Raw genomic sequence first — 72089 nt, 5'->3', positions numbered from 1 at the left:
GTTAAGGAGAGAAAAGATTTAGAGAGAGAAAGAAAAAAAAAATAATTAGAGAGAGAAAGACGATATAAATATTAAAAAGAATTAGAGAGAGACAGAAGAGATATACATAAAAATAAGAGATGAAAGAGATAAATATAAATAGAAGGATAAAGGGTTTAGGACATTTTAAGTGCCGTATAACATGGGTTAGTTGTTACGGTATTTAAAATACCATATAATGGGTTTAGTTTTTATGGTACTTAAAGTACCGTAATTGGCTTCACGATCATGACCAGAGTTTTACAATACTTAAAGTACCATAATATTACTTGAAGTTACTACGTATTTTAAATACCGTATAAAATGCTTGAAGTTACTATAGTATTTTAAATACTATATAAAATTATATGTATTACGATAGTAAGACTACCGTGAAGGTCATTTTGGTCCAAAAATAGTCGAAAATAAAAAAAAAGGGTGTAGACGAGGTAAACAAAAGTTTCGGTTTTTTTTTTTTCCAATTAAAATATATTTGCAATAATTTCCCTAATCAAAACTCAAAATTTGTATATTGGGACATAGATTAAATTCATTTTAATACGTTACTCTCATTTGTGCGAAGCGTGTGCCACCTCAAAACGACAGGCACGCGTTTCAGTCGGGGCAAATACTAGAAAAGATGGGCAGGTGCTTCCTCGAGCAACGGGCAGCCATCGCTAAAAAAAACCTTTGTCCTCGGGCAATAGTGAAGGGCCTTCCATTAAAGAAATGGAGGTTCCAGCCTGCTTCAAAGCTTCGATATTAATGGCGTTTTTCTTAGGTACATATCGGAAAACCTGTTGCACAGTAAGAAGAGTGGGCAAGGGCTCGAGAGGAAAGACAATATCAGGTTCACGAATCGAGTAAAGAGGACTGAGAAGGGATTCTGAGATCTTGGAGAGAGAAGCAATAGGGAGGCCATCAAGAAACGCTACAAGAATCGAGTAAAGAGGACAGAGAAGGGATTCTGAGATCTTGGAGAGAGAAGCAATGGGGAGGGCGTCAAGAAACGCCGCAATGAGAGACGATTAGGGTTTGATGAGGGACAGAGGGTTTCAATTAGAGAGAGAGGTTGAGCTCTCGGAGTTCCTTGGGAGCCTGCAATTGGAGCACGAACGCTTAACTAGCGAGTTAGAGGTCCTCACGAAGAGGAACAAGGAGCTTCACCATTAATTGGAGGATGCCATTGGAGCACGAACGCTTAACCGGCGAGTTGGAGGTCCTCACGAAGAGGAACAATGAGCTTCAACGTTAATTGGAAGATGCAACAAGGGCTGTGCAAAATAACCAATCAGACATGGAAGGTGCCAATCCTAACCTCAAGAACCCTAGCTACTCTCTCTCTACAATACATTCAAACCCTAGGTTTTTGTTACTTTCTAAAACTGCTCTTATACGATGTTAAGACTTCATAGGAGCATGAATTGAGAATCTCTCTCTCCACAATATATTCGAACCCCAGGTTTTTGTTACTTTCTAAAACCGCTATGATAGCATGTTCAGAATTCGTAGGAGCATGAATGGAGCATGGAGAATGGAGAATGGAGATAGAAGAAGAAAGATCACAACACTTACATGGTTCAAGTTGAAGCCTTACTTCCACAGATCCAAAGCGCACACTGGCTACATCTTTTTGGATAAGAATTACATCAATAAGTGTCTATATATAAAGGACAATCATAATGAATATTAGATACAGAGATAAATAACAAGAAGCATCATCTCCTATATAACAAGAAGCATCATCTCCAATAACTAACTTGATGACCAAGTAATTTAACTTGGCTTCTTCTTATACTAATCCACGAGTACTACAAATGACAACCCACAAATAGAAAAAATAGAAAATATAACTTGCAATAATCCACCAGTACCACAATTTGTTATGTGATCTTAAATGGAAAATATAACTTGCATTGATCCACCAGTACCACAATTTGTTATGTGATCTTAGTACTTGCTTGAATGTACTCCATATGACTAACAATTCAAGGTGATAAATTTTTAAGGGGAAAAGAAACGAACCTTCCTCTCTAAAATTATAATTTCAAATAGCCGCTCACCTAATTAATATCTAGTAGAACCCCATATTAAATAAAAAAAAGACATTTAGCCATTTTTTAACTTTTTTCATTGTCCAAATTATAGAATTTATCTTTTTTTTCCTTTTTTTCATAAAAAATCTAGTATGTGATGCATATTTTAACTTACATATGAGGTTTACGGGATGAGAGAGAGAGATAAGTATTGAGGGAAGGCCTCTATAGGGAGAGGGGGAAAGAGGTCCCTATGTAAGAGAGAGAATAAAACTTTTCTAGGATTTGGATAACATGGTGATTAAAAAAGAAGAGTAAATTACATAATTTGGACAATAGAAAAGGTAAATGAGTAATTAAAAATCACTTTTTGTTTAACTTGAGTGGTTCTTATAGGATATTTATAGGACCAAGAGGTTATTTGAAATTATAATTTAAGAGAGACAGAGGGGGGTTTATATCCTTTTACCGAAATAAATTTAATTTTGATTTTGTTGCTCAACATTGTCCCTCGCAAAATTGTCCATGTAACACAAATTGCTCTCTGATTGATGATCTTAGGACTTACGTGAATGCACTCCATGTCACTAGCAATTCACTGTTTCAATTAATTTAATCCTGATTTTGTTGCTCAGCAGTGTCCCTCGTAGAATTGTCTAAGATCTGTTTCAAGGTAGCTTTATATACAAGTTTTCTTATTGAAAAAATATTTTTATTTTTATTCATAGTAATTTGCTGAAAAATCATATATTTTTAAGGAAAATTATCATAATTATACCTATATTTTAGTAAAATCGAAAAAAAAATCTCCAATTTTCAAAACCTCATCTACACTTTCTTTTACCATTCTCGGCTTTTTTTTTTTACCAAAATAACATTCACGGTAGTCTTTTTACCGTAAATAGCATTACGGTAATTTAAATACTGTAATTTGTAGAAACGTCCATACAATAATTAATATACCATAATGCTTAGGCATTTTATATGATAATTTAATTACCGTAATGTATTAACATAAAATTATGGTACTCGAAGCACCGTAATGTCTTCCACATATTACGGTACTCCCTCTCTCTTTGTGTCTTTGTCTCGGATATCAAAAAAACCCACTTCTCCCGAGCCTCTTTCTTTCGAATATTTTCTGTCTCTAGACTCCCATAATCAAACCTCCAGCATCTTCTCCCTTCCCCATGCATTTTCTACAGTTCTCTGCAAAAACCCACATCTTTCCTTTTTCTTTCCACACTTTTTATTGCGTTTTTCTCATATGTAAAGGAACCAATTAACGCTTTGAAACCCAATTCTCTCTCTCTAACACTTCATAAAAAATCTCAATTCTTGGTACCTGATCAACATTAACAGACCCTGGTTCACGGCAAGATCTGCAATTTTTTCCAACCACCCAATTGACTGAACATAAAAAATCTTTCCTCCTCTTTTTCAACAAAATTTGGTAAATTTTCTTGAAAATTTGCAAGCATGCACAACTCTTTCATGAAAAACATTGAACCGAGAAAAACCCCACTTTTATTATAGAAAATAAATGCGTTAAAAACTTGTATAAATCATAAAAAGAGAGAAAAAAGAAATCAATTCAATAGCCACAACTAAAGACATCTACTGAAAGTTCCCAACGTTACCAATCCCTTTGCTCAAGTTCTCGCTCGAACTCAGCTTTTCCTCTGGTTCACAGAACGCGGGAGGCGAGGGGTAGCCCTGATAAGGTTTTCCTTTGGTTCACTGAGTACGGGAGGAGAGGGGTAGCCCTGATATTTGCTTCGGTTTGAAGCTTTCCAAGCAATAAGCATTTGGAATTGATCGGGAAAGTATTACAGTAATAAGAATACGGTAAAGACTTCCCCACACATTACGGTAATTAAATTGCCGTAATAATAATTCAAACTATTACCGTATTTAAATTACCGTAATACTCTTTGAATTTTTTACAGTATTTTAATTATTGTAAAACTTAAAATGTATTATGGTAAAAAAACTACCGTGAAGGTCATTTTGGTAAAAAAAAAAGAAGCCCAAATTTGTGAGAAACGGTGTAAGTGAAGTTTTGAAACGTTAGGGTTTTTTTTTTTTCCGATTTTACTAAAATAAAGGTATATTAAAAATAATTTCCCTATTTTTAATCATAAATAACCAAAAAATAACTGAAAATACCAAAAAATTAAATAGTTAAATTATATTATATAAAATATGAAAGTATACAAAACATTGTTACGTAGAGTATATTAATTTCATATAGGTTAATCTACCCCATTAACTATCATCCAAAGATACTCTTAAGCTTGATACTATTGCAATATAAACAAAATTCATATCATGGGAGATCCTGCTTGAATGGAAGGATATTCACCACTAAAACTTTAAAGGGAATATTATGAGAAAAAGGCAAAATACTCCACACTAAAAATGAGGAGATTATGACATCACCTAAGAAATGGTACCATGTTGAACTAGGATAGACTCTTCAGTTTCATGTGGGAAAAGATAAAACATTTTTATTGGTTTTCCAGACCTTTCATCTTAAGTACATTGAGAACGAATACGTGCTTTCTAACTAGGGCTGAGAATGGGTTGGATCGAATCTCGATCTCGATACAGATCCGAAAAGTATACATGGGAATAGGATTTGGACCAGGATCCAATTGGATCCGGATTCAAAACCGGTCCTGATAGGATCCAAAATATTATTTTATACATTATTTTAGGATGCAGCCAGCCCACATATTGCAAAAATACAAGCTTGGTAATAAATATATTTTTAAATATAGTTTGATTTTAATTTTTAGTGAATATATAATCCTTAACATGGAGATCATGAATATGAAAAAATAAATAAAATTTGAAACTAAAAACAATAATTATATTAAAAAAGAAATTGGACCGTTAGTTATAATTATTTTTAAATGGACCACTTTATACCTCTGGACCGTATATTGTAGAAATGCGGTTCAATCTGCATGAAACAATTGTTCATTATTTTCTATCTATAAAATAATATATAATAAAAAAATACTATATAACATATCTATTGAATCCGGATCCAACCCGTCGGATCCAAATCTTGGATCCATACCTAGATCCGGATAGGGTCCAAAATTCGGGTTTCCAAATTGGGTAAATTCTCAACCAAATCTCTAACCATGACCCATTTTTTTACATTTTTTCTTGGGCAATGCCATGCCCCTAAAAGTATCTGTATTACAGTAAAGATATCAGATATGTGCTTGATTTGGCTGGCCAAAAATTCACTGCCCAAGGACCAATTTAGCTGTATCAACCAGTTTCTTCCCATTGCAAATGTAATGGACTACAACAGTACAATTGTCTCCCATGTGAAACATTTATAAACAGCATGCACTTGACAACTTGCAGAAATAATCGAGTCAATAGATTTAACCATAGATGTACAAACAATTCGTATCAGCATTACAGTGAATATATCAGCAAGCCACGTTTTATAAAGCACACAAACCATGAGGTTTATTTTTTACAAAAAGGAAAATGTTTATTTTGATAAAAAATATAGAACTTGCCCTTAAATGCCCTGAAGAATCGAATATTATGCAGTCACTAGTTTACGAGGAAGTGTTCGGTGATATGAACCTTTAAAGGGGCTTGAACTGCAGACTTAATGGTGAGTGGGATGATCTGTCCCTTGACAAACTGAAAATATATAAATTACAAGATTCAAGAAAATTTAGGCTGAAATCAAGGTCCAAGATTATGCCAAGGGTGCACAAGGCTATTGCCAACAAAATTCAAAGAACAGGGTTTCGATCATGAATTTTGTTAGCAATATCCAGGTAGTATGTGTCACTAAAAATCAGCTAGAATTTTAGTTTTATAAGATGAAAAGTGCCTGACCAATGCAACCTGAATGTGCAAAGTTCTGAAAGGAGGATCCATAACCTTGAGAGATTTTGACAGTCTAGAGTACTACCCATGAGAAAGCCAAGGTTCCATAAGGGAACAAGACATAAGCCTTTTAGAAATGAGGCAATGCAATGAAGTCAGCCAATAAAAGAGTATACATATGTTGAACCTAGTAAATCAGCAACAAAACTATATATATATATATAGGAAAAATCTTATCAACGCCTATAGGCAAAAATGAATAGTGATTTCGCTTACCATCATCACCGTCCAAACTTCATCACACAGTCACGATGTCTGGTAGTGTTTTGTTTTTTTTTTTTTCTACAAATTGGAATGACCTGAAATTTGGAGCATATGTACATCTTAGTGAGGCACACCTAATAAAAATAAAAATAAAATAATTCACAAAAAAAATTGACAAAAATACCTCGAAACTTTTTAAGGGTATTTTGGTCATTTTTTCATGTAAAATATTTTTTGTAAATTTGCCAATTTTTTTATGAACACCCCCTCCAAATATCAAGTCATTCTGATTTGTAAAAAAAAATAAAAATTGAAACTCTACGGGACAATCGTAACCATACGATGAACTTTGGACAATGATGATGGTAGACGAAATCACTGTTTATTTTTGCCTATAGGTGTTTTGTAGTATCTTCCATGAACAGTGATTTCGACTACCCCATCATTGTCCAAAGTTCATCGCGCGGTCACGATTGTCCGGCAGTGTTTCATTTTGCATTTTTTTATTCTACAAATCGGAATGACTTGAAATTTAGAGTGTGTATTCATCAAAATAGGATAATCTTCGAAAAATATAAAAAAAATATTTTACATGAAAACAATTGACCAAAATATCCCAGAAAAGTTTTTGGGGTATTTTGGTAAAAAAACAGTTCACGGATAATTTTTTTTATATTTTTGTTAGATGTGCTTCAGTAAGATGTACATACCCTCCAAATTTCAGGTTATTCAGAGTTGTAGAAAAAAAATGAAAAATAGAACACTACTGGACAATCATAACCGCATGATGAAATTTAGACGATGATGATGATAGGCGAAATCACTATTTATTTTCGCCTATAGGCGTTGGGAAGACTTTTCCTATATATATATATATATATATATATATATGAAAAAGATAGGGTGCGCAGCCTAACTTAGATAAGTTAAATGTGCCAATAGCCTAGATTGAATCTAGGTTGATCTGACGATTACAAATGTCTGGTAATGTTTAAATTTTATTTTTTATTTTTACAAATCCAAATCACTTGAAATTTTAGGCATGTGTTCATCAAAATTAAGTGAATATTTTAAAAATATTAAAAAAATATTTTACATGAAAAACATTGACAAAATAACTCCTGTAGAGTTTCAAGGGTATTTTGAACAATTTCGTTTTTGCGGATAATTTTTTATATATATTTATTAGGTGCATTTTGATGAAAAGAACCTAAAATTTCAAGTGATTTGGATTTGTAGAAAAAAAATTAAAATTCAAACACTACCAGACATTCATGATCGTCAAAGCGGCCCAGATTCAATCTGGGCCGCTCGTGCATTTAGCTTATCTAAGGTAGGCTGCACACTTTAGCTTTTTCCATATATATATATATATATATATATATATGGATTTGGTACAAGGTGGTCACATTGGATGTGACATTAGATGACTGCATTTATTTCATTGACCAAGCTCAAAGTTCAAATGAAAATTTTCGAACTTTGTAGCACACCCAAGCTATCAGATTTTACATCATATAGTTGTAAGTAATAAGAAGAGATACCTAACCCTCAACCCTGGGTCCCATAACTCTTACTATATTACCTATATAGAGAGGAAAATTGAAGTATTTTACGAGGAGTGAACAATTAAACAGTACTATGGAGTTACAGTTCCTAACAACCGAGTTCTTCCTTCATCCAAGTACCACCAATGATATCTAATTATAACCTTCATGTTACCTACAGGAATTGCAGAAGTACAATAATGAACTGAAAAAAAAAGTGTCATCTATAAACAGCAAGTGAGAGATTCAGATGTCATTCCGCCATATTCCTTGTTAAGGCCTTCCATTAGCCCATTACCGATTGCGCTCCACATAAATTTCTAACAAAGAAAACACCAAAGACAAAATGACATGATAACGATAACTTAGATGCATCATATGCTGGAATCATTTGGTGCCAAGAACTATCCAGTATAATCTTTACATTTTCCTACTTTATTGGTACTAGAGTGAGAAGGAAAAGCCAAGCTTATCACAGATGACAAACTCCAAAAATAAAATTTAACAGGGTGAAAGGGATTCACAATGGAACAAGAGATCTACCTTGTATTACAAGTGACAAATCGGTGGTGTCATGCATCTTATGGAAATCCCTAGTGGTGCCTAATACTTGGCGTATCATTAGTATAAGGTAAATTTATCAAAATATCCATAGGAGATGAACTATTCAACATTCACCCATTTGCAACTATTCCAAGTCATAATCATGTATCATTTCATGTGTATTTTGAAATTAAAGCAAAGGATATGGGTAGAATGTTAAATATTTCATCTTTCATGGGTATTTGGATCAATTAAAACTTCCAGTCTTCAAAACCTGGACCAGTGAGGTGGATCACACACCCACCGGTCACAATATGGCGGAAAGGCAAAATCCAAAAATAAAGAAAGAAACAATGAACAAAAGGCTTTAGGGTTAAAAGACTTCAAGAAATAATGAATGACAATAGAAAAAAAAAAAGGGAAAAAAATGGAAAAGGGACTTTGAAGGGCGAATCAGAGAGGTTCTGATACTTCCCATGAACCTTCCCAGGAACAAGGCCAGTCACAAACGATTACTTATCCGGATTGGTTATTCCCAATTTGGATTGCCTGGTTAAAAATCGCTGTACATTTCTGATCTTACCAACAAAAAAAAGAGTTCTCTCTCTTAGGGTTCTTGAATTGAGTTGAGAGTATCAATCTCAACGATAAGGAGTCCTGTTTTCAAAAGACAAAACACTAACTTCCATAAACTGTTTCCCTAATACTAATGCAAAACAAAAACATCCATAAATAAACAAATTTCAAAATCTTGTCCAAGATTATCAACCATCCAAACCAAAAAAAAGAAGAAAAAAAAAAAAAAAAACAGCTTACCCAACAAAAGACCCAATTAAGTCATTCACATGGGGGCCAAAATTGAAGTACTACCAACATCTCAAAATAATCAATGTTACTTAAATCTCAGAGGCAATCTTCAGCATACAATATCAGCTATCCCAGAGAGAAAAAGAGAGCAATTCACTACAAATCCAAGATCCTCAAATCCATCAAGGGGTCCAAATCAAAGAAATGCCAACTTATACTATGGAAGGCATAAAAGAAATCTTCAGAACAAGTCTCGATTAAGAACTCCATGGCATACTTCCTAATACCCATAACATACTTCAAAGCATCAGCAACCTTAGACCTAAACACAGTAATAGCACTCTCATACTTCTCAAAACTATTCCCAAATAACACAATCCTATTCAAATTCACAGGTTTCCAGTTTGCTGCTAATAAATTATCATACATAAAAGCATCACAATGTGGCATAAAAAACAATGTTGGTTTCATAACTTCTCTCCTTCCCATTTCATTTATAGAAATAAATGAGCATCCAAAACGCTCCATAACCTTCACCTCAATGGAAGAAATAATGGGATCAAATATCTCCATCCCATCTATACAATCCAAGTTTTCTCTCAGTAAAATTGCGAGAGAAAGTTGCAGACGCGACATCTCAGAGGCCTCAATGCTACCAATTCCATAAACTACCATGCCCAGCTTTGAAGTGGACCCCAAAACCCTAGGAAAATTTGCAGAAAGATGGGGGCTTTCCAACTGACCAAGAAATCTATTGTAAAACTCTGATCCCCTTACCTTCTTCATGGAATTTTGCATCTTTTCCATCAATTTCGATTCTCTTTGACTGTCTATCTCTGTATCGACTGGAGTCCATGGTTGATTTAGGGTCTCCATCTTTTGACCGGCCTGTTCAATAGTTCTGCTGGTTCTACCTCCATTTCTCCTTCGGTTAGTAACCAGAGTCCACACTTCCTCACAACCCGAAGCCATGAAAGCAAAACCCTAGCTTTTCAGCCAAAAAAAAATGTATTTTGCAGAGAACTTCATCAGAAATAACACAAACCCCAAAATTAGTAGAGTCGTACAAATTCTCGCAGAAAAACCTAGGGTTCATCAAACCAACGCTCGCAAACCCTAAATTTGGAGCAAGGGTAAGCTTAATGCATTGAACACTAGGGTTTGGAAGAAACGGTAGATCTCGTCTGCACCTTTGCAGACAGCAGAACAGAAATACGAAAGGGTTACATGAGTAGATTCCTAAATTTGGAGCAAGGGTAAGCTTAATGCATTGAACACTAGGGTTTGGAAGAAACGGTAGATCTCGTCTGCACCTTTGCGGAGAGCAGAACAGAAATGCGAAAGGGTCACATGAGTAGATTGAATACCATTCAACAGTGATCTAAAAGCGGTTTCGCCCAAAAGTGAACCGGCCAGTTCGAGACCGGTTCTCCGACGACCGCTTGTAGTTTGGCCCTATCGAAAAGATAGTAACGATCCAAAGAGACCCTACCGCATTCACGCATGTAGGATTCAAAAAATCATCATTAGACTTTATAGAGATCTGTGTCAAATTTAATGATGATTCTTTAAAAATTTATAGATGTGAAAAGATCTCGTAGGATCATTATTTATGAAAACAATCTATTTTATTATCAAAGTTAAAAAATACTCTCGGTGTTTGAGAAATTTACTTGTATTTCCCTTATATATATTAGGGTGCAGTTTGTATAGAGCTTAGACTCTAAACAATCAAATTAGAGTTGACCTTCAAATAGTATCGAGAAATGTGGTTTCAATATTAGAAATTTTTGCGATAGCTTTAAAATACATTTTCATCTTTATTTATTAGGTTTAAAGCTTCAAAATTATTGTAGAACGGAAGATCTATTAAAACTTCAAAATCTTGAAAATTAACAGTAAAAAAATGCATTATAAAATACACTATTTTCAAAACTTGCAATCCATTTTTTTCTCATGTCCATACATCTTGATGTTGAGATGATGAATTTGATGATATTTGGACATCAAAACAATCTCTTCTGGTAAAAATTTTGAGATAGACTCAAATTTGATTATTTAGAGCTTCGGCTCTATATAAACTTTTCTCTATATATTATAAGGGAGAGGTTTTTTTACTTCCCCTGCAACATAGAAGATCTATATTTCCCCTACCATCCATCCGTCTTCTATGCTTCCCCTACCATTTAGCCATCCAAATTTGATCATAAGAGCCACACACCATTTGTTCTTAGATCTGACGTATCAAAGTAATTTTTTTTTTTTTTTTATTATACAGATTGTATGAATATGAAATTTGGTACGTGTCATCTTCTCATTAGGGCGCACCTATAAAAAATATTAAAAATAATTTTTCGATAAAATATAATAACCAAAATATCCCTTGAATCTTTCAAAGGTATTTTAGCCAATTTATTTTACTGAAAATATTTTTTAAAAATTTTTTCGCTAGTGTGAGTTTAATAGAGGATTAGACATCCAAATTTTGGTGTCAAACTAGTTTATAGAAAAAATTAAAAATAAAATAGTGTAGAGATGTGACATTGTGATTGGAGCAATCTCAGCCCTCCATTTAGAATAGATGGTTGGATAAGGGGAAGTATATAAGTTTATGCTGTAGAGGAAGCATAAAAAGCTTGCCCATATTATAATTATGAAACTTCCCAAAATTTTGTATTATTATGCATGTATTCCTTTAGTCCAAGGGTGATTTATTATTACGCGTATATCACTCGCCATTGGATTTCAAGCCACCTCATTTGTCATTTAATAGCTAAAGATAACTACGGTTTATTATTGGATATGTTCTTTAATACATCCAAATGATTAAGACTTAAAAGTAAAGTACTTTTATCTCCAATGGTTTACGGGTACTGAATGAGTCTAGCTCGACCAGACCTGTGCCTGTACAGTGTTTAGGTCCAAGTTTGGACCCAGACCCAACCCACTGGGTCCAAATGCTAGATCCATACTTAGACATGCATCGGGTATACCCGATAGGTCCTGAGTCGGGTCCAGGTCTATTACCACCCCTACTTTAGTCGTCATTTTTTATTCTAATTTTATCCTCACTTTAGAGATTGAAACTTTGAAGTCAACATGCTAGTTGATGACTTCCAAATTTTCAATATACTTAGTCATCTTGTTCTTTTTTTGAGTCATTTTTTTAGAAAAAACTTGAAGTCATTTGGATATTGAAAATCCCAAGTCACTCTTCACTTCGGATTTTGAATATCCAAAATATCATAGAAACCTCTATTTCTACGCAATTTCAAATATTCAAAATTTGAAGTTGACTATGGATTTTTAATATCCAAAGTGATTCTTTTTCGAATAATATGACTACGGTTATTAAAGATCCGAAGTCATTTGTGATTTCCGATTTTTAATAACTAGATTGAGGGTAAAATTAGAATATAAAAATGATAGACAAAAGGAATGCGAGATAAATATACAAAAATTAGGCGGGATTTCATAATTACAATATTTATATGAGATATATGGGTAGATATCTATAAATAATATAGAGGCAAGCTTTCTATGCTTCCCCTACAGCATAGAAGTTCTATCCTCCCCCTTATCCAAACATCCATTTTGAATGGAGGGCTAAGATTGCCCCAATCACAATGTCATGTCTCTACACTATTTTATTTTTAATGTTTTTTTTATAAATTATTTTCATACCAAATTTTAGACATCCATTCTTCTATTAAACTCGTACTAGTAAAAAATATAAAAAAATTCAATAAAATAAAATGACCAAAATACCCCTGAAAGATTCAAGGGGTATTTTGGTCATTATATTTTATCAAAAAAATATTTTTAATATTTTTTTATAGGTGCACCCCAATGAGAAGATGACACGTACTAAATTTCATATTCATACAATTTGTATAAAAAAAATAAAAATAAAATACTTTGAGACGTCGGATCTAAGATCAAACGGTGAGTGACTCTCTTGATCAAAATTGGACGGCTTGATTGTAGAAGGAGGATAGAACTTCTATGCTGTAGGGGAAGCATAGAAACCTTTCTCATAATATATATGTCTCACTTTTCAAGAGTATACATTATTTTTATTTATTTTTCTTTTCTACACATCAAATTGAGCTCAAGTTGATATTTCTTGTAATATTACATTTACAAATAATTATCAAAAATACTTTGAAATACAAAAATGACCAAAATACCCTAAAGTTCACAAAAATATTTTAAAAATACAAATATTTGGTCAATTTTGTTTAACTTAATTATACCTTTTTTTTTTTTTAGGTGTGTAATGGTGAGAACTATGGATGCTCTAAAATAAAATATGTTAGGCATATGAGTTGACACTCGACGCAAATAGACTAGCCAATCCAGGGTTTAAAACACAAGTTTGCCTATAAAGAGATTATTTATCTTTTGTACATGGAGATCACAATTATTCTCACTTATTAGATGTCAAATTGGATGAATTGGGGCCAGTCACGAAGTCCAAGAATTTTAGTTTTGGAATTTTGTGTCTGTCAATGGTACTCTTACAACCACCAATTTTGAAATTTAAGGGACAAAAATAATTGTGGTGTCTTTATAGACAATCCCTTAAAATACGATGTAATTAAGTGTTCAACTTAGATAGTTCGGTTAATCCAAAATTTTAAACACCGAATGAAAATACAATAAAGTTGTTTGATTTCTCTAACTACAAAAATGTATTTGTCAAATACAATTCATATATCCATAAAAAATGGCTAACGCTTGCTATACCACAAATCCAAGATAGATCTAGCATATATGGTATATAACAAGTGGTCGGATTACTAAGTCAGCTGATTTGACTCGAAAACAAATCCCAGATAGGTCTAGCATATATGGTATATAACAAGTGGTCGGATTACTAAATCAGCTGATTTGACTCGAAAATAGTGGATGACTGATTCAACTCACCTATTCGACTTTAAAAAATTGGTAATACCCACGTACTTTACCAATGGCAGACATATACTTGGGCCGAAGAACAACTTAGAAAGATTTTCTAAACCCAAATTTGGTTTTGCTTTAGAATTATTAGATGAGTATTTGAAAAAAAATTATAAAAAAAAATTGGATGGTCTCCGTTCAATCTTGAAATATTAAATTTTCAGCCACATGTAGAGTTAATATGATTCTCTTTTTTATTCTCTGTGCTTCAAAAAAAAAAAACGCCTTGAAATTGAATAAGGAAAATCCACTTTTCAGAGGGCAAGATCTAAATATTGAAAAACTTAAAATCTATTTTTATTTGAAAATAATCATCTAATTATTATTAATTGGACCCTAATAATTTAAATAAAAAATTCCCAAAATATATCGCTTGCCCTAGGGAGTCACTTTATGGTCTACTCCCATCGGAGCATGCTTTACCTGCGCTTAACTAAATTAGGGCAAATGCAAAGCTATCATACAAAGCACTAGTAATTTGAGCTAGCTCAATAAAATCAGTAATGCTCCATTACTTGTTCTTGCATTTCCAATAGGCAAATGATGAAATTGCCCTGAAGTGATTTGCAACAGTTGAGGGATATGTCACATTGAAAAGTTTTGAGGACCAGCAAGGTTGTACTATCCTCACAGGATGTTGGAAAATCACAATGCATATATCATTTTAACCATACATGGCAATGTTTGTGAATCTTGACGTCACCATCATATGTGATTCGCCTTTTTCGAATTACGTTTTATATATATGGAGTTCACGATCACCTCTAGTTGTCAGATGAGAAATCAGATGGTTAAGAGTGTCATAAATTTTGCATAAATATTCAAGAAATTCGTTTTCAAACTTTACAAGTCATTCTTAGCCACTAGATTTCAAATCTACTTGGTAAATGGTTTCATACCATACAATCCCCTTTTTCATACCAGTCAATATCATACTATAATCTCAATTTTTTTTATAAGATCATGCAATACTATCATTCCTAGCTTAGAGAAATGCTTACCTTGTTTGCCCCAGCTAATGTGTTGATATTGCCTTATTTTTCTACATGGCACCTCAGAGGGGTGACCAATAGAACACAAGCAAACAGCCACAAACTTATGTCTTTTTTTCATATATAACTCAGTCCGACTCTGAATTGCCCGAGTCAAAACAAACAAATGAAATCAAACCCCTAGCAAGTTGTAACCTGAATCCGACTTCTGAAACACTAGCAAATACCAGGTGGGTGGCAATGATGGCTATCTGCGCGTGTTCTGAGGTTCACTCCTCTGAAGATCAACCTTGTGGATGTTTGATGGCCTTACGAATCAAACTTTGAGAATGGCTTTGATGGGAAGATGGGGTTCAAGTAACCTAGCAAAATGGGAATAGTCATAGAAGAAGAATTCCATTATTATATGTCAAAGAATAATGGTCCAAGGAAGAATTAGGGAAAATAATGACGCCATAATGTTGAATACCAATTTGTGGTGGCCGTTACGTGGAGAAGGGCTGAGCCCTACTTTTCAATATGTTGGAGCATGAAGGCCAATTATGTAAACATTCTTCGATCACTATGGCTTCATCATGGCAGCTTTTGGCGATGTCATGGACACCGAAATTTCGGATCTTCATCTTTACGGTTCATAAAATTATATGAACAAAAATGCCTATTCGGATCAGAATTGGCTTGATCTAGATAAAAATTGATTGGACCGGTTGGCTTCCTAGTTAGACCCCAGAATGGTCTGGTTCCACCTAAGGATTGGCCGATTCTCTAGTTGGCTTGTATGGATTCGCCGGTTGATTTGATTCTAATATTTTTTTTGTTTTTTTTTTATTATTTTATTATTGTTTTTAAATTTTTATTGACCAAGGTCCTTAAAAAGAGATGATTCTTTTTAGTTTTTTATTTTTTATTTTTTTATTACTATTTTTTTATTTTTAAATTTTTATTGACCAATGTTCTTAAAAAGAGATGATTCTAACCTCAGTTTGTGTGATGGGGGCAAATGTAGGAGTGAATCACTTTTATATTACTTTAAATCTCTCACACCACCTGGATATGGAGCTAAATTTTTTAAGCTGGGCACACGAAATGGTGAGTGAACCACTTTTACATTAGGAAATAGTTTATATAGAGCCGATGCTCTAAACAATCAAATTAGAGCCCACATCAAAAATTTCACTAAAAGAGGTTGTTTCGATGCCCAAATATCCTCAAATTGATCATCTCGATATCAAGATGCATGGACATGAGAAAAAAAAATGGATTTCAAGTTTTGGAAATAATGCATCTTCTAACGCATTTTTGGACCGTTAATTTTCAAGATTTCAAGTTTTCATAGATCTGCTCGATCTACACTATTTTTAAAGTTTTAAATTTTGTAATTAAAGATGAAAATATATTTAAAACTATCAAAAAGATTTCCAGTATTGAAACCACATTTATCGACACTATTTGAAGATGCGCTTTACTTTGATTGTTTAGAGCCACGGCTCTATGCAAACCGCACCCTCTACATTATGCTTCCTAATAATCTCTCACACTTGACATGGTACTTAATTTTTTGGTTATGAGAAAGAACTTTTCATGATGTCTAATTCTATTTCTCTTATTGCTAATTTTGACTATTGTTTTTATTTGCACCTGCTTTTTTTAGTTAGCATAATGTGATGCAAACAACAATCTCACAAACATATAGTTTAAATTTACGTGTATAGGGCATATGAACTTGCCATACTTTTTGTGTGCTTAAGACTCTTGATTTGGAATCACATACTTTTAATATGACAAGCTTTGGAATAACATATTTATATTATGAACTTGCCATATATTTTTATTTTTTCCATTTTTTTTGTTATAAACCTTTCAAACATTTCTCTACATAACTACAAGTCTAACCTTCCAAAACTAAAAGTTGTAGATGCGTTTGTTTAGCTTTCTAATGTGTTTGTTTAGCTAATTAGAAAGCTTGGTGATGTTAAGCTTTCTAATGTGTTTGTTTAGCTAATTAGAAAGCTTGGTGATTATATTGGATGATAAAATATGTTAAGACACGGAGGAGATTAAAAACGTATATTAATGTTAAACAATTCTTTACTTTATGTCACACTAGTTGGTAATAAGGCATCACGGTCTAAAATGATACAAAACTAATTTGTGATTTCGAGACAACAAAGCAATCTATAGTCTTTTTTGTGGTCTTTTGATTACTGTGAAATCCATATTATGGTCAATACGTCATTGGTCCTTAATATAAAAATTAATCAAAATTCCTAACTAATTGATAAAATCCTAAGTTGTTTTTAAGCACATTATCTAAAAAATTATCATGACCGTTAATTTTTAGGAACTTGATTAATTGTAATTATTGATTAAGAATGGCTTTTTTGTCCGTTGCTTCATGTTTTTATTTAATGCTTTTTTCGTTGCTTCATGTTTTTATCAATAAATAAGGTTCAATGAAATGCAATTAAGACAATTTTATTTTTAAGATAATAAGTGAGATTTACTTTTTGATTTCATTTAAGGTCCTAGAGAGTCAATCTTCAGAGCCATATAACCTAGATATTGAGTTCACTTTAACTACCATGTTATATCTATTCTCTCAATATTGTAGTTTCAAGCATGTAAAGAGAAATCATATCAGCGTTTTCCACATTTTTCGAACTGGTGCAAGTGTAAGCAATTTTTTTGTCAAGTTTTATGAATCAAACTTGTGCAAGTTCTCTTCATGAGCTACGATTTTTTTTTTTTCTCTTGAAAGACAAAAGTATTCAGGGTCAAAAGAAATACAAACCATTACTCGAGATTCGGAAACTAAGACTTACAGGCTTGAATTGTATATTTCAGGAAATGAAAACTAAGACTTAGAGGCTTTGATTGTATATTTTTAGGAAATGAAATACAAACTACTACTCGAGATTCGGAAACTAAGACTTACAGGCTTATTGTATATTTTCAAGAAATGACATGGAATTCATGTAGTTGAATTGGAGTGGGATATTTCATTGAATATTGGAGTTATTAAGAAAAAAAATTTCGTACAATGCTGAGGAATATAAATTTCTATTTTTTCTAATTTTTTTAACTTTTATATTTAAAGTAAAAGTGAGGGATGACCCTTTTTTAACTTATGAATTCTTACAAGCTTAATTTTTATTGTTACATTTTTAAGTTAATTGTATAGTATGATTTTTCCTCTTTTTTTTTTCTTTTTTTTTTTTCAAATTTTACATCCCAATATTTGGGGCCAATGCTCCTATATAGGGTTGTGCTATTAGGAGTGAATATTTTTGTGCTCCTACAAGAGCACGTAATCTTTCATGGTCACATTTTTCTAAAATTTTGAAGGGAAAGTATCTCCATATCTTTTATTTTTAGGTTTCATTTCTTGATAACCCAATGTTTCAAAAGATATTTTCTAATCCCGTGATCACTCTAAACCTATTTTTGAACTTAAACAAATGTGATCTAAACCCAATCATTTTTCTCTCTTTACTTATATACCTCAAACTTCTCTCTTTCTCTCTTTTCTTGTGTCTCTCACTCTCTCTTGTCCCGTATTTCTCCTAATACCTCTCTCTCTCTCCTCTGGGTAACCTCTCACTTCTAGGATGCCTTTCTCTCTCTCTAGAAGTTTGGGAGGATGGCTTTTAGAAAATATATGCCTTTTTAGATTTGTTTGACCTAAAAAAAAAAGTTTAAATTATCTCAACGAGTTAGAAGAAATAAAATCTATAATTTTTATGTCTCAAGATATCTTTTAAAACCTTGAGTTTATTATGAAATGAAACCTAAAAATTGAGTGTATAGAGATATTTTCTTTCTTTTATTATTTTTTTATTTTCAGCTTTGAGTGCTTGGTTGCATGTGAAATTCAACAATTTATGATATGTCACAAAGTTTCAAACATAGACTTTGAGCACGGCTAATAACATAAATAATTAGTAATGGTGCCCTAAAACCTAACATCTTGGGATTCAAAAAATATTGGATTGAGATTTGAGGAAAAAAAAATTATAAGGTTGAATCCTTAAATTGTAGAATTAAGGTGTACCTTAAACATCCATCGTAAAAAGTTATTTGTTTGTTAGAAAACTCTCTAATAGATCATCTCGTCATCGAAACATATGACATTGAAAAAGAAAAAATATTTCAAGTCCCAAAAATAGTGCGTCTTGCAGCACATTATCTTGCTCGTACAAGTTCAAGATTTCCATGTGTGTGTAGATTACTTGATTTGAACTATTTTCTAAGTTTAAACTTTTATATTTAGAGATGAAAATAGGTACTCAACCCACCCTAATAAATTTTCGCACCAAAATTTATTTCATCTTAGGATAATATTTAGAGGTGCTCCTATTGCAATGTCAAAAGATTTCATATTCCGCAGGATTATACTATTCATATACTCCCTTGGGCAAAACTTACTCTAGAGATATCTTTGTGGCATTAAATTTTAGGGATGTGATCTCTAGAACCCAACAAACAACAAATGACATAAAAAATAATAAAAATAAAATAAAAAGAAGAAAAAAAACTCTATAATAATCATCTAATTAAATTAGATCGATCCCAAAATCTCAAATAAAAAATAAAATCCCAAATTAGTATTTTGCCGGAGGGAATAAATATATTTTATACTCCCAAAAGAGCATATGCACGCTTCACTAATTATTGATGGTGTTATGAAACCTTAGGTTTTCAGATTTCTAATTACTAATGGAGCTGTGGACTAAGCATTGGGACTTCTAATTAGTAATGGTGCTATGAACTAAGTTTTTGGATTTCTATGAACCAAGTTTTCGGATTTTTTCAAATAGGATGGTGCTATGTAAGTTTTCGGATTCCTAATTTATGGTGCTATGAACTAAGTTTAATGTTGTATCGGATTTCTAATTACTAATGGTGGTTCATAGCTGATCCCATATTGCTTCTCTATCCATAAGGTCTCATGCCGAAATGGTGGCTAGAAAGTGGGACGATTTACCTGACGATCATGCCGAAATGATGGCTAGAAAGTATGAGGGTTTACTCATGATCCTCAATGTCGCACATAATCGACGGTTTATGGGAGGATGCCAAAACGGAATTCAACTATTCAGTCATACTCGGAGGTACCAACCTCCGAAGTCTGAAAGAGAAAGTCATTGCTTAAATTTAAAATTTAGTTATGATAAACAACAATGATTTACTCGAATAAGTTCCCCTTGTACCAGAAAATTATTGCATAGCTAAATCACAAATATGCCATTGTTGCAGTGGTTTAAAAAGCAGATCGGTGCCTCGGATCAAGGCACCCCAAAAACCCATCCGGATTGGAAATCGACAGAATCGGTAGGATTTAGTCTTAAAAAAAATCCGAAAAAAATATTAAAATTCATTATAAATATTTTGTTTTAGGAATCCAATAAAAAATGTGGGTACTCCACTAAGAACTTTCATTTTTTCGGATTTTTAATTACTAATGATGCTATGAACTAAGTTGTCGGATTTCTAATTATTAAAGGTGCTATGAACTTAAGTTTTCAGATTTCTATGAACTAACTTTTCTGATTTCTTCAAATAGGAGGGTGCTATGAACTAAGTTCAATATTGTATCGGATTTTTAATTACTAATGGTGGTTCATAGCTGGTCCTCTATCCACAATGTCTCATGCAGAAATAGTCGCTAGAAAGTGCGAGAATTTACCTTACGATCGTAATGTATCATGCCGCAATGGTAGCTAGAAAGTGAGCGGGTTTACCCATCACCTTAATGTCACATGGGTATGAAGGAGAAAGTCTTTGGTTATTTAAAATTTAGTTATGAAAAGCGAGAATGGTTTACTCGAACAAGTTTTCCTTTATTGTGCCTTCTACTCATAACATTATTGCATAGATAAATTACAAATATGAGAGTGTTGTCGTCGTTTAAAAAGCGGATCGGTGCCCCGAATTAGGTATCCCAAAAACCCATCCAGATCGGTGAATCGACGATTAGGATCGAAAATCGACTGAATCGGTCGGATTTAGCTTTAAAAAAAATCCAAAAATATCTTATAATATAATCTAATTTAAATTATATTATTGACAATTGTAAAAAACAAATAGTACAATACATAATTTATAGTGTAAATAAATTAATAAATAAAATACAAGATTTGGTTATCAATGTAGAAATTATTAGAATGCGTACTAATTTTTGAAATAACACTTTAATTTTTCAAAAAGATAATTTTTTAGGTTTCTAAAATAAATTTAGTGGAATAGATTGTTAGTAGAAAGAGAGATTTCAAATGACCTCATTGTATGAACCCTATCTTTCAATTAATTTTCCTAAATTTATGTTATAGACCATCATGTTATAAAAATAAAAAATATAATTAGAATATTTATTCCTAAGTAAAAAAAAAAAATCTCACAATAAGGATTCATATATGAGAGAGAAAAAAAAGCTAACATGCTTCAAACCTATATTGTGTTACCTTTACGTATCTAATTTAAGCTTATGATTGAAGCTTATATTGTATTACCTTTATATATCTAAATCTAATATAAACTTGCAATAATTTACATATCTAACTTAAACTTACGATAATTCACATATCTAATTTAAGCTAAGCTTACAATAATTTACATATCTGATGGTGCTTTTTATTGATGTTGTTGTATTACCTACCTTTTATTGATGGTGCCATTGATGTAATGATGGTATTTACATGTCTGATGGTGCTTTTTATTGATGTTGTTGTTTTACCTACCTTTCTTGATGGTGCTATTGATGCTTGCTCTATTGATGCTTGTTGTATTACCTTTATCCATGTATTGATGGTGGGCTTGTTGATGCTTGCTGTATTACTTTTATTGATGTATTGATGGTGGGCTTGTTATGGTTCTGCCCAAGGTTCAAACTGGAGACCTTTAGGTCTAAAGTTGTATTACCTTTATTGATGGTGGACTTGTTGATGGTACTGCGCAAAGTTCGAACTGATAACCGACTAACCAAAGCATCATTTTTTGTATTATCTTTTATAATAAAAGCTTATATTGTATTATCTTTTTAAGCCTATACTATACAACATATTCAAATCCCACATTGAAAAAATAAAGAAGTTTAATGTGCATAAAACCTTCCTCAGTACCAGCTTTGTCGCGTGGTTGAAAAGCGTGAGTGTGCATATGGCCAATCTTGTATAATGTTATTATTGTTCCAATTTTTAAAAAAATTGCAAAAATTCCCCCCCCTCGGTGATCCAATTTTTTAAAAAATTACAAAAATACCTCCCAAAATGCTGAAAATTACAAAAATACCTCCCCTCAGCGATCCAATTTTTTAAAAATTACAAAAATACCTCCCCTTGGCGATCCAATTTTTAAAACATTACAAAATGCCTCCCCTCGGCGATTCACTACCAGAACCGAACATGCTATTATTGCTCCAATTTTAAAAAAAAATTACAAAAATGCCTCCCCTCGGCCTTCACTGGCGATTCACTACCAGAACCGACTTGCCGGTTCTTCTCTAGATAATTTATCGGTTCTTCTCTAAATAATTTTATAGACAAGAGGTGACCGATTCTCGTATCGCCGGTTCTTCTCTAGATAAATTTATCGGTTCTTCTCTAGATACCGGGTTCTTCTCTAGATAATTTATCAGTTCTTCTCTAGATAATTTATCGACACGGGATGACGGATTCCCGTGACACGGTTCTTCTCTAGATAATTTATCGATACGGGGTGACGGATTCCCGTGACACGGTTCTTCTCTAGATAATTTATCGACACGGGGTGACTGATTCCCGTGTCCCATGTCACTGCTATGAAGATTTCACAATTTCTAATTTAGCATCAATTTCTCGGATTTCTATGAACTAAGTTTTTTCGGACCTTCATCTTTACATTTCATAAAATTATATGAAAAAAAAATAGCCAATTTGGGTAAGAATGGGTCCATCCGGATAAACAATTGATGGATTGGCTGATTGGGTGGTTCTATTAGGGAAACAACGACCCCGCTTGTATGGATTGGCCGATTCATCTTATTCCTATATTTTTTTAATTATTTTTTATGTTCATTTTTTTTATTTTTATTGACCAATGTCCGGAAAAAGAGATGATTCTAACCTCGCTATAATGGGGCAAATGTAGGAGTGAATCACTTTTAGATTACCTTACCTTACCTTCTAAAAATCTCTCACACCACCTCGATATGTGGGACTAAAATTTCTAAGCTAGGCACATGAAAAGGGTAGAGTGAACGACTTTTACATTAGAAAATAGTTTATATAGAGCTGAGGCTCCAAACAATCAAATTAATGCCCACCTTAAAATTTTTACTAAAAGAGGTTGTTTTGATGCTCAAATATCGTCAAATTGATTATCTCGACATCAAGATGCATGGACATGAGAAAAAAAAATGGACTTCCAGTTTTGAAATTAATGCATTTTTGTAACGCATTTTTTAACCATTAATTTTCAAGTTTTTATAGATCTGCTCGATCTACGCTATTTTTGAAGCTTTAAATTTTATAATTAAAGATGACAATATATTTTAAGACTATCACTAAGATTTTCATAATTGAAATCACATTTCTAAACACTATTTGAAGGTGCACTTTACTTTGATTTTTTAGAGCCACGGCTCGATGCAAACTGCACCCTTTACATTATGCTTCCTAATAATCCCTTACACTTGACATGGTACTTAATTTTTTGGTTACGAGAAAGAACTTTTCATGATGTCTAATTCTATTTCCCTTATTGCTAATTTTGACCATTGTTTTTATTTTATGCACCTATATTTTTCAGTTAGCATAGTGTGATGCAACAACAATTTTACAAACATATAGTTTAAATTTAAGTGCATAGGGCATATGAACATTGCCAAACTTTTTGCAAATGCTTAGACCTATTGATTTGGAATCACATATTTTTAATATGACAAGCTTTGGAATAACATATTTATGTTATGAACTTGTGATACCTTTTTATTTTTTCTTTTTTTGTTATAAGTTTTTCAAGCATTTTTCTATATAACTTTAAGCTAATTTTGTAAGGCTAACCTTCCAAAACTAAAAGTTGTAGCTGACTTTGTTTAGCTAGTTAGAAAGATTGGTGATTATATTGGATGATAAAATATGTTAAGACATTAGAGGAGACTAAAAAAATATATTAATTTTAAATAATTTTTTACTTATAAGGCATCAGAGTCCCAAACCATAGAAAATTAATTTGAGATTTCAAAATAATAAAGCAACCCATAGTGTGTTGTGTGGTCTCCTGATTATCAAGATCATAGAAAATTAATTTGAGATTTCGAGATAATAGAGCAATCCATAGTGTCTTTTGTGGTCTCCTGATTTCAATGAAATCCATATTGTGGTCAATAGGTCATAATGTGGTCTTAATAGTTTATTCTCTCAATAATTTTTCGCAGCTCTATTGTACTTTCAAGCATGTAAGGAGAACTTCACACCAAAGTTTTCTACATTTTCTCGATCTGGTTAAACTGTAAGCATTTTTTTGTCAAGTTTTATAAATCAAACATGAGCTATATATAAACGTTTTCCTTTACCGAATGAAAAGGTTCACCTTTTGCTTGCACATCAATCATCTTTCCTCCCAGAAAAAAAAAAAATGAGATGATTTACCAAATACATAGGGAATAAATTTTTGATATATATATATATATATAATGAGTTCAATTCTAAATAGTTGAGAAGGGACTTTGATTACGATAATGATAATAGAGAAAGATTTCACATTTAATTTGATAGGTAATGCTCATAATCAATAAACTGGTTTGTATACGTTTAAATTTAGAGAAAGCTTAAAGAAGATATGTTCCATGGTGTCAGCTATGCTTGTGCTCTATTAGGTTACGACAATTACATTGCTTCTGTTGCAATAGGTTACGACCAGTTGTTTAAAAAGCATATCGGTGACCCGAATCGGGCATATCAAAAATCCATCTGGATCGACGAATCGACGATTCGGATCGGGAATCGGTCAGATTAAACCTAAAAAAAAATCCGAAAAAATTATTAAAATTCATTATAAATGTTGTTTTTTAGAAATTCAATAAGAATCTCGATTAAGAATTTTCATTTTTTACATGAATATACGAATATTGATATGTTCTTTCCCTACGTGAACTACTATTTACCATTTAATTTACATCACACAAAAGGATAAACATAAAATTATCATGGATTAAGTATATCATCATACATGGACTACAATAAAGCATACAATTCGTAACATATGATCTAAAAATAAAATGACAGATGACGTCGTTCTTCATCTTGGTCACGCTGGTGCCATTGATTGAATTCGCGTGACAATTCATTGACTCGTTCTAAAAACGAATTATCCAAATTAGTGGACACCTGACTACACCCAAATCCCTGAGTGTTATTGTTTTGTTGTGGTTCTAATCCAAAATCCCCGAAGCTTGTCCATCCTTTATGCTCACCTACACTATCATGCTCATCCCTACCCTCTTGTTGTTGAGACTCGATATGTGAATAATTTGGCTAGGATTGGGTGGCCTCAGAATCATCATTTCTCTCATTTTCCCTTAGACCCCCTTCCATTCTCCCTCATTAGGTGCAATATCACCGACATCTTCGACGAATTGTGGTTATGTTGGCGGGCTGCTTTCGCTTTCATGCTGCTCATTACCTTCTTCAAGATCTTCCTCACCGATAGCTTCAAGGAATGCTCTCTTGTGCAACACTGGCTCATCTTCTTCTACTACCCATTGTTCTACTGTGTCTGTGACAAATATTGTGTCTAAGTCTATCGGCTCATAGTCTTCAAGCTTCCTTCTTATTTGTCTCTCTCGGAGGTTTAAGTTGTAATGAACTTAGACTAATTTATTAAGCTTCTTTGAAGCGAGTCGATTCCTCCTAATAGTATGTAACCATTGGAACGTACTTCAGTTTCGCTCATAACCAGTAGCATGACATGTCTGGGAGAGCACCTTGATTGTTATCCTCTTTAGGTGAGGTGCATCACTACCATATATCTCCCACCATTTAGCTGGATTAAAATACAAAAAGTATTGTAAGGGCAATAACAATTCATAAGATTAATATATAAATGAACAAAATATTAGTTAGGGGATAACTTGGATTCATCTTAGTTCGAGAAGTCCTGGCAAGTCTAGTTCCGAAATATCCTATAACATCCCTATACATAGCAAGCTAAAACAAAATATTTCGTTTTAACGCATTATTCCTCACAAATATAACAACTCAATCAAGGTTTTACCCAAATATTAAATAATACCTCTTGTATTGCTGTTACCTGGTTTCGATGGCTTCTTTCCAACCTGACAATAATATATCTGACCCCTTCCATAATCTTGTGGGGATGTTCAGATGTCAAATAGAAAAATTTTGGGTTGAAGTAGTAACCTAGAAAATATATAGATAGAGAAATGTCATTTAAAATTTTTTTAAAAAATAATTTAGAATGAAACATTCTAATGATATAAATATATATTTACATGCATAATGAATTGGACGTCCAAATTTGGTGTTCCACCTTCTTTCTATAATCTCGATCACTTTACTAGCAAATCTACACTTCTCCCCAATAGCTGATTTGGCCCTCTCGATACCTTCATAAAGGATGCCCATGGTAGCTTTCTTGTCAGCATCCACTATTCTTAACATTGTGACCAAAGGGGCAGTGGCCTCTACGATATTGGAACATCGAGACCAGAACCTCCTATTTGAAACTATACCGTCCACTTTTAGCCCAGTACTGGACTTCGAGAGGCGGTCATTTAACCACTCTTTACTGATAAAAAATCTCTTTAATGCTCCTTCATATTCAAGTCCACAATCAAATAATATGTCGCAAAGCAAGTTATGACAGGCCTGATTATCTTTTTTTTCTTAGACTGTTCTCTGAACAAAAAAAAAAATTTAAAATGGTTATATATAAATCTTGATACCAACCTCGCTTCTTGTAGAGTCTCATTCACAATTTTGATCTCACCGACCTCCTCTAACATAAGATCAATGCTGTGTGCAGCACACGGGTTCCATACTAAATACTACCTCTTATCCATCAACTTGATGCCCACAGAAACACATGCACGCACATTATTCGTAATAAACTGAACTACATGCTTATTTCCCACCTCCTCCACTATCTGATCATATAATCGTACGAAGAAGTTTGCATCCTTCTTCATCCCTAATACGTCTTTGCTAGACAAAAAAACTATATTTTTTGGGGAATAGGCCAAGAAGGATAAAAACTCATTTTTGCTAACTTTATTCAGCCAACCATCACTCATGAGAGTAATACCTATTCTTGGCCAACTTTGTTTATATTCTTTAATCCACTTTCTAACTTCCTCCAGCTCTTCATCCAATATTGGCCTCACTGAGCTCATATGCCGTCGGGGGTTTTACCTCGGGCCCGGCTCTCTAGATTGCGTTGACCATAGGTGGAAAATATGGACTATTGGCTACATCAAAGGGGATCCCTTTATCGTAGAACTATTTATCAACATATCTGCCCAACAAGTTTCTCGTACCTTTCACCGTGCATCTGTTTTGACTTAGGCTTTGAGAGAAATGGGTCTATACGACCATGACCTGCAATACTGGCACTCCTAGATAAGTTAGAAATAATTTCTTCAACGTTTGATTTCTCTTAATACATATTGCCACCAACCCCTCCATACATATTTAAGCTGGGCCCGCCATACATGCTCGAGCTGGCCCCGCCGTGCATGTCTGAGCTAAGACCACCATGCATGCCCATGTCATAACCACCAGGCATTCTAAACCTACGTTCCCTCTAGTATGTTTCCTGTAAACTCATTCTTGTGGCCATCTCCAAGTCATTATTATATTGCTCTTCTGGATCATTTCCGATTGATGGCGTATATAAACTAGTTATCTCATCATACATCCTCTGCTTTGCAAATTTTTTTACCTTTGGTATCCTTGAGAAATGTCGATATCTGCTTTCTTACATTATTATGGACACTATTGCACGCAGAAACATCTCTCTTAACCCCTGCTAAGTGTTGTTTGAACCTATGTACCCTACTACTTATCACTCTTTGGCAGTAATTACAAATAATTTTGTTTTTTTTGTTGGGATCAATTCTAACCCCATGTTGCCATGCAGGGTCTTCTGCAGATCTTGTCATGGTTCAACTATTTTAATATGCAAAAGGTGAAAAATTAATCTGACAGTTCAACATGAAAAATAATCACCATGTGTAGTGATAATATGTAGGGGTAGTTCATGAAGTTATATTTTTTGTTAATACAAAATATTTCTATTGACAAAAATAATTTAGTTCCTACTGGGAAAAATAATTTATTTATGCAACATTATAGATAAAAATAGCCTAAATCAGCCACTACATATAGAACAAAACATTTACATTGATATAGTATCAAGAAAAAATATATTTACAATGGTATAGTAATTCACAATGGCAATACATATGGACTTGTCACAAATCTTCATTTCGACAAATATGAATTCGTTCCTACTGAGAAAAAAAAAATATTTATGCAACATTCTAGATTAAAAAAAATCTGTATAAGTCACACTTATAATCAAGAAAAAATTACAATAATATAGTCATCCATAATGCCACTACACGTATATTTGACACAAAAAACATTTACAAATGATATAGTCATTCACAATGCTACAAATAAAATTTAAAATGATATAGTGGGCCCAATCCCAACTCAATTAAAATAATCACAAATAGTCTTATATCTCAATTACAAATATGCAAGATAATAAAAAATGCAAGCTCCAAACATGGCTACATCAATTATCAAGAACATACATTTTTTTAATTTAAAATTTAATAATAAAATTAAAAAATGCAAGATAATATAATTATCATACATGCCACGATTTTTTTACAATGATATTCACTTTAATTCCTCTTGATAATACAATTTAGCAACATGTATTTTTTGCATTAAAAATTTAAAAAATAAAAAATACATTTTTAATGCAAAATTGTATTAAAAATATAATACAGTTTAATAGCATGTATTTGTTAATATCTTTTTTTGCATTAACAACAAATTAAAAACTACAAATTTGCATTAAAAATATAATAACATGTATTTTTTTGCATAAATACTATATCAACATGCAATTTTTTGAACTAAAAATTTAACAATAAAAATTAAAAATATTGTTTAATTCCTCAATATAATAAAAAACTGGTCACAATTTTTCGAAAAATCTCGATTTTTCAAAAAAATTGATCATGAAAAAAAAAAAAAAAAACCGCAGTTCTTCACAGACCCACCTAACATCAGTCATTCCAACTCAAAAATCCGCCTCAAATCGAATAAATTACATCAAATTGAATACATGTTTTGATAAACAAACGCTATAAAGAATCAAAGCCCTATAATATTAACACATTATTATCAAAATATTAAATAAAAGCGATTGAATTGAGGAAAAAAAAAAAACGCAGTTCTTCACAGACATCAGTCATTCAATCTCAAAAATCAAGCTCAAATTGAATAAATCAGATCAAATTGAATATATGTGATGATAAACAACACTATAACGAATCAAAACCCTATAAATTTAACACATTATTTGTAAAATATTGAGTAAATTTGATAGAATGACGGGAAAAAAAAAAAAAAACACAGTCTATTTTTCTTCACAGACATCAATCTTTTTTTCTCAAAAATCAAGATCAAATTAAATAAATAAAATCAAATTGAATACATGTGATGATAAACAATACTAAAACGAATCAAAACCCTATACATTTAACACATTATTTACAAAATATTGAGTGAAATTGATAGAATGGAGGGAAAAAAAAAAACGCAGTCTATTTTTTCTTCACAGACATCAGTCTTTTTTTCTAAAAAATCAAGCTTAAATTGAATAAATAAAATCAAATTGAATACATGTAATGATAAACAACACTATAACGAATCAAAATCCTATAAATTTAACATATTAATTTACAAAATATTGAGTGAATTTGATAGAATGGCGGGAAAAAAAAAAATCGCAGTTCTTACCTGATTTTCGTGCACCCGTGGCTTCAAATTCATATTTGATATGTATTCGTCCAAAATACTCATAAATTATGAACAAAAACTTCTGAACAATACTCTTACGATCAATAACCCTCAGATTTTACACAAAATGATGCTATATTTTGCTTAAAATCAAACAAATGGCAGAACCCTAAAACTTTTTTAGGGTTCTTCACATATCTAAATTTTTTTGATCAAAATCGGTGATTTTTACTACCTTTTATTGACTAAAATGGCTGAAAAATTTAAAATAAAGCCTGCAAGATTCGATTATAAAGTTGAAAAAGATGAAAAATGATAAGAAAATGACAAAAAACCATAAAAATCGTGAAGAACACTGTACAGCCCATATTCACTGTTGAGACTCGACAATTCACTATTGGGAATCGCCCGGTTCTTTCTAGACACGGGCGATTCTGGGTATTGTAGTGGAACCGGCATGAGGTCTGCCGATTTTCGAGTTTAACCGGGCGAGATCGGTTCGACTCGCCGAGTTTTCAAATCCTGGTTACGACAATTACATGACTTCTACTATGGTATTACTGCCTACCTCCTTATTATTGTTATTCTCATCATCATTTTTGTCATCAGCACCATTATTAGAATCCTTGGGAATGATGGTTACGACGGTGATAGAAGTAGTATTAATAGCAGTAATTATAATTTTTGTGAAAGCAGTAAAATCATCGTAATTAATTAAACAAAAAAGTTAAAAAGTTAAGCAATTGAAACAGTAAGTAAATCCCCTTTTCTATTAGAAAATAATGTTCTCTACAGATTTGAAACAACTCTCCCAATAGGATCGTGGAATCCTAATTTATTTTCCATGAGATTGGAGAACCCCAAACTCGGGCATTCTCTTTGTAAATTAGAACCTGAGTCCCTAATCGCTCCCAAACTCTCTACAAAATTAGAACCGTGGTTTCATGTACTATGTTTTTTAATCAAAACCTTATTCCTCACATAATTTTCAACATCCTAATAATCTACACCTTTTTTTTTTCTCTGGAATTTCTTTTTTAAGCATTAAACATGGTTTACAAATTTGAAAAGGCTTGCCGATTCTGCAGGATAATAGTGTATGTTACAATAGAGTATGTTGCGCCCTTGGGTAAGACCCAAGTTAACAAAATTTTAAATGACAACCAACATAAAAAAATAAAATAAATAAATAAATAAAAAGTTCAAATAAGGGCTAAAGATTCAAACAGAGCTATCCAATATTTCATGAAAATATCGTATGGAAGAACTCAAAATCTATTTGCTTTATTTTATAAATATAGCCATCTAATGATTCTTAGGTGGATCCAAAAAAAATTAGATTAAAAGATATATACTTTTACCGTTTTATTTTACATCCATTTTTTCCATTTTTGTTCATCGTTTTCATACTCTTTTAATTCACTTTCCATCCTCTCATTCTAAATCCTAACTAATTCAGTCTTGCAACCTTTTCAAGTCTTACAACCTTCTCAAATAAGTGAACATTTTTAACCATTTATGTGATTTTTTCTAAATCCTAACTAACTCACTCTTGCAACCTTCTCAAGTCTTGCAACCTTCTCAAATAAGTGAAATTTTTAACCATTTATGTGATTTGTTATGAGTTTGGTCTAGCTCCAAACACTACCCTTTTTTCCTTTAATCTCATGTATTGCGTTTTTGTCATTATTGTTATAATTATCTCATCCATTAATTAGTTTACACGAAAATATTAACAAGCATAAAAATAAAAACAAAAAAAGCAATGTTATTGACATTGTTATTTATGTTGTGTTACAAAGATCTATCACTATTTCAGAACAAATAAAGTACTTGATACAAATGCAAACAAATAAAGTACTTGATACAAATGCGAATAAATAGAGTGCTTGATGCAGATGCTATTGAATAAGTTATTCCGAGTGAAGGGGGAGAAAAGATGATACGGAAGCATATCTTTTTCATTAGAGCAGTGAATAATGATATTATTCAAAATTAATTCCCAAACGAATTCTGAAGCATCTGGTCAAAGAAATCAAGCAAAAATTCAGCTGGCTTTCTGTTATGCATTTCTTTTATCTTAGTAATGCACGTTACTCTATATGCAAATTAAATTTTGTGAAAGATCAATTTTTGGAGAATGGCATCTTTGACACTTATATTGATATCCAACATTGGGCTATTTGGGTACCTATAAATATATTCTCAACAGAAATACATTATTGGCAACTTGGGAAATACATCTACTGTTTGAAATTTGGCAAGAAAGAAACCTGGGAAATACATTTCCCTCATTTTGGATTGGAAAAATCCCATAAATTTTACCTATTGAATTGGAAAATTTTCATAAATTTTATTTGTTATAATGTGATTTTTTGTACGTTATAAAGTTACTGTAGTGGATATTTTTTCTTATAATTTACCTTTTTTGGGAATGGAAAAGGTGGGAGAATGCTCTCACGGAAATATTTATAATATTAATTTTAGAAATTAATATTTCTCAATGATCCGGAAAAAAACCGGAAAAGAAACTACTCCAAATTCTCCATGAATTTACAAAAATATCAAGAAAAATAGTAGTTAAAAGCTTTATTTAAACAATCGACAGCATATTCATTAACCAAACCCGACTAAAACCCATCAAGATGGAGAAATGTAGTTTCCATACCAAAAATCTTTACGATAGCCTTAAAATATATTTTCATCTCGAATTGTAAAATTTAAAGTTTTAAAAATAATATAAATAGAGCAGATTTATAAAAACTTGAAAATCTTGAAAAATGACGGTCCAAAAATGCGTTACAAGATGTATTATTTTCAAACCTTGAAATCCATTTTTTTCTAATGTCTATGCATTTTGATGTCAAGATGATAAACTTGAGGACATTTGGGCATCAAAAACCTCTTCTAATAAATTTTTTGAAGTGGGCTCTATTTTGATTGTTTAGTAGACTCTTAGGGCTTATTTGGGTATATAGATTTTAAGGCATGGATTTCTAATATCTTGAATATTGTCAAAATCTACCCTTTAGATTATTTAATGACTAGGATATTTAAAATCAGGACTATCAAAATCATGGAAATAAGACTTACTTTTCCATGATTTCATTTCCACACAAAAATATGTTTTTCTGCATTTTCAAGGCCCATGGTTTTCACTCATTGGCTCCCTAGACCCGAAACATAGGGAGCAGTTGGTAGGTATGAATATTTTAGAGAGAGAAACTGCCTAAATATTTTAAAGAGAAATTATCTCAAAATTTCTAGAGAGAAAAACTACATACTCTCTTTCTTTTAGAAAGAGAAAATATGTTAAAATTTTAGAGAGAGACAATACCAAATTTTTTAGAGAGATGAACTATCTCAAAATTTTAGAGAGAGAAACAATCATAAATTTTAACTTTTAGAGAGAGTGTATGTTAAAATTTTAGATAGAGAAAGTATGTTAAAACTTTAGAAAAAATACCAAAATTTTTTAGAAAGAAACTATCACAAAATTTTAGAGAGAGATCAAAATTTTAGAGAGAAAAACTATCACCAATTTTAAGTTTTAGAGAGAAACTATCATATTTTAAAGAGAGAAAATACATGCAAATTTTTAGAGAGTGAATCTATCTCAATTATTTAGAGAGAGAAACTATTTCAAAAATTTTAGAGAGAGAAATAATCTCATATTCTAATTTTTAGAGAAGAAACTATATCAAAATTTAGAGAGAGTACCTAAGAAGTTTTGGAAATAAAAATTATCTCAAACATTTTTAGAGAGAGAAACTATATCAAATATTAAGTTTTAGAGAGAGAAAGTATTCTTAAAATTGTAGAGAGAGAAAGTACTATTAAACTTTTAGATATAAACTATTATAAATTTTAGAAGAGATACAATTAAAAAAAAAAATTAGAGAGAGAAATATCTCATTTTTTAGAGAGAGAAGCTATCTCGGATTTTGATAGAGAGAGACTATCTCGAATTTTGAATTTTAGAAAGAGAAAATATATTAAAATTTTAGAAATAGAAATTTTATCAAATTTTAGAGAGAAAAACTACCTAAAAGTTTTTAGAGAAACTATCTCAAATTTTTTTGGAGCGAGAAACTATCACAAAATTTATGTTTTAGAGAGAAAAAGTATATTAAATTTTTCGATAGATAAGCTATATCAAATTTTAAATGGAGAAAGTGCATGAAATTTTTAGAGAGATAAACTAGCTCAAAAGGATTTAGAGAGAGAAACTATTTCAAAATTTAAGTTTTAAAGAGACTCAAATTTTAAACTTTATAGAGAGAAAGTATATCAAAGTTTAGAGAGACACTATGTCAAATTTTAAAGAGAGAAACTATTTCAAAATTTTAGGGAGAGAAACTATCTCAAACTTGAAGTTTTATAGAGAGAGCATCTTAAAATTTAAGAGAGTAACTATATCGAATTTTAGAGAGAGAAAGCACATAAATTTTTTTAGAAAAGGAATTATTGTAAAAAAATTTTAAAAAAATTATCTCAAATTTTAGCTTTTAGAAAGAGAGAGGATATTAACATTTGAGAGAAAAACTATATCATATTATAGAGAGAGAAACTACTTAAAAATATTTAAAAAGAGAAACTATATCAAAATTGAAATAGTCACCCACTACGTTAAAATTTGATATAGTGTCTCTCTAAACTATATCACTAAATGAGTATTTAGGAAAAAATATAACAAAATTAGATGGTCTCCATTCAATCTTGAAACATTAAATTTTCAGGCACATATGTTATAATTTTATTAAATTTTCAGGCACATATACTATAATTTTTTTTGTTATTTGAGGTTGGTGACTAGTTTGAGGTAGTTACATCCCAAAATTTAATATCCCAAAAATACATGTGGATAAACTTGAATGTGGTGTGTAGAAGCATGTGATATTTTGGCTTATTCACATTTGCAATTAGGAGTAAGATGACTCTTAACTCTTAAAGTGTTTGTTGCACTGTTGGAAAAACGAGGCGATCCAACCGTTAATCATCTGGTTAGATCAAAATCGGCCGACCACGGACCGATTTCAGTTTTGGGCGGTTTTGATGATCAACTGGTATTTAAAAAGAAAAAATTCATATATATATATATATATATATATATATATATATATAAAAGGAATTTGATTTGTAATATATTTTTGAATATTCTTTTTACATTATGGTAAAAGTTAAAAATTGTTTTGATCATTAATACTCACTTTTATATTTTTCCATATTTTTCAAAAAAATTAAAAAATATACCTAGGCACAAATCGATCCTTTGAAATCAATTTTTTTCATTAATTTTCAATTTCATTTGAATGTGTTTTCTTTTAATCATTATGTTTTTCATATTTTAGTAGATTTATTTATTTATTCAGCATTTTTTTTACTGCCCGAGACTTGTTTGGTTAGAGTGGTTGAATCAGCCGGTTTACTGGTTAGGCCAATTAAACCGCTACTTAGCCCATGTTCAGTTAACCGTTCCGCTTCGATTTTATGAATACTGGTTTGTTTTCATTCATACCACTGTTTTATTAAGGCACCCATTCAAGTCAAAAGCGCAAAATATGAATGGCCACTAATTGTATTGACAATAAAATTTGAAGCTATTTGTGCCACACTTGCACCAAAAAGAAAGTAATATACAAAAATTAAATTGATCAAAATATTTGTACTTATTTTAAAAGTATTTTAGTCAATTTATTTTTAAAATACATATATTTTTATTTCTTGAGAGCTTGATTAAGGATTTTGGGCACCCAAAAAATTAAATTAACAAAAATAATATAAATAATTAAAATAAAAAATTACATATAACTACATGAGTACGCCGACGCCAAATAATTGGGATAAAGTTTTGATGATGATAATGATATAGTTGTAGCTATCCTTTTTTTTTAAAAAAAAAACCTCAATCCTTTTAAAGGTTCGTGTTTTAAAAAAAAAACCTCAATCCTTTTAAAGGTTCGTGTGCCGCCTTAGGACACCACTGTGACGTGGACAGCATCTTTTTGATCGATCTCTACGTCTAGTGTTCATTCTCAAATGCTTAAAGATATGCTGCTCCTAAGGGCGTATACTGTATATTTCCTCCCTACGATAATTTTAAGCTAGAAATAGTTTCAAGACGCCTCAATTTAGGGATGTAATCTCTTGAATGTATAGATCAACGTCAAATAAGAAAATTTCCAAAGTATGTGTTCTATGTACTTTAAAAAAAAATTCCCTGAAATTGAACTAGCAACATCCAATTATCAGATGACGAGATCTAAGTATTAAAAAACTTAAAATCTATTTGTTTATTTGATAATAATCATCTAATTATTATTAATTCTCAATAATTTTTAAAATCTATTTGTCTATTTGATAATAATCATCTAATTATTATTAATTCCTAATAATTCAAATAAAAATTATATCTTTTGCCTCAGGGAGTTGCTGTATAGTCTACTCCCCTGAGAGCATGCTATACGGGCGCTTCGCTAATTTAGGTCAAATGGAAAGCTATCATACAAGGCACTGGTACTTTTGAAATCATTAAAGCTCTGTTACTTGTTCTTGTATTTCTAATAGGCAAATGGTGAAAATTGCCCTAAAGTTATTTGCCATAGATGAGGGATATGTCACGTTCAAAAGTTTGAGGACCAGCAAGATTGTACTATCCACACGGGATGTTCGAAAATCACAAGGCATAGCATTTTAACCATACATTTAAAGGTTTGTGAATCTTGAGGTCACCATCATATGTGACTAGCCTTTTTCAAAATGGGGTTACACGATGTTATAGGTAAAAGTAAAAAATAAGTTTATCGATGTTTTATACATGTAGGTCACAATCATTTTTAATGTCATATATGAAATTAAATGATTAAGTCAGAAAATATTTAAAAAATATGTTCTCTATGACACATTCTTATCCAATAGATTTCAAATCTACTTGATAAATGGTTTTTTAGTATACGATTCCCTTTTGCATACCAAAACAAGATCACACTATAAAATCATTTTTTTATAAGATATGCTTACTTTTGCCTAGTGAATTGTTGATATTGCCCTTTTTCGGCACCTCAGAGGGGTGACCAGTAGAACACAAGCACACAGCCACATATCTCTGATCTTTTTTCTAAATATTGTTCAGTCTGACTCTGAAATCGCCCAAATAAAAAAAAATAAATTGAAATCCAACACCTAATAAGTTATATAGCCTGAATCCGACTTCCGAAACACTGGAAAATACTAAATGACAGTGATGGCTATTTGCGTGTGTTCTCAGGCTCACTCCTCTGAAGATCAACCTTGGGGGTGGTTTGATTGCCTTATAATCAAACATTGAGAATGGCTTTGATGGGACAATAACCTAACAAAATGGGGATGGTTATAGAAGAAGAATTCCATATTCTCAAAAAAAAAAAAACATTATTATGGGTTGTTAAAGAATAAAAGTCAAAGGAAAAGTTAGGGAAAATAATATAGTGTCGAATACCAATTTGTGAAAATAAAAAAAAAAGCATTATTATGTGTTGTTAAAGAATAAAAGTCAAAAGGAAGAGTTAGGGAAAATAATATAGTGTCGAATACCAATTTGTGGTGGCCGTCGCATGGAAAGGAAGGAAGCGTCGTTTTTGGGACTGAGGCATACTTTTCAATGTTTTAGGGCCCAATTACGTCGACATTCTTCGGTCACTATGGCTTCATCATGACATCTTTTGGCGATGTCATGGAAATCGAAATTTCGGATCTTCATTTTTACCGTTCAAAACCTACATGAAAAGAAAAAAACGTCAACTCGGATCAGAAATAACCGATATGGAAAAAAGAATTGATTGGACCGGTTTGCGTCTTAGTTAGAATCTAGAATGGGCTGGTTCTACCTAAGACGGTAAGCGGATTCTTTAATTGGCTGGTTCTGTCAGGGAAATGATGATATGGATTGTGTAGATTGGGAGGTTAATATTTTTATATTTTTAGTTTTTTTTAATGAAAAAAATAGGTTGCAACCTTAAAATGTAGAACTACGGATGTACTAAAAAATCGATTAAAAAATATTATTTTAATGTTGAAAAACCTTCTAATTGAGCATCTCGATATCGAGATGTATATGATTATGAAAGAAAAAGGGATTTTGAGTCACATAAATAATGCGTCTTGCAACACATTATCTAAACCATCCATTATTAAAATTTTCATACTTCTATAGATCTACTTGCTTTTAACCATTTTTGGAGTTTTAAATTTTATAATTAGATATGAAAATAGATTTTGAGATGATCCTAAAAATAATTTACATCAAAATTATATGTTATGATCAAATTTGAAGGTGCACCTTAATTGGATTGTTTAAGGTTGCAACCTTATGGAAACCACGTCCGTTTTTTTTATTGACTAATGTCCTTAAAAAATATGATTCTAACTTGTAATGGGGCAAATGTAGGAGTGAATCACTTTTATATTACTTAAATCTCTCACACCACCGCCGGGACTAAAATTTCTAAGCTAGGCAATGGTACAGTGAACCACGTTTACCTGAGGAAAAAAATTTATATAGAGCCGAAGCTCTAAACAATCAAATTAGAGCCCACCTAAAAAAATTCATTAGAAGATGTTGTTTTGATGCCTAAATACTTCAAATTGATCATCTCCACATCAAGTTGCATGGACATGATAAAAAAAAATGGATTTCAAGTTTTGAAAATAGTACATCTTGTAACGCATTTTTGGACCATCAATTTTCAAAAATTTCAAGTTTTCATAGATCTACTCGATCTATACTATTTTTTAAGCTTTAAATTTTATAATTAAAAATATAAATATATTTTAAGGCCATCACAAAGATTTTCAGTATTAAAACTACATTTCTAGACATTATTTGAAGATGTGCTTTATTTTTATTGTTTAGAGCCTCAGCTCTATACAAAGCGCACCCTTTACATTATGCTTCTTAATAATCTTTCACACCTGTTGCCGTACTCAATTTTTTGAAAAATAACTTTTCATGATGTCTAATTCTATTTCCCTTATTGCTGATTTTGACTATTGTTTTTATTTTGTGCAAGTACATTTTTTATTTTAGTATAATGTGATGCAAATATCAATCTTACTAACATAGAGTTTAAATTTTAGTGTATAGGGTATATGAACTTGTCAAACCTTTTGCGTGACTAAGAGTCCTGATTTGGAATCATATGTTTTTAATGTGACAAGTTTTGGAATAACATATTTATGTTGTGATACTTTTTTTTTTTTTTTTTGTTATAAGCCTTTCAAATATTTCTCTATATAACTTCGAGCTAATTTTGTGAGGCTAACATTCAAAAACTAATTTTGTGAGGCAAATCGTTCAAAACTAAAAGTTATATATGAGTTTATTTAGCTAATTGAAAAGATCGGTGATTATATTAGATGAAAAAATATGTTAGGGCATTGGAGGTGACTAAAAAGGTATATTAATTTTAAATAATCTTTTACTTTATACATATTAGTTAGTAATAAGGCATCGTCCAAAAACATAGAGAAATAATTTGATACAACAATCCATATTAAGCTTTCTTTGTCTTCTTATTAGAGTGAAATTCATATTGGGTCAATATGCCAATGTTCCTTAATATAAAAATTAACTAAAAATGTTTTAACACATTGTTAAAATCATAAGTTGTGTTCAAACGCAATATATAAAAAACTATTATGATCATTATCCGTTGATTATTAGAAACTTGATTAATAATGTTAATTGTCATTATTAACCAATAATGTTTTTTCCTATTGCTTCATGTTTTTATCAATAAATAAGGCTTACCGAATGCAATAGAAAAAATTTTACTTTCAAGATAACAAATGAGATTTTCTTTTTGATTTCATTCAAGGTCGTGGAAAATTTTTAGGAAGAGGAGAGCCATACAATCTAAATATCCTGCGAGAGAATATTATTATTATTATGAGTCCACGTGAAGTTCAGTATTTTTGACAGCTTTATCATACTTTCAAACATAAAAGGAAAATCACATCAAAGTTTTTCACATTTTCTTGAACTTGTACAATTCTAAACAATATTTTGTCAAGTTTTATGAATCAAATTTATTGTAATTTGAAATATTTGCTGCTTCTTGCATCTGTTTGCTTACTTTGTGGAAGTTATTTATTCTGAGGAAGGATTTTTTTTTTTTTTTTTTTCCTTGAAAAGCAAAGTATTTAGGGTCAAAAGAAATACCAACTACTACCCGAGATTCGGAAACTAAGACTTATAAGCTTTGATTATATATTTTCAGGAAATAACTTAGAATTCATTTAGTTAAATAGTGATTTTCTTCTAAGGTAGCATAAGGCTTGAAGTGGGATATTTCATTGAATAATGGAGTTATTAAGAAATAAATTTTCTTAGCATTCGGAGAAATAGAAATTTCTAATTCATTCTAATTTCTTTAGTTTTAATATTTAAAGTAAAAGTAATGGACGACTCTTTCTTAACTTTTGAATTCTTACTAGCTTAAAGTTATTTATAGAGTATAATTTTTCCTTTTTCTTTTTTCGAATTTACATCCTAATATTTGGGGTCCAATTCTCCTACATTGGGTTGCGCCGTTAGGAGTGAGCACATAATCTTTCATCTTTACCATTTTCTAAAATTTTAAAATCTTGCTGCTAATGGGATGGTACGCTAGATGTAAAATTATTATTGAAATACCTATTATTTTTCATCTAACTCATTTTTTTTCTTCAACATTATTTTTTGGGAAAATATATCCATATTTTCTAATTTTAAGTTTTATTTATCGATAAAACCAAGGTTTCAAAACATATCTTCTAACCCCTAACCACTTTAAACTTATTTTTTAACCTAAACAAATGTGAAAAAAACGTGCTCTTTCTAAACCCAATCATTTCTCTCTCTTCGTTTATATACTTCAAACTTTTCTTTTTCTTTCTCCCAACAATCTCTCACCTTCATAAAACCCTTTTCTCTCTCTAGAAGTTTGGGAAGATGACTTTTAGAAAAAACATGTCTTTTTAGATTTATTTGGCTTAAAAAAACAAATATAAATTAGCTCAGGGGTTAGAAAAAATAAAATATACAATTTTTATGCTCACCTCCATGAAACCCTTTTTTCTCTTTAGAAGTTTGGGAGGATGGTTTTTAAAAAAGACATGTCTTTTTAGATTTGTTTGAGTTAAAAAAACAGGTTTAAATTAGCTCGGGGGTTAGAAGAAATAAAATATACAATTTTTATGCCCTAAGATATCTTTTAAAATCTTTGATATCCCGTGAAATGAAACTTAAAAATAGAGAGTATGAAAATATTTTCACTTTTTTTTTAAGTTTTTTTCTTAGTTCTATAGTGGCTAAAATTCCAAACACTCAAATCCTTTATAAACAATAACATCTCATCTCTCCCAAATTCTGATTTTTACTTAGACTCCTTCAATTCCTTTTCCATTGTTATCTATATCAGTCCTAATCCAATCCTAATTGTCAGTTTTCTCCCTTTTTATTCTAAAAAAGAGGTTAATTGGTATTTTTATTCACCAAAAATCAAAAGAAAATCTTCTCTCATTTAATCTCTTTCAATTCTTTTACGGTTTAAGTGTCTGGAACCTAATTTTATGTAAAAAATAAAGATCTTGACTATTTGCTTTTTCATCCTCTTATATGGAAATCTTTTTTTCTTTTTCTTTTTTTTTTTTGCCTTTTTTTATTTCCTTTTTGAGTTGAATACGTTGCTTTGGTTAGTTTGAACATTACTAGTTGATCAAGCTTGAGGTGGCATACCTGTTTGTTTTTTTATCATATTTAAGATTAATCATTATCTCTCGATTAAAGTTTATCTTTCGATTTTGAAATCCTTAATCTTTATGATTAAGGATTATCCCTCAATTATCTATTGATTTTCTAATGTATTTTCTATGCCTTGAAATATAAAGAAGTATAAATACACGAGAATTTCTCTTACAGACGCACTAATCGCTTGCAATGTCCTAATATGACTCTAATTGCCGAGATAGACTCTCACTTTCCTAAGTAGAACTGTTTAGGTTTTAAATGTTTAGGCTTTAAATTTTCTAATAGGATTGAACATTTAATTAGGTTTCAAATTTTTTCAGTGGTCTATATATATCTAATATTGGTATACATGCTAATGGATGCATATTTTTAGAAATATACGTGATATCGTAGTATTAGTGATGGTGATGCGATTAGGAGTATACATCACATGACATGAAAACAACCACAATACATCCCTCTAAACTCCTGCCACTTTGATGGTTATCGTCCCACGAGAAAGATACCAGATTCCTTATCAATTTTATAGGTAAAGATTGATAATTTTATATATTTTAACTATTTATTTCTTTTTACTTTTTGCATGAATTTGTCAATTTCTTTTTCTTGTACATGTATGCTATAAACTATAGTGTCCACAATACATAGGAACACATAACACCAATGGTCCATAACTGATGGTTGCGATTTAACATTTTATTTAATGGCGAAACCTAAGCAAGTATAGTTTCCATCAAATCTCTACCACTTGTTTTCGAGATTGGATGGTCAATAACTGAGTAATATACTATGCACCAAATAGAACTAGAACTTGGTATAATTCAATAATGAATGGTAGTTTTTTTCTTTTTCAGATGATCTGATGGGTATATGAAACACTATATCAGGTGTTCTAAAAAAAGAATCGAATATTGAACAAAGGTTACATGGTGTCAACTTTGCTTCGGCCGTTGCAGATTACAACAATTACATAGCTTCTCTCATGATATCACCACATATCTCATTTGTTATTGTTATTCGGATCATATCATCATTACTATTGTTAGAATTCTTCGTAGTGATTGTTAGGATAGTCAAATAGTTGTAGAAGTAGTATTAGTAGCAGTATTTGAGTGCTGAGTGCAAGTAGTAACAACGCCATTGTAATTAATTAAACAATAAGCTAAGAAGTCAGGTAATCAAAAAATTGTATCAAATATTTTGAAATACATCTGTTTTCTATTAAAAAATACATATGGGTAACACAAATCTTGATTTCACATGACACTCTCTCTTCCGTATACTCGTTCAGTAGAACACTGAAATCCTAATTTATTCTCTATTGGATTGCAATGTTATTCCCTCCTTGGCTCCTTTAGAATTTAGAACCGTAGGCACTCTCTTTACAAATTGGAATCTTAGTTCTTAGTCTCTCTTAAACTTTACTGTAAAATTAGAAACGTAGTCTCATGCACTCTCTTTTTTAATCGGAACCTTATTTTCCATGTAATTTTGAAAATCCAGATAATCTACTTTCTTTCTTTTCTTTTTTTTTTCTTTTTTTTTTTTTTTGTCTCTTTACAAGTTTTTTTAAGCATTAAACATGGTTTAAAAAAGCTATTATAAATTAGAAAAAACTTGCCGATGTTGCAGGATCGTAGTGTCTGCTGCTCACAACATGGTTTAAAAAAGCTATTATAAGTGAGAAAAAACTTGCCAATTTTGCAAGATCCTAGTGTCTACTGCTCACTCGAGTAAGATCCAAGATAATTTTTATGACACCAACCTAAAAAAAGAAAAGAAAAAGAAATAAAAATTTCAAATAATAGCTCAAGGATAAACAAGGACCATCCAATTTTTCATGGCAAGATCTAACTATTGAAGAACTCAAACTATTTTCTTTATTATATAAAATTAATCATCTACAGATTCGTGGATCCTAAAGCAATTTATGTTAAAAGGTATATTGTTATTACCTTTTTAATCTTTATCCATTTTTTTTATTTTTCTTCCTTGTTTTCATGTCCTCTTAATTCACATGCCTTCCTCTAATTCTAAATTCTAACTAATTCAGTCTTGCAACCTTCTCAAATAAATGAGGGTTTTAACGGTTTATGTAATTTCCTATGTGTTTGGTCTAGTTCCAAGCACTAACCTTTTCTTCTTAATCTCGTGCATTATCTTTTCTCATTGTTGCAATAATTATCTCATCAATTTTGGTACTAATGCAATTAGCTTAACCAAAAATAAGAATCAATACAAAAATAAAAAATAAAAAGAAAAGTTACTGATATTGTTATTTATGTTGCGTTGTTATAGAGATATCTCTCCATTCCAGAATAAATAAAGTAATTGAGGCATATAAGATGCTATTGGGGAAGTTAGTAGGAGTGTACAACAGATGATACAGAAGGGTGTCTTTGTGATTAGTGCTGGGACTAATGATATTGTTTAAAACTATTTCGCATGTCTTTGTTATTAGTGCTGGGACTAATGATATTGTTGAAAACTATTTCGCATGTATCTTTGTGATTAGTGCTGGTCATTGTGCTGGGTGATTAGATTCGTGCTACTTTGTATGTGTCTTTGTGATTAGCGTTGGGTCTTTGTGGTGGGTGCTTAGATTAGTGCTGGTGATTAGTGCTGGGACTAATGATATTGTTTAAAACTACTTAAGGTGGGAATCACGCAGAAACCAATTTTTTTATGTATTCTCATGTGTGTTTGTGATTAGTGCTGTGTGATTAGATCTTTGTGCTGGGTCTTTGTAATTAGCGCTGGACTAATGATATTGTTTAAAACCACTTCGTGTGGTAAGGTAAAATTCAGCGTGCTCTCATATTTGTTTTTTAAGAACCTTCTTCCATCTTAGTAATGCACATTACTCGCTATACAATTTAAATTTCTTTCACGGACATATATATTTGTGGTTTTTAATGATTTCAACATACCAAATTGTAATTTAAATTTCTTTCACAGATATATGTATCTATGCTTTTTTTTATGATATCAATATATCAAATAGACTATTATTGTGTTTCAAATTTCTTTGCCTCCCTCTCGCAATCACTTTTTACCTCACTCGTACAATCACGCTATAATAATGCTTAATGTTAACCTAAATTACCACCTCTAAATTGATGTATACAAGTTTTATGTTAGAAAGATCAATTTTTTTAGAATGGCATCTTTGGCAATGCATTCATATCAGAAGTGGACAACTGTATCTATGTCTATCTAACATAGTTTTTTCATATAATCTCTTTTAACATAGTTTTTTTTATGCAATTTTTATTGCAATCTCTTTTCCTTCTTGCATCTCTCTCTAGACAATCTATAAAATTAGAAGTTGAGAATTCTCATTGATCATTCTTCAACGACATTACCGTTTCTTTCAACAACAAGATTAGAAGTGCTCTTGCTACATTCTCTGAAGAATTAGGTCCTGATGTTTAAGTGGTTTACGTGGATATATATAGAATTATACAAGGCGCTGTTCACAATTCTTCATAAGATTCTTCCTTATTAAAAATTTCTTCTATAAATTTAAGACGTTGATTTTATGCATTTTTATTTTTGTTTTATATGTGAATGATAGGTTGCAGGGTTTATCGAAGCTTCAAGGGGTTGTTGTCGAACTGGGTTGCAAGAATTCAGAACTGCTTATAGGGGATAGCTAACCTAAGAACTACGGGTAGGGTATAGCTAACCTGCCACGATGTTTTTAGACGTTGTGCATGTGAGAAACTATTGTATTATTGAGCTATTGAAGATGTGAATTAGAGCCCCAATTTGAACCACCTCCTTAATATAGGTACGGATAAAAAGAAGAAAGATGTTATACCGAAAAATAAATGTAGGTTTCTATAATTTCCTCACTCCCCCTCAAACTCAAGATGGGTTAAGAGAAAGCAACTTCAGTTGGGACAATTAAAGGCAGGCATTAGAAAGAAAGCACGAACAGAACAAGCTCGAGCAGTTGCAAATTAGCGATCCTCAGAAACCAACGTCTTGAATGAGCATTTTCGTATACCAACAAATCAACAGGCCTCCGGAACATACAAGATTGAGTAAAAAAAAAACTCGATCATCACACAAGATGGAGTAATGAAAAACTCCATCTTCTAATAGGATTGAGTAATGAAAAACTCAATCATTAAACATAATTCAGTTACGGAAAACTTGATCATCAACCATGATCACGAAATTCGATCATCAAACAGGAGGCACTTGGAAGAGCCAACAAAAATCAACGGCGGATTAACAAGCACAGTTGGACCTTAGATTCTGAGTTGAGAATAATGTCCAAAGCAGATCAGAGTGTCGAAACACGACTCGACAGATAAACATATTAACGAGTCGAAACAAGACTCAGTGGCTATTTTATAGATGTTGCAAATCGGTCGTTTTCAAAAGCCATTTTCAGAAGTGGATTTAGAGGAGGGTTTCAGATTCGACTCACCAAGGATCCGACATCAGAGGGGAGTATGACAGCAACTATTTACTTGGGTTGTAATGGCAGATGAACAGAGAGACACAACGCTTCTCCGATCAAAGAAATTGAAAACAGGAGCTCGATGCTTGAGAGACATAATACCAAATTGTGACTCTGGCAACTTAATAATATTACCGATTCTTCTGATCTCGTGGCTGGGGCGGTGCTTGTTATTCCACTACCAACTTGTTATTCCACGATGGATAGTTGATCAATCGATAGCAACTTGATCGTCCCCAATGAGAGTAGTGCCTATGCAACTTCTATAGAGAGTTGAAAGAGAAGACAAAACCTTTGGTTGAGAAGAAGATAAAATAGGGAGAGGAAACCTCTTTCTTTTTCTTTTTCTTCTTTTATTTAAATTTTTTTTTTTTTTTTTTTTCAAAAACCTTGTATGTGCACCGACTCAGACGTTATCGAGAAACTGATCTGAGATCAAACTCAGACTCGAGATTTTCAGCTAGAAGAGGAAAGACAAATAATAATAATAATAATAATGATGGTTTGCTGGAGGACAACTCGGATCCAACAGTTATAGAGATATAAAAACAGATTAGTAAACTTGCAGTCGGCACCTCTCTCTCTCTCTAAGCATTAACCTAGGGCTGCAAACAATATATTTTGCAGACTGAGTTTCTTCTAACAAGATGGGGACAAGGATCACACGGTTGATCAAAGATCGGCACAACTAGAATATTCTGGGAGGATGGTTTAGATGGTGGTTCTCTTAATGATAATAATGGTGATTTGGGTGGTGCTTTAGACATGAGAGGGGGTTTGGATTCTAGAGAGGTAAAGATAAAGAGGGTCCACTCAAAAAACCCCAATTATGAAGTTAAAGAGATGAAATATTAGCACCCATGGATGGTGAAGACCCACTATTTGCAACAACCATGAGGGAATCAATTTGTAAAAAGCAAAAAAAACAAAAATAACCAGAAGGAAAATGATGAGTATCTAAGAGAAACCCATACCAAAAACAATCTTAGAAATACAGCTAATGGTATATTTTGTAAGAAGTTGCTTGAGAGGTTGAAAGATGTCACAACAAGATCTTCGTTGGCCTTGAGTGCATGAACCAGAGCAAGGCTCCCCGATTGCATATCTGATAAAACCTCATATTAACTAAAGTAAAAAAGCCTCCTTCACAATTTTCAGCTTACGAGCTAAACATACTGCACCATGTGAATCAAATACAGGAAAAAACAATGATCTTAAGAAACGAGAGAAAATACAGGATATGTTTGCACTAGATTCTTGCAAGGCCAACCCACCCATATATGAAAACTTCTCCCAGAAAATACCTTGCTGAAAAGGAAAACTAGTCCCCATTATAAGGCTCTAATACCATGTGGGAAACTGTATTTCGATATATTTGAGCCTTAAATCCTCATAGAAGATGTATTATTAAACTTATTGAAAATGCGAACAAGAGCCTCAATTTATAAGATTACAAAATTGTATACTACTAAAGAATAACATATACAACGAACCACCTTCCTAATATAGGTATACATAAAAAAAGAAAATATTATACCAAAAAATAAGTGTAGGCTTCTATAATTTCCAAAGTGTATCCATCTGAAATGATGTATAGTGTCATTGCAAACACCACAGTTAAGAGGGACCTTGCTAACATTCTTGATTGAGATCTCTAAGTACTCGTGCCGAAGCATATTGTAAAGTTTCACCCTTGTTCAAAATATTAACTTGGGAAGATTTGTTTGATCTGAAATTTTGGGAAACATCGAAAAATTATTTCGATGATTATATTCTAATGAAAATTTTGAATTTTGAGAGTTCTAATACCTAGATCTCAGCTTCAAAAGTGGACAGTTTTCATTCAATTTTCAAGCCCATAGAGAATACAATTGGGAAATTTTTTATTTGGTACAACATATGAGTTGGAGAGGTTACATTCCCAAATTTTGGGTCCTGAAAATACTCCTATACTGAATTTTGCCTGAAAGATAAATAGACAGTATATTTTCTCAGGAGCGTGATATTCTTTTGCTTGAATAAATCAAGTCGAGGTAGTAAATTTGGATCAAGTGCACGTACTATGCTCCGTAAGGATCATTGTTTACTTCTACTCCCTCTATCAAAAGACCTAATTGAGGGTATTTTTTCAATATGAAATTTTGACAACCACTTAATACTTATTAGATGGTTAGATATTTAAGTTTTATAGCACGTAAATCTCATCATCTAAAGGCGTGGTGAGCGTGCCTGGGTAAAAGTAGTGCTCGGATGGATGACCTCCTAGAAACACCCTCTTTGGGTAACGCCGGTCATCTTCATTGATACAATGCCCAACAAAAAAAAAAAAAAATATCTCACCATCTAAAAATTGGACAGTCGCTATTCAGTTTCTAAATATTATTTTTTTAAGTGTAGTACAATTAAGATTTTTTTATTGAGGTTAATATATGGGTTGAAGAGGTTACAACCCCAAAATTTTGGTTCGTAAAATTATTTCTAGGTGGGATCTGCCTGTCTTGCTATTGTTTTAAGTGCATAAATGGTACATTTAGAAAACAAATTTATTGAGGTTAATATATGGTTGAAAAGGTTACATCGGCAAAATTTGAGGTACTAAAATTATTTTTAGGGGGGGTCTACCTGCAAAAGAAGACTTGAAAGGAGTGTTCCTTGAGCGATTGGTCAAGGATGAATCTTGAATTTCCCGGGTATACCCAACTCGGCATATTTCTCAACATCATCACCCATTCATACTCCTCCACAGCTTAAATATTTCAAATATAGGATACTACTTTATTTTTAAGGAAACTTCATTACACACCCTTTTTTTTTCTTTTCTTTTTTTTTCAAAATTAGAAAAAGCCTACATATTTTGGGCTTTCATGGTGAAATCTAAATTTTTGGATTTTTTTAATATTCGTTTTGCTCCTTGTTCAGGTCCAATATTTTACCACTCAAAATACCAAAAAGACTATAAGGGCCATTTGGGTATCTTGAAATATATTCTCAAGTAAAATACATTAGGGATTGTATACAATGAGAGAATTTATCTATCGTATAAAGAGGTCATAATTATTTATAACTATCTGATATGAAATTTAATGGCTTGGTTGTATCATAAAGTTCAAAAAAGTTACGTTTGAACTTTGAACTTGTCCCAATTTCACATCAAATGATCACGATTAATTGTGACTACCTTATACAAAAGGTAATAAGTAGTTTATACTTCTTCAGTGCATTATTGAGGAAATGCATTACTGAAAATAGGTAGAGCATTTTGAAGCAACCTAGTAAATAGATTGTTGTTGTGTGGCTATGGCTAGAAGAAACTTAAGAAATACATTACCCCATTTTGGATGGGAAAAATTGTATACATTTTACCTATATGTAATTTTTTGTATTTTGTCAAATTACTGTAGTTTACCTTTTTTTTGGGGGATAGAGAGAGTGTTCTCACGAAATTGGAGAAATATCTATAATATAATTTTGGCAATTTATATTTCTCAATCAACTGGAACAAAAATGGAAAAGAAACTACTCCAAATTCTCCATGAATTTTCAAAATATAAAAAAAAATATTGGAAAAATAGTAGTTTGAAAGCCTTATTTAAACACATTAACTAGAACCAACTAGCAAACAGCTCTCTCTCTCTCATTTTGTTAGTCCTTATGTAGACTCTCTCTCCCCTATACACCATCTCTTTTTTTCTCCCACTGACCTTTCTCAAACATTTATACCTTCTCTTTTTGAGTTTCTGACCGTTTCTTCTTTCTTGCCTTTGACTCACCCACCCTTTTTTTTTTCTAAGCACGAGGTTTTATTTATTTATTTATTTATTTTAAATTATTTTTATTATCAAAATTTTTTTATGGCTCTAAAATTAATTTCCATCGTTTTGGTATCAAAAATCTTTACTGTAGCTTCAAAATTAATTTCCTATCACCGAAAATGAAATTTGAAACTCGTTTCCCTATCTCTCTCATACAATGGACTTTTACTCACCAGGTGGAAAAATTGGGCCGCATATGCTGACCCCTGAGCCGCCATGGCAGTGTACCGGGTAAGAGAGAGAACAGAGGGACCCGCAGAAAATTCGAACTCTATTATAATCATTCCATTCCTCTTTTTTCTCAACTATCGCATCTGCACGTCCATATTTCAGGTTTTTTATTCACAATTTGTCATTTCAATAAGCATAATTTCAACCGGTTTTTAAAAAACGTCGAGTCGAAACATACTCGCCCGATTCGACTCGAAAATAGTAAAAAAGGGACTGGATCGGTTAAAAAATCGAAAATCGTCCGGTTCTAGAGAGAACCGGACGATTCTATACAGTGAATCGCCGATTCACTGTACGGAATCGGCGAGTCCGAACAGTGAATCGACGAGTCCCGTACGGTTTTTTTTTTTTTTTTTTTTTGTAATCCATGATAGATTTTTTTGTAATACTTGATCGATTTTTTTGTAATCCATGATCGAATTATTTTTGTTTTTTTGTAATCCATGATCGAATTTTTTGGTTTTTTGGTTTTTTGTAACCCATAATAGAATTTTTTGTAATCCATGATCGAAATGTTTGTTTTCTTTTCTTGTAATCCATGATCGATTTTTTTGTTTTTTTTTTTTTTTTGTAACCCATGATAGAATTTTTTGTAATCCATGATCGAATGTTTTGTAATACATGATCGAAATGTTTGTTTTTTTTTTGTAATCCATGATCGAAATGTTTGTTTTTTTTTTGTAATCCATGATTGAATTTTTTGTTTTTTGCTTTTTTTGTAACCCATGATAGAGTTTTTTGTAATCCATGATTGAATTTTTTGTAATCCATGATCGAATTGTTTTTTTCTTTTTTTGTAATCCACGATTGAATTTTTGTTTTTTTTTGTTTGTTTTTTGTTGTAATCCATGATCGAATTTTATGTAATCCATGATCGAATTTTATGTAATCCATGATTGAATTTTTTGAAAATTTCTGATTTTTTTTTTTAATCCATGATCGAATTTTTTTTTGTAATCCATGATAGAATTTTTTGAAAATTTGTGATTTTTTTTTTAATCCATGATCGATTTTTTTGAAAATTTGTTTTTTTTTTTTTTAATCCATATTATTCAAAGAGAAAATGAGAGAGATGATGATTCTGAAGCCACCCTATCCCAGCCATATTATTCACATATCGAGTCCCAACAGCAACAGTGTAGGGATGAATACGAAATACTGTAAATTAAATGCTGAATGGTGGTTCATGCAGGGAAAGAACATATCAATATTCGCATATTCATTCAAAAACATGAAAATTCTTAATGGAGTACCATCATTTTTTATTGAATTCCTAAAAAATAATATTTATAATGAATTTTAATAATTTTTTCGAATTTTTTTTAAGTTTTATTCTGACCGATTCACCCGATTCCCGATCCGGATCGCCGATTCACCGATCCGGATCGATTTTTTGGAAACCCGATCTAAGTCACCGATCCGTTTTTTAAACCATTTATTTCAACCCCATGTAACCAGAATCAAATCATAACCCACTCAAAGCTCATAAACTTGTCGACCCTGAGTTTCTGCTAGAGAGAGTAACAAATGGGCAAGTTTTGCTTTCTAAGCCTAACCCATCTCTGCAACGGATTCCATTAGGCCAGAGATTCTGTTTTCTTAACATACCATCTATCTTAACCGAATCTTCTATAATGGAGTTCTCGCGTTCATCTTCATTGCAATTGATTCTTTCTCTTTGTTGTATTCTCCTTTCATTTCTGGTTTTTAGATCCCAAGCTCAAGCAACACTCGACCCAAATGAAGGTGTGCATCCAAACTACATGCGCATGACTGATCATGAAATGAACAGTAGATAAAATCATACACTAACGCATTTATTTTTAAGTTTAACAGACACTCATATTGATAAATTGGGATAACTTCATTTTCTAGAGAGAGAATTGTGGTTTTGTATGGATTTTTTTGCTAGAACTTAAGTCAACCAGAAAGATTAGAATAGTGATTTCTTTATTTGTGGTTTAATTAACTGGTTATCTGACCTGTTTCTTTTGAATACGCAGCCATGGCTCTGAGATCATTGTCAGAAAAATGGGGTATTTCTTCTTCAGCTAGCTGGAATATCAGTGGTGAACCTTGCAGTGGAACCGCCATTGATACTTCACAGATCGAAGACAACAACCCTGCAATTAAGTGCTCTTGCACTAGCACTACTTGCCATATTACACACATGTATTACTCTAATCCTTTTTCATCTTTTCTTTTGAATTATTTGGGGTATAGTTTAGTTTAGTTTAATCAGTTAAGGCACTGATCTAGAAACAAAAAAAAAAACAAAAGGTTCTGAACTTCTCACTGTAAAATCTAGTTTTATTGATTTAAGGATTTAAACGTCTCACTCTAGAATTTTGTTTCGCGCTATGAGGTTCGAGATTCTCACATATGTTTCGGCTGATGCAGGAGAGTCTATGCCATGAGTGTTACTGGAAGCTTTCCGGAAGAGATTGGGAATCTGACTTCCCTAACAAATTTGTATGATTTTTCATCACTGCGTAATTAGATTCGTGGAATTGTAGTATGAGATTGATAATACGTTTCCACAATTAATGTTTTTTCGAAAGAAAATGATACCTTGGGCCCCCTAGCTATTGTTGGGCTCACCTATTCGTGCCCTCTCGCACGGGTGCGAGGATTGTTGCCATATAAAATACACCAAATCCCATATTTACATATAATAAAGCAATATTTATTATATTTACATAAAATAAAAATAATTTATTTCCATTGAGATTTATGCTATTCATCTTTTTAAGCTACGTCCACGAGATAAAGATACAGATCTAGAATTAAAATAATGATTACAATATTTTTCTAATAAACAAGCTATTTTGAACTATATGATTTCTTCTAAAGGATTTTCTCTCTCCTAAGTTTGTCTATAGTTCTTCTCTCTCTTAAGTTTCTCTCCTTAAAAAGCACGATAAACCCACATAAACACACTCTCTTATTCTTATCTCTCTAAAAGGACTTGTATCTCTCTCTTCCTCTTCTCTTTTAAAAAAAGGTTCTATGTATCTCCAAGACATCGCATTATTTCTCTTGTCCTCTTATCTTCTCTTTCATAGATCATTGTATCTCTCTCCTCCTCTTTTCTTTCCAAAGAAAAATGTCCTCTTTATCTCTCATGCATGAAAAAGGTACCCTAAATAAGAGGTTTTTGCTAAAATATTGGGGAGAAACAAAACTAATATTTGGTGATACTTTTTTTTATATGGGATGAGATTTTATTTTTTCAAAATCTTTTTATCTTCTCTTTTATAGATCATTGTATCTCTCTCTTCCTCTTTTTTTCCAAAAAAAATGTTCTCTTTATCTCTCATGCATGAAAAGAGGTACCCCAAATAAGAGGTTTTTGCTAAAATATTGGGGGGAAACAAAACTAATATTTGGTAATGCATTTTTTTTTTATATGGGATGAGATTTTGTTTTTCCAAAATCTTAGTTGTTATCATATTTTATGTGATAAGATATCCCTATCGTAGATAAAAAAACATTTTATAACAATTAAATCTGGTTATTTACTCATAACAACCTAATGGGTTGTGATCACTCAATAGCCCATTATCACCAGTACCCTTCCTAAGGGAACATGACACCTAAAAGCTATGTGATATGTATGTTTAGGAAACTCCTATATTTTTTGTTTAATTTGATGATCTGTTACTATGTTTTTCTTTGTGATTCAAATCTGGTTATGTCTTTTGAATTAATCAAGTATCGATCACTGTCATTTATATTCTATGATTATCTACAAAGAGACCATTTACCTTTTATACAAGGGGGTCACAATCATTCTTTATCTCTTAGATTTCAAAATGGGTGACAGTAAGAATGTCATTAATTAAATACAGTTCAAAAAGAAAATTCAAACTTTATGATTCACCAAGCCCCAATTGAATATCTATTAGTATGAGTAGTTGCGATTAGACACAAAATTCACAAAATAATTTCTTGGATCTCGTGACTCAACCAAACCATCTAATTTGACATCTAATGAGTGGAAATAGATGAACTTCTTTGTACAAAAAATAAATAGTCTCTTTATAAATAATCATTTATATTCTGCCTGTGTGACCTCTCTATGTCCTCTTTCTCTCTCTCTCAGGAACCTCGCTCAAAACTATCTAACCGGCCATTTACCAACATTTATTGGAAATCTTACCTCTATGCAATACTTGTGAGTATTTATTTCTCTGGAAAGTTTTGGTTCAAAGGATGAGGTCTTTTATTTCAAATATACTTTTCTAATTACCATACACGTCCTCTTCTTTTGGATGACAATAGCACCGTGGGTATCAACATGCTATCTGGAACTGTTCCGAAGGAGCTTGGCAATTTCCTAGATATACGCTCACTGTATGTCTTCTCCCTTCAATTTGTAGATTTTGTTTTCATCAAGGTATAACAAAATAATCCCGGATCGGCCATTCCAAATACCGTGTCGAATCGGAAAATCAATCGGATTAGTTGGTTTCGGCCCCAAAAAATTTTAAAAATCACTATGATTTCTCAAAATTCTAATTTTTTTAAGTTTCTAAAGAAAATAGTAGCAATTGCAAATAGTTTTTCTTTATAATATCAAAAATATGTACATCCTGGAACCTATTTCATGTATGAGTATTGAATTCATTTGATAGTTAACATGAAGTTTAAAATATAACTCATGGCAATAAATGGATCTCTCACACTCTTTGTATTTTGTTTTTGTATTAACATAGGAATTTTGGTTTTTGAAATAAACTATATGGAATAAATTTAGTAGTGAAAGAGAAACCAAAGAGAGAGAGATAAGTTGTTAGTATAAAAAGAGAGAGATTTCAATAATAAGATTTTTTTCCCCAAAAAAGTTGGAAATTTGAAGAAGTTTTAAACCTCTTTCAACATTTACATATAAATATAAATGATAGATTTTGTAATTTAGTATTTGCAATTTTCAATATCATTTCCCATGTAATCCCTTGAGTGGTAGAATGGTAACCTTCATTTGCTTCATTGGCTAAGAAGCAATTGGTAATACACGAGCGAGTTGGAAAGAAGAAGAAACCGTATGACATTATTAATAAGAAAAAAAAAAAAAAACCACAATGGGGATTCAAAGAAGAAAAATGCTTTATAAAACGTTTAGCCACCGTACGAATTGGTGGGTTGTGCTCACACAGCATTGGGACTTGCGTGTTGGATTGGGTGATGTAGTATGTATACGAATTCCCATAAAACTTGGTGGAGTTGCCACGATTCTTCTTAAAAAAAGCTTTAGAAATTGCACAATTTCCAACAAAATTAAAAAACCCTCTAACACTATGTGGCGCCCTACTATGAGTCCGTTTTGGTCCGATAGAACCGATTGACTACTAACAGAACCGAGCAGTTCTGTCAAAGAGCTAGTCTAGACCGGCCAGCTCAAAGTAAAAACGGCAAGATATTACGAAATCTAGAAGGGCTAAAATGATTCCCGATCTATATTCCAATCCAAATCGCCAAATTTTCAAACACTAAGTTTTCATCATTGATTTCAATGAATATGGAAATCCTCCTTGCAGCATAGCACCCATAAGCACATAACTATAAAAAAAAAAGTGTTTTTCCCAAGAGGTCTAGCCATTAAGATATTGTTTATTTTAGATGATATTAACTCATTAAATTCAATATTATATACATAAATAAAGTTAGATATTTCTTGAGAATTTCACATTCTTATTAAGTGGGGGTCAGAGCATCCGACTTATAGCAATATTGTGTGTATGATTATAACACATGAGGGGCTTTTCACAATTTTCTCTTTTGATGATAATCCCTTGTATTAGTAAACAAATTACATTGCATCTTCTGGGCCTTATTCAAATTATTTAGAGTCGGCTACACAAATCATTCAGACAATAAGTCACAATATCTCTTCTCACTACTTGCATCCACGTTTGTTAAGATATAACCTAACATTTTAATTCCAAAGACCTACAATGATACCTCCCAATACTAATATGCTTAATGGACCCATTTCGTTCCGACAAGATGCCTCTTTTGAGAAAGTTGATATTTAAAATTTTCTAAAAATTAAAATTGAATATTTCTTGAATTTAATATCCATGTGTATGTTAAAATCGAAAATGCAGTATCCTCTATCTAAATCTCTCTATTGAGAACTGCCGGCGATCTAGGAAATAGTAGAAAACATATCCACAACATTAAGGCCACAAGCCAATATGGGGATAGAGAAAACATGCCAAGCAAGAAGTGAAAAAAAATGCATAACTATTTTGGATGGTGTTTGAAAATTTTTTATATTATTGTTTTATTCATTTTTCGCAATATGATAAATTATATAACTTTCCTCACAAACAAATGCTTCATATTTCAATTTTAATTCCATTTTAAATTCTTTATTGTTTATGAGATTTGAGAGGTCATCGACATAGTCGGTAAGTCTCCATTTAAAACATGATTTTGTCAAAAAATCTCCAATTTTTTGAAAAAACTCCAAGTTTTTCAAAAGTTATTCAAAAAAGCTTTCTTTTTTTTAATGGAACCAATATAAATCTGTATTTATCTTTTTTCAAAAAAAAATTCAAAAAACCTTCTTCCCTATAACTTTATTTCTTTTTTAACTTATCATTATTAATTTTGGTTTAAAGATAAGTACATTAACAATGTGAGTAAATTAAGAGTCTTGATTTAACAAAAAAAATCATCAAAATTTTTTCCATTGAGTTCCCTTAAAAAAGTGTACAAAAAAATACAAGCAAAACATTTTTTTAAAACAAAGTAATCAAAACAATCCTATGTATCCAAATAATAGATAGAATTAGAAAAAGAGTAACCCAATAAAAAATCTTTTTTATTTGTTTTTAAACCCGTAGCATCCATATAAAGAGCAAGAGAGAGATTCGATGATACTAAATATTTAGATAGCTAAGAATTTAGTGCGAGATTCGATTTTGCTTAAGCATTTTGTTGCTTGTTTTATGTATCGAGAAGTTTGATCAATTTCATGTTTTATTTTTATTTCATTGGTGTATGCAACATAGTATTATGGATGGACCATTATTTTATATATTTGGTTCTTTCTGTTTTCCTTTTAACCCTATATTGAGGGCGTTTTTTGTTTCTTTTATTGGAAAAATAATTTTATACCTTGGTTCAAAGTACATGTTATTTGCTAATTAGTTTTTCTGTTTAGTATTGTTGTTATTTTATTTTATGCTTCCAATAAATCTATAATATGTTTGTGTTGTGACAACATAGTAAGCGTTGTTGCTAGATTTATTGAAAGTTCAACAAAAAATTGTGAAGTATTTCTCTGATGACACTAGTGAGGCTACAAATGATTGTTTAATGGCTTTAATGTATTTATACAATAGCTACAAATCATAATCCTATATTGTGTTTTTACATATCCGCTTTTTTCACTACATTTTTTTTAACCAAATCTGAAATATTCATGACTCTATAACTCACCTTATTTTTTGGCGATCCATATTTTAGCCAATTTTTTCCTCCGATTTTTTTAAATGAAACTGATTTAGTACCCATGTTTTGGTCTGCCAATATTTTATTATTCTCCGACTTGCTGACTATGGTTATCGATGTTGTATATAGGAACCAATTTAGTGGAGAGGATTTTTATCTGATCCAGGATATCACTGTGTGCACACACGCACATACACATTTACATGATCTACAATTTGTTGCTCTTTTTGTTATATGTTATTTGAATGGATTAGACACATTATTTGGATGTTTCTCATTCGGAATGCATTAATTGGACAACCATCTCACTGTATATTTATTGGATTTTGTTAGGATACTTCTGTACATAGAGTATATAGTTAATGTACTCATGACCGACATGATGTGTGATATCTTCTAAGTATTAATTGTTTTTTAATCATTAATAGAATGTCATTAATTTTTTATAAAAATATCCATTTTATCTAATGCCCTTACTTGAAAAATTTTATTCTACAAATTAAAAGTATCTAAATGTTAAAAAATATTAAGTACATTAAGTATATACTCTATGTGTAGAAGTAGCCTAACAAAATCATGTGACTATGTTTTGAATGAGTGTGTTGAGTTATTCCAACTGGTAAAACTTTTGAAGCATGAGCAATACGCTTAAAGCTGCAGGGGTGTGGTTTGTATAAAGTTGCAACCAAATAATCAAATTTAGGTGCACTTCCAAATTTTATTATAACTATAATTATGGTGTCAAAAATTCTTCAATATATTTTTATCTTTAATTATAAAATTTTAAACTCAAAAAATAGTTCAAATCAAGTAGATCTATAAACACTTTAAAATATTGAAAATTGACCGTCTAGATAATGTGCTGCAATATACACTATTTTTAGGATTTGAAATCATATGCATACGTCTTGATGTCGAGATGATCAATTTGAGGGTTTTCCAATATCAAAAAAACCTTTTATAATGGAGTTTTGATGTGGACCTTAGTTCTACATTTTAAGGTGCCAACCGGTGTTTACAAAATTAGGTGGTTCAAATCGGAATCACTCGGTTCGAACGGAACCTGTCACTAGCCGATTCTGGTTTTGATTAGTTTTGGTGATCAAATAAGGGATTTGTTTGTAATGCGCTTTTGAATGTTGTTCATAATTTTGGCTCAAAGTGGTTTGGCTATTAATACTTATTTTTATATTTTTCTATTTTTTTCAAAAAATTTGAAAACATCTCTGAGCACAAATCAATTTTTTAAAATCTTTTTTTTTTGGAATTGGAAAAAATTTATATAAGGTTGCAACCTTATAATGTAGAATTACAAATGCACCTAAAAAATCCATCAGAAATATTTGCTTTAATGTTAAAAAAACATCTAATTGATCATCTGACATCGAGACGTATGAATATGAAAAAGAAAAAAAAGATTTTGAGTCCCAGAAATAGTGCATCTAGCAATACATTATCTAATCCGTCCATTTTCAATACTTTCATATATGTATAGATCTACTTGATTTTAACTATTTTTGGAGTTTATAATTAGATATGAAAATAGATTTTGAGATAATCCTAAGAATTATTTTATCAAAATTACACGTTATAATAAATTTTGGAGGCATGCCTTAATTGGATTGTATAAGGTTGCAACTTTTTATAAAAACCAACACATTTTTTAAATACTTTTTTTTCGCTAATTTTTAATTTTATTTGGGTGTATTTTGTTTAATCATGCTTTGAATATACTATTTATATTTTAATTTTATTTTTTTATTTTTTTATTTTTTTAACACTTTTTTACCGGGTTACCGGTCTCGGACTTGCCTTGATAGGCCGGTTGACCGTTGGCGGGTTTCCAAAGGCGAGTCGATTTTTCAAACACTCGTTGCAACCTTAAGTAAACTTTTTTTCCTTATTTGAATCGCTAACAGGCTACTGAAACTACTCTGTCTCTCTCTCTCGCACACACACTTAATGGAAGAGTTAAATTCTAAATCCTAGGGTTTCAAATTTCCAGGATCTTTCTTGTTTCATTAACATGCAGTTTTTGTATTATTAAATAGGAAAGAGCAAGCATAGGGAATTGCTCAGATTTTTCTACTCAGATTTTTCTTTCTTCAAAACATGAATCAATTTTCAGCGTGCATTGAGACTCAGTTGACCGTCTAAACTTTTTTTCCCTTTCGATTGAGTTTTCAGGAGTTTTAGTTCAAATAACTTCTCGGGCGAGCTACCTCCTGAGCTCGGTGATTTGGTTACTCTAGAACAACTGTAAGTTTTCATATGCATCATGTATTAAAACAAATGTTCATTTACTTTTCCCTGTCAAAAAGATTAACTGTGTTTATATGGCAGCTACATTATTAGCGCAGGTGTAAGTGGTGAGATTCCTTCAACATTTTCCCAATTGAAAAATCTGCGTACTTTGTAAGAGCTTCTGATTTTTTGCATCAAATTTTTATGATGAATAATATCCATTGTTACATATTGTACTCAACTGGAATATTGTTCTGGTTTTAGGTGGGCATCAGACAATGGTTTCACTGGGAAGATGCCTGACTTCATTGGAAATTGGACAAAACTCGAAACATTGTATGTTTATGATCTTAACCTTTATGTGTTAATGTTTCATTGAGGGAATTATTTTAGCTCTTACTCAATTTGTTATAGTAATCAATTTGAGGATTAAGTTTATACTTTGCATTTTTTTTTTTTAATATATGCACTTTGGTTGAGCGTTATATTGCGATTATCTTAAACAGATGAGTTCACTCAAGTAAAGATGGGAGATAGGAAAAAGTTATAGAAGCTGAACACAGCTAACATAATTTGGAAATGGTGGCTGTACTCTCATTTTTACTTGCACTAACTAAAGATGGTTTTTCTGATTAGAGTTGTTTTATCCGTTATCATGACAATTACCATAGATATTACTCTTTTGACCTATTATGCAATAGTAACTATTGTTTTGATGGTTATTTTTCTTGGAGGTTCATTAATTATATTGCTTTTCTTAAAAATTTCTTGCACAGTACGATATTTGCAAGCATTATGTCAGTATTATAAGTGGTTCAGTACACTACACTGGAAGTTGTTAGATTTTGCAATTAACGCAATCACCTAATGTTTTGCCTCTTAATATATATTGTTTATCAGAGAAACCCAATTCAAGGATCATCATCATCGAAGCCTTCTCCCAGCAAAACCTAATTTAAGGATGATTATACTTTTTCTTTTGGATAAATAATGTTCCATTTACTTTGTTGTAAAAGTTTAGAAGCCATGGGTAGGAATCTCATAATTAATGGATATTGTTAAATTTAATTCAATCGAAATAGTGCTTTCCAGACTTTCTAATCATTGACATGTGTTGGTGTAGGAGGCTTCAAGGAAATTCTTTTCAAGGTCCAATACCTTCAAGTTTTGACAGCCTAACCACATTGAGGGATCTGTGCGTACTTTCACTTAATTTTCACGTAATGTTTGTTTCTGTTTTAGTTCCCTTGTGAATTTCTAAAGGTTATTGAGTTCTTTTATAGATTGTTCTTTGTATTTGTTCAGGAGAATAAGTGAATTGTCTAATGGGACATCATCCTTGGATTTCATAAAGAATATGAAGAATTTAACTACCCTGTAAGCTAGAGCAGTGTCCTTAACTATCGTATGCTATCAGTAGATTTTGTCGTTAGATTTTGTTTTACAGTCTTTCAACTATGTATTCCAATGTATTTCTTGTCTACCGCAGGGTATTGAGGAATAATATGATCTCTGGTATGATTCCATCTGATATTGGGGGCCATGCTCAGTTAGCTCACTTGTAAGTTGGTCCCTGGTTTAAGCTTCACATGAGCATTTGAAAAAATTTCTAAGTGTTCCTTTGCACAATTATTTGGAAAGTCATATTTTACCATAGATTGACTTTGCATTATCAACCTGTTATTGCTTCTTGAGGGGGTATAATTTTTAGTATTAACAGCGTTATACAAGTTTTGAGTGAAGATAGTTATGGTGACGAAATAATATTATAGTGTCCACTACAGGGTGAATTTTTTAACCTGTTAACAGTTTCACAAAATTTATACAGCATATGATGAAGAAAGCCAAAAATGAAGGATTCAAATCAAGGGTGATGTAAAATAATAGAGTGAAAGAAAAAGTAATGCTCTAATATAAAATACATGTCACTTTGGTGGACCACTCTTAGGCACTAATCCACTCCTTCCATGGCTATGCCTCTCCTTATGCTTGCAACTCTATAGATCTGCTCTAGCAACATAGTAAAGATATGGACACAACAAACTTGGTACTTTATTTGTGAACTAATCGAAATTTTTATCTAGATGATAAAACTGATGTATAGGTTATGGAAAAAAGTTCAGATCTCATTAGAATATACTGCATTAGAATATTGAAACTTGGCCAAAAAAGAAAATCTTTCATCGTTCTTCTTTAACTTTGATATTGGGTATGTTTGGGCTTATATCTTGTTTGTTGTACATTTAAGCAAAGCAATTCTTCTGTTGAGAATTCTTAATTTGTGTCTATTTCACTGGCCTCCCCCAACATGTTAAGCAATGAACTACTATTACTTGACTAGTCTTGCAAACTCTATCTGGTCAAAGGTTTCCTTTCTTTTGTTTAAGTGTCTTCAGTTGATGTTTCTTTATGTGATGGGTATGAGTAACTTACGTTAGGTGTACATCTTTTGTTAGAGGTAGGCACTATAAGAGTGTGTGCTATTTGGAGTAGTGGTGTAAATTAAATATAATGTAACTGGAAATTCCAGACTTGTTCATGTACTAACTTTCCAGCATCCTTTCCCTTGAAACAAAGGAAACTATCAATAAAAGAAATTGATTTCATCAGATAATAACAATAAAAGAAAGAATGATTTCATCAAATAATAACTAAAACTTGGCTGTCTTGTCCTCACAAATGTTTAATATATAACTTGCATTAGATGGACTAATGAGCACTTCTGCATCCAATTCACTCCTTTGGACCCATAAGAATGACTTTGCCATGTAATGTTTTTTACTTTCTAAATTATTGGGTTTTCTTTTGCTCAAGGCATCCTGAAGTTTAATCTGGCTTTTATGTTTCTAACAGTAAGTTTAATTTGTTATCAGGGATTTGAGCTTCAATAGCCTGACTGGTGAAATTCCAAGCTCTCTTTTTAATATGAGTTCTCTTTCCTTCTTGTAAGGCAACCAAACCATGATTGTCAATCTTTGTGATTTACATGCTATGTTTTGCCACTGACATCTATTTAATGGCTCCGATCCTCTCTCATGTCTCATTTGGCAGACTTTTGGGAAACAATAACTTGTCTGGAAGTCTTCCTCAGCAAAAAAGCTCATCTCTTTCTAATATGTATGATTTCGTGAACCACTTTGGGCCCCTTTTCCTGTTCCCCTTAGTTGCCTGTTTTTATATAAGAATAATGGATGATAGTAATGTTAAAAGTTGCCAACTTTAAGTAACATTTCTCAATTAACCTTTGCTTGGATTGAATGAACTGATGCCAAGCGAACAGAGGATCTGTGTTGTAGTCAATGCATTTTGTTGCTTAGCATGCAGGTTGTTAAGACATGGGAGAGTATGCAATATCTAATGGACTGTGGGCAATCATAGTCCTCTGTGCATCATTTATTGAGTGATGGAGAGAGTTGGGACCCACCATTGGGTTCATGATTTCATGTCTTGCTGTGATCTGGTCCCACTCTTTTCCATGGAAGCTCATTATTCCAGTGGACATTCATAATTCAATCCTCTATGGTTTTTCATTGTATATAAAATTATGAATGTATACAACATGCAAACAGTAACTGGGATGTCACAATACTGCCCTCGGGATACCTCTTATGTTATTTCTTTGATAAGCTATTATCTAGATCTGATCTTTTGAGAAACACTATTTACTGCTACTTATTCTCCTTTGTTTTTTATCATTGCAGAGATTTATCTTACAATCAATTAACCGGAAGCTTTCCTTCATGGATGAATGTTCAAAATTTAACAATGTAGGTCAAGAAAGAGATCTCAACTGACTCCAGTTCATGCCCCATTTTTAGTTTGCTTTTGACATTGATTGACATAAATATCTCTCTAATGTTTCTGCCTGCGGTGGATTTGCCTGACTTTGTAGTCGAATTTCATTGCACATTTATACTACCTGTTTGTAGTATATTTTATACTAAAACTTGTATGTCTCTGCAGGAATTTGGTTGGGAACTCCTTTGTAATTGGAAATTCCAACAACAGGTACTCAAACTTAGTGTGTGTCTTAATTGTTAAACTATCACTAGAAAAGAAAGAAAAGTGCCAGTAATCTGTATTCTTTGACACTTGATAATGAAATCACAGCAAACATTTTAAACAAGTATTAATCAAGGTATACTTTTTAGCTTGCTAGAATTTAGTTCCAAAAATAAGGCCATTTCCTCATAAGGTCATTTCCATTTATCTACACACAGAATGAAAAAATAAACTAATGACACCAAGTGCATGTGTTTTCCTTGTTATTGATTGGCTGTTCATCATGCATATTTCTTTTGGTTCAGTCTTGCTCCTGCAGGTTTGCATTGTCTTCAACGGACCTTCCCATGCAATCGAAATGCTCCACGTTGTGAGTTGTTTTCCTTTATCCTTTTTTGATGTGACTGCGTCTTGTAGAAATCTACAGTGAGAAAGCTTTTGTTCTAGTCTTCCAAGACAGGATTACTGTTATTGTCTTTCTGGCATGCATAAAGGGATTCAGCATGGCAGCCCAAAATTGCTAACACGGTGAAAAGCCTGTTCACTAAAGCCGGTGCAAAAATTAATATTATGTATATCATCATCAGAGCCTTTTCCCAACTGTATATATGTTTTTATTACTTACCCCCTACTAACAAATAACATTTAAAGAATCGTGATTCAAGTTTTCAATTGTCATTTTATATTCTTCATATATTTTGGCTCCTACATGTGTGCTCCTATAGACCATAATTTCCAGAAAATCCCATGACGTGCCAGCATGTCCATAGCATCAGTAGAAATTTTCAATGCTCTGTAATAAATATGATCATGCCCACCACCTAAAATAGTCTTAAAACTCTAAGCTGCTCTGTAAAGCAATCGTATTTATTGTCCCTTAAGATCACATCCTTATGAGAGAGAGAGAGAGAGAGAGAGAGAGCGAGAGAGAGAGAGAGAGCGAGAGAGAGAGAGAGAGAGAGTATTGGGGTTATGACCTGTCTGGTGGATCTCACTCTCTCTCCAACACTGTCCACCATTTTAATCACATATCCATGATGCCAGTTCGTTATGATTTTTGTAGTCCATTGAATATAGTAAACTTTCCCCTTTCCTTTTACCTTTACTATTTTCTGTTGGGTCATCATCTAATGGGGTGCTAATCATTTCATCATATGGATCTTTAGATTCCTCATTAGCCATAAATAGTGGTGGCAAACAGATGACATCAGCTGATGGAACAGTTTATGAGCAAGATAATGTCACCCTTGGAATGGCTTCCTATTATGTAACTGACACACAAAGGTGGGCCATAAGCAGCACTGGGAGGTTTCTTGATAGTCCCAGGCCCCGGTATATTGAAACCAGTCAATCCCAGTTCACAAACATTTCAGACTCGGAGCTTTTCCAGACAGCAAGGTTATCTCCGGGATCCTTGAGATACTATGGCCTAGGCCTTGAAAATGGGGAGTACACTATTAGACTGGAATTTGCTGAACTAGCATTTGCTACTCCACCTGACTGGCGGAGTGTTGGGAGGCGTGTTTTCGATGTTTATCTCCAAGTATGTATCAGAAAAGAAATTTTTACTTTTGATTGGGGAAAGAGCAAAAAAATAGGGAAAGTATGTCATGGTTTGATGGACTATGGTGCATGGTACTCCAAGCAGTCCATTTCAATTGACAGATGGTTGCGGATTGACCATACCCTCATGTGTGTCCTGGTGAGGGCCCATTCCAGTGAACCTTGGAGTACCATCTACCATGGTGCATTGAACTGTAGTATGCTCTCCTGAGAAAAGAAACACTTCCTTGATTGTGCTGCTCTTTTATGAGGGAACTGAAATAATTCTTCTTTCAATTTTGGAAATCTTTTCAAAAATTTTGATTGCATTCTCTCTGTACTTGATATAGAATTAAACTATGTTTGTTTCTTTATGTTGAATTCGTATTGCTTTTGATGAAAATCGCAAGAGGTTGTGTTTCTGAATCTTGGTTCTTGACATTGATAAAATTGCATCCACTGCTATATAGGGGAAATTACAATTGAAGGACTTTGATATCAGAAAGGAAGCAAGTGACTCTTCATTTAGAGCTGTTTCCAAGACATACAAAGCAAATGTGACAGAAAATTTCCTTGAAATTCATCTCTTTTGGGCTGGTAAGGGTACTTGTTGCATACCCAATCAAGGATACTACGGACCTCTGATTTCAGCTGTTAAAGCTACTCCAGGTGATGACAACTGAGATGAATTCAGATACATTATGACAACTGAAACAATTTGCAATGTTCCCAAGTTCTATATTTGACTTGTATGCTTGTTCAGATTTTGTGCCCACTGTTAGCAACTTACCACCAAGCACATCCTCAAAACAGAACAGAACCGGGTTAATTGTTGGGATTGTGGTTGGTTCTGGAGTCCTGTTTCTCATTGCCATATCAGCAATTTTCATAGTCAGACAAAGAAAGAAAAAAGGGCTATCAGATGGAGGTATTATGGAAGTTTCTAAAACATCATGTATCATCATGTGTTTGGAGAGAGAGAGAGAGAGAGAGAGAGAGAGAGAGAGAGAGAGAGAGAGAGGGAGATCTATGCTTGCTATTACCCCTAAGTCAAACGGTATTATATGATTGAAACTTTCTATGCTCAAGACTTGGCTCAAATGGAGTATGTGATGAAAATTTGTTCCTCTTTCTACTCATCGGTCTGTAGAGTTCCTTGGAATGGGTGCCAGGCCAAACACTTTTAGTTATGCTGAACTGAGGACTGCAACTGAGGACTTCAATGCTAAGAATAAGCTGGGAGAGGGAGGATTTGGTGCTGTATATAAGGTAAACTTTCGATCCACTGATGTTTGTATGATTTAATGGATATTAGTGTCCACTACCTTATATATGTATATGATACTTTTATCACTTCCTCTACTTATATTCAGCTGCTTTCTCTCAATGGGCATATTTATGTTTATGCTTTAATGACTGGCATCATATAATTGATGCATTATGAGATTGAATCACTTATTCTTTTCTTTTTTTCCCTATGAAATATAAATAAGGGTACACTACCGGATGGAAGAACTGTAGCAGTGAAACAACTGTCAGTAACTTCTCGCCAAGGAAAAAATCAATTCATCACCGAGATTGCGACAATGTCTGCAGTGCAGCACCGCAACCTCGTGAGGTTGTATGGGTGCTGCATAGAGAGAGATCAGCGACTCTTGGTCTATGAGTATCTGGAAAACAAGAGCCTCGATCAGGCACTATTTGGTAACTGACTGCCCCCTAGATACCCCCAGAAACCCCAAATTCTTCTCTCCACACACACACTCTCTCCCAAGCATCACACAGACACAAAACACTTCATCATTTGTTCTCTTCTTTTCTAAGAATACACCATTCTTTCCCAAATTTACTTATATGGTACCACACGTTTTGTGTACTTCATAAATTGATGGCTTTTGACATTTATCTTTGTTTTTGTTTTTATTCTATGTTTTTGGCATCTATTCAAAATGTGTTTTTTTGACACTTATCTTGTGCTCTCTAAATATGAGAGCTCTACTGGTATTTTTAATTTGTAAAAATTCGATCCTGGTGTTCAAATTTTGGTTATTATTTTATTTATTTTTCATAATTTTGTGGTGTTCATGGACATTAGGATCCATGAATAACTTCGCAATAAGATCTGTGCAGTTATTCGTATTAATAACTAAATGAAGTCCATATGTGGATATTAGGAGAATAATCCAGAAACTATGAAAATATTCTTGACCAAAGCAAAGGTAGCTACTGTGATGCTTAAGAAATGACCATATGCATCTACAATGTCCTAAGAATGACCAGATAATTTCTGATTGTTTCATGGAATGGCCAGAACTTTCCTTCCAAAATCAAACTAAACTACAATCTATACTATCAGAATGAACCATAAATAAACCCTCTTGATACTTTGGATATTTTGTGGAATTCAATGAAAGCCCCATTTTTCACAAATTGGTACCATGATACTTTTGGATACCCATCTACCCCTGCCTTTTCCCTAAGGGAAAGATCTAAATTCCCCTTTCAATTGCGAAATGGCGTGAACATCCTTGCACATCAAAATGCTTCTGATCTTTCTCATAAATAAATTATTTGAAGTTTTCATTGTACCTTCTGCCCTATGAAACTTCAACTACTGTCCATCCAGATTCTTCCTGTTTCAACTTCTCAAAACGTTTCTCTACAGATAGTCATTCACAACTTATGCAAAATGGAGTCACTGCTAACTAGATATGCACTGTAAAACTGACTACCCATTAAAATTAGGAAGGATAGTTTCTCTTTGACAAATAGAGAAAATACTGAAGGTTAGAAGCTGCCATTTTCTATCCTGCAGGGAAGAGTAAACTACATCTTGATTGGCCTACCCGCTACAGTATTTGCATGGGAACAGCTAGAGCGCTGGCATATCTTCACGAGGAGTCAAGGCCTAGAATTGTTCACAGAGATGTAAAAGCTAGCAATATACTCCTTGATGCTGATCTCATTCCCAAAATCTCGGATTTTGGTTTGGCCAAGCTTTTTGATGATACGAAGACCCACATTAGCACCAGAGTTGCAGGAACAATGTGAGCCTTAACTTTGCTTCTTTAAATATCACAGACTATTAGAAACTCGTATTCAACTATTTGTTTGACATCTTTCTGCATTACAGAGGCTATTTGGCCCCAGAATATGCCATGAGAGGGCACTTGACAGAAAAAGTGGATGTATTTGGATTCGGAGTGGTGGCTCTCGAGGTTCTTAGTGGAAGACCCAATGCAGATACCAGCCTAGATCAAGAGAAGATTTACCTCCTGGAAAGGGTGAGTTACTGAGCATATATGTCATACTGAGGAAACTAATGCAGAGACTGTAGTTAATAAAGCTATTATATGTGTGCATTGTATGCTCATGTAGTATATGTATATATGTATTTATGCATGCACATATGTAGTGTCAAATGTATGTATGCATGGCTAAATATCTACATTCATCTATTACACGCACACATATGTTTGTGCGTCGAAAGACAGATAAGGTCATGGGGAGCTTATAATATGCTCTGGCTCAGCATCCACCTTCACTAATATCCACTTCCAAGTACGTACCTCCTTTTTTATGTAAACGAAGTTCACATCTCTCTCTCAAAATATGGACGCAGTTAGCATGCGGCCATCCTTCTTATTGTAGAAATGCGGGCTTGGCAATAAATATATTTTTAAATATAATTTGATTCTAATTTTTATAGTATATATAATCTTTAACATGGAGATCCTGAATATGAAAAATAAAATAAAATTTGAATTAAACAAACATTTGGATCGTTAGTTAGGATTGGTTTTAGATGGACCACCTATTTGCATCCATCTTTAAGATGGATGCTTTATACCTCTGGACCACATATTGTAGAAATGCGGTCCAGCTTGCATGAAACAATTGTTCATGTTTAAATCTACTATGCAATCTATGAGGCTACAATTTGCCACTTCGCAGGCTTGGCATCTGCATGAGAACAATCAAGAGAGAGAACTGGTGGATCAGAGGTTGACAGATTTTAACGAAGAACAAGTGACCCAAATTATCGGTGTGGCCCTCCTTTGCACGCAGGCTTCTCCTATGTTACGCCCATCCATGTCTCGAGTGGTGGCCATGTTAGCTGGAGATATGGAGGTGGCCACTGTTTCATCAAGGCCTGGTTATTTAACTGATTGGCATTTCGATGACATTAATAGCTTAGTTAGCCAGGATTATACTCCGGGGTCTGCCACAAGAGTCAATAATACAGAGAGTGAGATATCCTTCTCTCACAGCACAACCTTTAATACATCACCCATGAGTTCCGGTCGACCAATGCTGCATGGGGGTATCGATAAAGGGAGGTGATGTATGATGTAAATGGGGCCTAAAAGATGATGTTTGTTTCATTGTTGGTTTTTGTGGACCTCTCTCCTTTCCATAACTTCTTCAGAAGCCAACACTGCCAGCGATCTGGATGAGGGCGGTCTTGTGGCCAGTCTCTCGTTTGTATCATAATTAAGAGGAGCCATTCTCTATCGAATCCCTTGCAAGAGTTTATGCCTGAAAATGAGGTGGGGACCGCATTCTCTACCGGAATTTTCGAGTATAAACAATTGTTTTTTTTTTTTTTGGATTTCCTTTTTTCCTTCGGAATTGAAGGTAACATGGAAATTAAAAAACTCTGAGAATTTTGGACCTCATCATAAACTGCCTCAAATAAATTCAAAAATTATTTTGTATCCATACATGAAATTCCTTTAAAAAAAAAAAAAAACTAAGAATACTAAACTTCATGAACAAGAGAAAACATTACAATATCCGATAAATGGAAACAAGGCAGTTAAAAGAATCCTGAATAACAGTAAGGTGTGACCGAGAAACTCCTTGTTTAGTCAAAACATTTGTTTCCTAGTTTGCCTCTCTGTAAAACATGTTTAAAGGAGATGTTTAGACTCCCACACAGATATTGAATCTCCAACGAGATTGTTTTCAAAACAAGGGAACTTTTTGTTCCTTATTTCACCATCTAATCGTAAGTCCCTGTAATGAGACATGCAATTCAGCTTCATTAGCCGTAGCATAGTGATGCGGATCCCAATAATTATCAAAGTATGATCCAAATGATATGTCAATAAACCTTCTATACTGGCCGGTCGGGGTTACCCAAAGAACTGACATCAAAATTCATCTTAATAAAACCTCCATTAGGGGCACCTAGTGTTCACCAACTCTCCAATTAAGAATACCAAACTTAATAGCACTCTCTATATTAATGATAAGATCCATATTAATAATGGCCAAACATTCCTTTTTAATAGCAATCCAACAAAATAAGGATTCTGACTTAGTCTTACCTCATCTAAACAATAGCCATCAAATACCTTTCTATTCCTTTCCTTTCAAATCACCCACATAACCACGGTCCTGAGATCTGGATCGGATTTGATTCACACGATGTGCCCTATCAAAGTGCCCGTGGTTTTTTTGTTTTTTTGTTTTGAATTATCCTCTACCAATTAGGCTGATGTGTTATAAACAATGTTCATTTAGATATGGAATGGAAATTCTAGATTATGAGTTATTTATATGGGACATCTGTTATCCCTTTACTCCTCCTAGTGTCCATTATTTTCCTAGGTTGGCTTTTGCAATGTCTCAAGAGGAAATTGAAAAATACCAAGCAAAATCTGTTTCTTTTGTGTAGGGGTGGCAATGGGTCCAGGTCAGGCTGGACCCAAAAAAGTATTATGAGACCCCGACCCGGACCCGAAGTCATAGGACCCGGACCTGGACCAGACCCAAAAATTAAAATATATATGTATTTTAATATAGTTAACTATTTTTTATAAATTAAGACTCAAAAATATATGTGCGACTTGGACCCGGACCTGAATAATGCTCGGGTCCAAGATTTGGACCTGGGTCGGGTCTTACTCTTTGGGTCATGGGTCGGGTCTGGGTCCATTGCCACCTCTCTTATGTTCAAGGTGGCTTGCAACATATGATGGGAATGATACATTTGAAGGTGGTAATATTTTTGGGTAATTCAGCGATAAGAATTATTGAGATGGAATGTAGCGTTCTTCAGGATAACTGCTAACCTCTCAAGCCGAGGCTTAATTCTTGAATTATAAGATGTTAAATCAAGTTCACCAATAACTGAATAACTTAAGGTGTTGGTAAGTCATATCAATATAGCATTTTTTTAATCATCACGGATTTTATATCTCATCTAGTTGGTTATCTTTTCAAAAAGTAATGCGTTATTTTTCCAAAAGCAAAGCGACGGTTGAAGACTGCACAAGCACCGCTTTTAATAAATATAGAATCTTTGTGAAAAGATAAAAATGTTTAAAGACATGAGCCATTCGAGTGCCAAAAATATTCACCTAATAATTGGGATATAAATGCATCTTTATGGATGCAACCAATAAAAATAAAAGAAAAATATTTCGAATAAGACAAGTGGGCTAAATGATCAAATCTAAATCGTTGAAAAA

At 32.4% G+C, this 72089-nt stretch overlaps 2 protein-coding genes and 2 long non-coding RNA genes across 7 annotated transcripts; 3 read left to right on the top strand and 1 right to left on the bottom strand.

Annotated features, from left to right (window-relative positions):
• The first annotated feature begins 602 nt into the window (after nt 1-602).
• On the top strand, nt 603-1866 carry LOC148783063 (uncharacterized). Its single transcript, XR_016048991.1, has 2 exons — nt 603-1322; nt 1522-1866. It is a non-coding gene; the product is annotated as an uncharacterized LOC148783063 (long non-coding RNA).
• Nucleotides 1867-9153: 7287 nt separating this feature from the next.
• On the bottom strand, nt 9154-10230 carry SRR1 (sensitivity to red light reduced protein (SRR1)). The gene has a single exon (XM_006853362.4). The coding sequence runs from the start codon at nt 10055-10057 to the stop codon at nt 9242-9244; it is 816 nt and encodes a 271-aa protein (XP_006853424.2). The 5' UTR covers nt 10058-10230; the 3' UTR covers nt 9154-9241.
• A 29144-nt stretch (nt 10231-39374) lies between these two features.
• On the top strand, nt 39375-43047 carry LOC148783062 (uncharacterized). 2 transcript variants are annotated; one of them, XR_016048989.1, is made up of 2 exons: nt 39375-39506; nt 42696-43047. It is a non-coding gene; the product is annotated as an uncharacterized LOC148783062 (long non-coding RNA). The 2 variants fall into 2 exon arrangements; XR_016048990.1 differs by lacking the exon at nt 39375-39506 and adding an exon at nt 42216-42370.
• An 8767-nt stretch (nt 43048-51814) lies between these two features.
• LOC18443167 (putative LRR receptor-like serine/threonine-protein kinase At1g56140) lies at nt 51815-70126 on the top strand. Of its 3 annotated transcripts, XM_088857662.1 has the most exons (24): nt 51815-52104; nt 52362-52530; nt 52759-52830; nt 54464-54535; nt 54643-54714; nt 60010-60081; nt 60166-60237; nt 60331-60402; nt 61190-61261; nt 61372-61443; nt 61556-61627; nt 62940-63011; nt 63118-63183; nt 63768-63833; nt 64030-64074; nt 64374-64438; nt 65235-65611; nt 66081-66279; nt 66374-66538; nt 66761-66879; nt 67104-67314; nt 68426-68657; nt 68744-68894; nt 69565-70126. In XM_088857662.1, exons 1-24 carry the CDS (start codon nt 51993-51995, stop codon nt 69952-69954), a joined length of 3087 nt encoding a protein of 1028 aa, XP_088713788.1. In that variant the 5' UTR covers nt 51815-51992; the 3' UTR covers nt 69955-70126. The 3 variants fall into 3 exon arrangements, with proteins under 3 accessions (XP_088713788.1, XP_088713789.1, XP_088713790.1); XM_088857663.1 differs by lacking the exons at nt 51815-52104; nt 52362-52530; nt 52759-52830; nt 54464-54535; nt 54643-54714 and adding an exon at nt 59660-59792; XM_088857664.1 differs by lacking the exons at nt 51815-52104; nt 52362-52530; nt 52759-52830; ... (3 more) ...; nt 60166-60237; nt 60331-60402 and having other exon boundaries at nt 61190-61286.
• The last annotated feature ends 1963 nt before the right edge of the window (nt 70127-72089 follow it).

The sequence above is a fragment of the Amborella trichopoda genome, chromosome 2, assembly GCF_054954075.1.
Source record: "Amborella trichopoda isolate Santa Cruz 75 chromosome 2, AtrichopodaSantaCruz75HAP2 v2.0, whole genome shotgun sequence".
Lineage (NCBI taxonomy): Eukaryota > Viridiplantae > Streptophyta > Magnoliopsida > Amborellales > Amborellaceae > Amborella > Amborella trichopoda.
The sequence above is the reverse complement of the archived record's forward strand: the minus strand, read 5'-3'. Positions and strand labels throughout refer to the sequence as shown.

What these genes read in the sequence shown, in the direction of transcription:
- SRR1 (XM_006853362.4), bottom strand. Translation starts at nt 10,057, where the DNA reads ATGGCTTCGGGTTGTGAGGAAGTGTGGACTCTGGTTACTAACCGAAGG.
- LOC18443167 (XM_088857662.1), top strand. Translation starts at nt 51,993, where the DNA reads ATGGAGTTCTCGCGTTCATCTTCATTGCAATTGATTCTTTCTCTTTGT. An exon ending in ATGAGTTCTCTTTCCTTCTT is followed by an intron (nt 63,012 to 63,117) that starts GTAAGGCAACCA and finishes CTCATTTGGCAG; the next exon opens with ACTTTTGGGAAACAATAACT. An exon ending in ATTGGAAATTCCAACAACAG is followed by an intron (nt 64,075 to 64,373) that starts GTACTCAAACTT and finishes CTTTTGGTTCAG; the next exon opens with TCTTGCTCCTGCAGGTTTGC.